At 46.3% G+C, this 71,544-nt stretch overlaps 2 protein-coding genes across 3 annotated transcripts in view; both read right to left on the bottom strand.

The window, feature by feature from the left end:
* MRPS25 (mitochondrial ribosomal protein S25) overlaps positions 1–13,782 on the bottom strand; it is a 14,431-nt gene extending 649 nt beyond the window's left edge. Inside the window, exons 1-4 of the mRNA XM_010381515.2 lie at positions 13,508–13,782; positions 10,009–10,115; positions 4,058–4,145; positions 1–3,311 (exon numbers count right to left, since the gene is read on the bottom strand). The exon at positions 1–3,311 is cut by the window's left edge and continues 649 nt beyond it. Of these exons, the coding sequence (XP_010379817.1) occupies positions 3,119–3,311; positions 4,058–4,145; positions 10,009–10,115; positions 13,508–13,641 (522 nt within the window). The 5' untranslated portion in view covers positions 13,642–13,782 and the 3' untranslated portion in view covers positions 1–3,118. The remainder of the gene's footprint in view (positions 3,312–4,057; positions 4,146–10,008; positions 10,116–13,507) is intronic.
* Positions 13,783–20,851: 7,069 nt separating this feature from the next.
* RBSN (rabenosyn, RAB effector) lies at positions 20,852–46,811 on the bottom strand. Of its 2 annotated transcripts, none has more exons than XM_010381514.2 (12): positions 46,618–46,811; positions 43,583–43,897; positions 36,974–37,114; positions 34,455–34,555; positions 33,598–33,643; positions 33,334–33,495; positions 30,974–31,215; positions 29,314–29,384; positions 26,467–26,553; positions 25,439–25,541; positions 24,101–24,205; positions 20,852–23,419 (listed from the first exon to the last, which is right to left on the bottom strand). In XM_010381514.2, the coding sequence occupies exons 2-12, from the start codon at positions 43,728–43,730 to the stop codon at positions 22,268–22,270; spliced, it is 2,358 nt and encodes a 785-aa protein (XP_010379816.2). In that variant the 5' UTR covers positions 43,731–43,897; positions 46,618–46,811; the 3' UTR covers positions 20,852–22,267. The 2 variants fall into 2 exon arrangements, with proteins under 2 accessions (XP_010379816.2, XP_010379815.2); XM_010381513.2 differs by having other exon boundaries at positions 46,627–46,811.
* Between the last annotated feature and the right edge of the window lie 24,733 nt (positions 46,812–71,544).

The following is a 71,544-nucleotide window of genomic DNA, read 5'->3' as shown; positions in this document are numbered from 1 at the left end:
CATGCATCCTGCTCCTCATTTTTCTTCATGATAGTAGTGACGCCCGGCCCCTAGACAGTACGGCACTCTCCTTTGTGGAGATGAAGCATCCTGGTGGTCCTGTCCCTACAGCTCTCCGGCTCCTACCTTAGCCTTAGCGGCCAAGGGGGATTAGGCCCTCTGTGGTCCACGTGACTCGTTAATACCTTTAGTGGGAAACCCTGGCAGAACAGTCTTTACATCCACCCAGCAGGGCAGCTCCTTGGTGTGGAGGTAGGGAAGCCACACAGATGTTTCTGGAGCCAGAGCACAGTTAGGCTGCTGGACCACCAGATGCCATTACAGACAGGCCTTAAACTGACAAGCTTGTTCTTTAAGGATACGTGCTACCAAGAGTAAAAATAAGCTCCAGAAGTTTCAAAAGTTAGAACATACTCATTATGTCATCTGACCTCTCATGTTCCAGGTGAAAATTCTGAGGTCCAAAGTCTGATGCACAACAGAACTCACTGGCAGCCAGATAGGGCCTCAATGCAGCCTCAACCTCCTGGACTCAAGCGATCCTCCTGCCTCAGCCTCCTGAGTAACTGGTACCGCAGCAGATACAGGTTTAGATGGTGCTGCCAGTTAGTGCCTCAAAGAGAATAAAAGTGGTCACTTAAGAAAAATAAGGCTGTGAACACTGCTTGTGCAAATAAAATTAAGAACATGTATGAATTATAAAATCTTCATATTTTCTCTAATTTTCTCCCATTTCTGTATATTTTAAACCCACCTTTCATCACTACTAAACAAAATAGGGAAAGGCAAAGGTTTAAAGAGAAACTATCCAGCATCAAGTAGCCTACAGAGGACAAAAAAAGAAAATAATGTTATTTCCACAAATTATCTGCTGCCTGTGAAGCTGGCCACACAAGCAGTAACTGCACCACAGGAATGCTGCTGTCTCCACACATGTCCCTGCTGGGTCTGGGTTGTCCACCTTACTGCCCATCACTCCTGTGTCAAGCCTGAACTCAAACCCTAGTTTTCTGTCCCATTAGGGACCAGACATTTATTCTGTCTAGAAAAGGGTCACCACTCCTTTGGTTCAGGACATTCCTGCTGGTGAGTAGCCTCTTTGGGCCCTAGAGGGAAGGAATACTCTCATAAGGCTTTCTGTGTCACTAGCTGTGGAGACCTAAACTGCAGATGAAAGCCAAAAGGAACTAGGTGCTTTCTAAAGAGCCCTTGCAGCCAATTAGAATGCCCAGGCAGCAGTGGCAAGGTCAAGACTTCAGTCAGTTGGGTGGGGAACTGAAACCAGCAGACATGGGAGGGCTCTCCGTGGAGGAGAGCTTTTTCCACCCAGCCAAAATGCTGATGGCAGAGATTGCAATTAAACACTCCCTTTGTAAGTCTGTGGTCACTCAAGGAACACCTGTCCAGTTATACATCAGTCTCTGCCCACCTTCCCCTCCCACCCCCGACAAGCCATCACCCCGAACACAGGTCTGGTACAGAATCAAACTTGAGCATCACATGTAAAAGACCCAAATCTGCTCAATTTAATGTGAAAATCTCCAACAGTTAATGAAACACATTGTAGTATGACATCATTTCACCAGGCGGCTCGTTCATGTGGCAAAAAAGGTAGCCTTTTCCCCATTTTACAGACAAAACCAGTTACAGACCCAGAAAGCTTTAAGACTTGGCCAAGGCCCTAGTAGGTAGAGGAATGAAAACTTCGGTTCTGCTCTTCCAAGCACCACCGTCCTTTTTTAATTCTTTTAACCACTGCCGCCTTGTATCAGATACAAGTCAAGTCTCCTTGGCTGAGCTTCTAGGGGGCCATGGTCCAACTGGTCCTTCACTTTATAATTAAACCTATTTTAAAAAATTGTTTTTCTTGAGACAGTCTTGCTCTGTGGCCCAGGCTGGAGTGCAGTAGCACATAATCATGACTCACTGAAGCCTTGACCTTCCAAGCTCAAGAGATCCTCCCACCGCAGCTTCCCAAATAGCTGGGACTACAGACGCGTAACACCGCACCCAGCTAATTTTTGTATTTTTTGTAGAGACAAGGTCTTGCCATGTTGCCCAGGCTGGTCTCGAACTCCTGGGCTCAACTGATCTACCCACATCAGCCTCCCAAAGTGCTGGGATTACAGGCATGAGCCACCACACCCAGCCTTGCTAAACCTATTCTTAAGGTGACCCTAGAGGGCTCTGCTGTCTTCTGGAGGCTGAAACCTCCACTTTAGCATAACTACAGTGACAGTAACATCAGTGTCCTATGAGGAAAGAACAAGGAAGCTGCTCAGTAATGCAGCACTCCCGCCTCCAGAGCTTGGTAAGCAGGGCCTGAGGGAGCCAGCAGAGCCAGGTGACCAGCTATAGACACCATCCCCCCGGCAGGCCCCGACGTGGCCACCAGGTGGTGTCTCCTCCTTTCCTCCAAGGCCTACAAACCTCCCTGCTAATGCACACAGTGGCTGGGCCACAGGCTGGCAGTCAGCAGGTACTGGTCAGCAGGTACGTGCCTGGGTGAGGCTGGCCTGTCAGCCACTGGGGCTCTTCCATCTCTGGCCCATGGCTAGGCTCCCCAGCAGGCAAGGGTCATCAATTATACTTAAAAAGTGAGCAGTGCACAAAGGGTTGCCTTTGGATTTCTGAAAAATACCCAAGGAACTGAATGGAGGGGTGTCCACACTGCCAACCACAGACAGTGCTAGCCAGACTCAACCACAGCAACCCTTATGTTCTCCAGAGTAGGGCCCAGAGGAAGATTCAAAGCCATTGGAGACCAGTAAAGCGTCACAGGACCAAAACAGGTGTCAACAGGCTGTGTGGCCTTAACCTCCCAGGCCCAAAGCCTTTCTACTACACAGGCCTTCCTCTTGACTAGGACCAGATACACACCAAGCTGCTGTTAGGAAGCGTTTTATTGACCAGCGGAGCAGGGATACTCATTTAGCAGCTCAGCTTCAGACCCTCCTCTCCCACGTCCTTTTACACAGGTATGTAAAGTCCTTTTAATGCAAAAGGATTTCCAGAGTCTCCAGGGACAGAACCAGGGGCTTCCCTGGGCCAGAGTAATCCCATTCCAATATTCCCACTGGTCAGACACCATCACCCCAGCCCACAGTGACCGTGGGCCTTAGTCCTGGGCACTGGCTTTCAGAATGGCTTTGTACTTCCCCCTCATCTCCTTGGGTAATGGCACCAGGCTGGGGCAGGGCACCTGCCCTTCCACTTCACAGATGCACTCCCGCAGGCAGTACTTTCGAGGGCCGAAGTTGGCTGGGTGAGAGAGCTCCTTTTTCTTCTCCTCCTCTTCCCTGAGGGTTTCCCTGCCGAAGAGCACAGAAGGCAACCAAGCACTGGCGACTGAGTGGCAGGCACAGGGCAGTTTCTCAGCCAAGACAGCCCTACCATCCACCAGGGACACCTGGATCTCCTGCCTTCTAACCTGATCCTCACTGCCAAACCCTATCCCTCTCTCCCTGCTGGCCCCTGAGGAGAGGACTGCAGGAAGGCCTGCTGTTGTCCCCTCAGACCACAGGAGCAAGCCTACGCAGTGTGGTCAGCCTATCTGCTGCCACAGGTGGGGCCCACAGCGCTGACAGACAATCACAGGATAAAGGAGCCTGAAAAGACCCCTGTGCGGTTTCTCAAAGACAGACTTCGTCGGCTTCCCTCCCTTTCTGTCTCCTCATTCGTGGAAAGAAAGACCTGTCACCAGGAGCTCTGGGGCTAGGTATCTACTAGCTCCAAGCTGAGATTCCCAGGAGAGAAGGGTTAGCAGCTGCACAGGGCCACAAGTCAGCTGCATTTCAGCTTCCCGTCCCCTGCAAAAGGGAGAGAGGTACTTCTCAACACTGTACAGCCAAGGGAGATAAAGCTTACAGAGGTTTAGTGATTTGGTGAACAGCAACATCAGAAAGAACTGATTCTACAGCCCCAGCTCTTGTTAGTGTCTGGGGTTCACTGTCAAGAGAATCTTACCTCTCAACACCCTTCCCACACACCCCTTTCTTGAACTCAAATTCTCTGGGCTGAGAAGTTCGCTCCTTCCAGGTCAAACCAAACAACTCACTCATTCTTCCCCAAGATTTTTCTGATGTGCTCCATGATCTCCTTATTGCTCTTGGTCTCCACATCCACCAGGACCTGCTCCCCAGAATCTGGAAACGGAAAGCACAGGGCAGAAGAAAAACAGAACTCACAGCACACTCAGCCTCAGAAAGTTGTAATTTGGGACTTGCTTTTAGTGGCAGAAACATTTTAATAATAAAATAGATATATTTGTTTACACAATACATAATACTACCCTTCCTTTTTCCATTTTTCTTTAGACCCGAGCAAGCATAAACTTTAGATACGTAAAAAAGCATGCTATTTTAATAGAAAGACATTCCATGTTTATGGATAGAAAGACCCAATATTCTTAAGACGGCAATTCTCCCCAAACTGATGTACATAGGTTTAATCAATCCCTATCAAAATCCCAAGAGGTGTTTTTGTAGAAACTGAGAAGTTAAGCCTAAAATTCATATAGAAATGCAAAGGACCCAAAAGAGCAAAACAATTCTGAAAAATGAGAAAATAGGAGAACGTTTACTTTCCAATTTCAAATTTACAATAAATTGAAATTACTATAATCGAGACAGCGTGGTACTAATGTAAGAATATGGCTGGGCGCGGTGGTTCAAGCCTATAATTCCAGCACTTTGGAAGGCTGGGGCGGGTGGATCATGAGGTCAGGAGTTCAAGACCAGCCTGACCAACGTAGTGAAACCCCGTCTCTACTACAAATACAAAAAAATTAGCGGGAGGCAGGAGAATTGCTTGAACCCAGGAGGTGAAGGTTGCACTGAGCGGAGATCGCACCACTGCACTCCAGCCTGGGTGACAGTGCGAGACTCTGTCTCAAAAAGAAAAAAAGAATAGACATACGCTGTAATGGAACAAAACTGAGTCCAGAAATAAACCCTTATTTATAAGGTCAATTGATTTTCATCAAAGATACCAAGATAATTCAATGAAGAAAGATAATCTTTTCAACAAATGGCACTGGGACAACTGGCTATCTATATGCTAATAAGTGAATTTAGACTTTTACCCACAACATTAAAATTTTAAAAAGTAAAACTCCAGGAGGCTGAGGCAGGAGAATTGCTTGAACCCTGGAGGCAGAGGTTGCAGTGAGCTGAGATTGTGCCACTGCACTCCAGCCTGGGCAACAGAGCGAGACTCCACCTCAAAAAAAAAATTAAAACTCAAAATGGATTTGAGACCTAAATGTAAGCGCTCAAACGTTTATAAAACTTCTAGAAGAGAACACAGGAGAAAATTGTCATGACCTTACCTAGGCAAATATATTTTGGAGATGACATTAAAAAACATAATCCAAAAAAGAAAAAAAAACTCTATAAATTGAAAAATCAAAATTAAAAAATTTACAGTTCAGAAGACACCATAACCCACAGTCTGGGAGAAAATATGTGTATATCTGATAAAGGACTTATATCCAGAATATATGAAAAAAAAATCTTACAACTCAGTAAGACAATCCAACTAATAAAATGGGTGAAATATCTTAATGTATTAGTTCATTCTCTCACATTGCTATAAAGAAATGCCTGAGACTTAGCAGTTTATAGAGAAAAGAGGCTTAATTGGCTCATGGTTCTGCAGGATGTACAGGAAGCACAGCAGCTTCTTCTTCTGGGGAGGCCTCAGGAAGCTTCCAATCATGGCAGAAGGCAAAGGGGGAGCAAGAGTCTCACATGGTGGGAGCAGGAGCAAGAGAGAGAAGGGGGAGGTGCCACACACTTTTAAACAGCCAGATCTCAAGAGAACTCGCTATCACAACCACAGTACCAAAGGGGATGGTGCTAAACCATTCATGAGAAACCACCCCCATGGTGACCGGACCAGGCCCATCACACCCTACCTCAATATTGGGAATTATAACTGAACATGAGATTTGGGTGGGGACACAGATCCAAACCACATCGCTGAATAAACATGTAACTAAGATTTTTTAAAGAGCTAACAATAAGCACACGAAATGATGAGATCTCAATTAGTCACCAGGAAAATGCGAATTAAAACCACAACAAGATATGCAAATGGCTAAAATTGTAAAAGCACAGACAATACCAAGTGCTAGTGAGGATGCAGAGTAACTGGAACTCTCATACGTTGCGAGCAGAAATGCAAAACATTACTGCCACTCTAGCCAGTGAGTGAAGACAAAATAAAAAAGATTGGAAAAGAAGTATAACCTGTCTTTATTTGCAGATGACATTATTACAGTGCATGTAGAAAATCCTAAGGAATCTAGAAAATAAAAACTACTGGAAAAAAATGAATTTAGGATAGAACACACCTGCACTCAAGCTCGGCAACACTGAGACTCCGTCTTTTAAAAAAATTTTTTTTAATGATAAACTGAATTCATCAAAATTAAAATTTCTGCTCTTCAAAAGACACCACTAAGAAAATGAAAAGCAGGCCACAAACAGAGAAAACAGTCATGAGACATTATCTCCGACAAAGGAAATGCACCCCAGAAGACATAAAGAACTTGATAAGAAAGCGGCCCGTGTTTTTTTTTTGTTTTTTGTTTTGTTTTTTTTTTGAGGCGGAGTCTCGCCCTGTCGCCCAGGCTGGAGTGCAGTGGCTGGATCTCAGCTCACTGCAAGCTCCGCCTCCCGGGTTTACGCCATTCTCCTGCCTCAGCCTCCCGAGTAGCTGGGACTACAGGCGCCCGCCACCTCGCCCGGCTAGTTTTTTGTATTTTTTTTAGTAGAGACGGGGTTTCACCAGGTTAGCCAGGATGGTCTCGATCTCCTGACCTCGTGATCCGCCTGTCTCAGCCTCCCAAAGTGCTGGGATTACAGGCTTGAGCCACCGCGCCCGGCCCCATTTTTTTTTTAATGGAAAAAAGATTCAAACAGACTCTTTACAAAATAAATACCTGAATGGTCAATAAGCACAGGAAAAGAAACTTGGGGGAAATGCAAATTAAAACTCCAATGACATACACCCAACGGAACGGCTAAACTTGAAAAGACAATTTGATGGGCAGAATAATGGTCCCCAGAGATGTCCACGTCCTAACTCCCAGAACCTTACACAGCAAAAGGGACTCTGCAGATGTGATTCAAGTTAAGGGCCTTGAGTTGGGGAGAGGATCCTGGATCATCCAACGGGCCCAGGTTAACCCCATGTGTCCTTACAACTGCAGCACCTGACCTGACTGTGGTCAGAGGGAGGTGGAAGGATGGAGGGACGGCAGCATATGCAAGGTTGCTGGCTTTGAAGATGGTAGAATGAGGCCACAAACCAAAGAATGTGGACAGGCACTGGAGTCTAAGAAACTCAAGGACGTGGGTTCACCTCAAGCCTCCAGAAAGGAAGGCTCTGCTGACACTGGTTCCAGCCCATGTTGGACTTCTAACCCACAGATCTGCAAGATCATACATTTGTGTGAAGCCACCAAGTTGGCGGTTAATTGTTAAGCAGCCCTGGGACATTAATACAACAATACTAGCGTGAGCAAGGACATGCAGCTGCTGGAACTCCACCCTGTGACTGGAGTGCAACACGGCACAATTGCTTTGGAAAGGCGGTGCCTGAGAACCTTCAATACACAGCTGCTCTGTGACTCGGCAGTTGCACTCAGGTACACCCCCAGGAGGCCTGAATGCCTCTGTCCACAGAGACCTGCACAGCCTACACGCACCTTTACTGTAGCTTTCTTCTTGGCAGCCAGGAGGCCGCCGCTCAAACCTCCCTTCAAGCAAGGACCTCCCAGGAGGAGCCGCTGAGCTGACAGCCCTATGGAGTACCGCTGGGATCTGCGCAGCACTTGGGCAGCCCGTACTCTCCCTGGCCAGGGCCTAGTGTCTGGCCTTCAGTACCCAACACAAGGCTAGAATGTCCCGCTGCACTGGCCAACACTCCCATAGCTGCATCCTCATCTGTGGTTCTGGCGACCTTCCCTGCCCGGCCTCCTCACTCCCCCGGTTTCTCTCAAGGTCTTCTCTCTCATAAATGTCATACTTCTAACTCTCTCGGCATCTTACAAAAACCTAAAGAGTCATCAACAGGCGAGCGGACACACTGCGGTACGTTCACCGAATGGAATACCACCCAGCCAGAAACAGGAAAAACCACGAAACATGTAACATGGATGAATCTCAAAACATGAGTAAAACACCAGGTACAAGGGAACACATACTGTGAGATTCTAGTTACATGACATTCTAAAACAAAATGCATCTATAGTGAAAGAAGGGATAACGGGTTGCCTCTGGTGGAAGGGAAATTAACTAGAAAGTGGCACTAAGGAACTTCCTGCAGTCCTGGGGCATTCTGCATCTTGGGGCATGTACATAAGTGTACAGGTATATAACAACGGCCAGTACCCATCCAGCTGCATGTGCTACTTGGGTGTGCCATTACCAGCACACTGAGGTAAATTACACCTCAATAAAGTTGGTTTTAAAAACAGAAGCAAAGCTCACGTGCATAAACTGCCACAGGGTCACCCTTCTAATCTTGCCTGTTGTCCTGTTTCTCACAGCACTAATCTTTTTTTTTTTTTTTTTTTTTAAGCCAGGGTCTCACTCTGTTGCCCAGGCTGGTGGGCAGTGGTGCAATCTTGGCTCACTGCAACCTCTGCCTCCCAGGCTCAAGCAATCCTCCTGCCTCAGCCCCCCAGGTAGCTGGGACCACAGGCATATGCCACCACACCAGCTAAATATTTTTTTTGTAGAGATGGGGTTTCACCATGTGGCCCATATTGGTTTCGAACTCCTGAGCTCAAGAGATCCACCTGCTTTAGCCTCCCAAAGTGCTGGAATTGCAGGGGTGAGCCACTGCACCGCCAGGTCCACAGCACTAATTTTTTTTTTGAGACGGAGTCTCGCTCTGCTGCCCAGGCTGGAGTGCAGTGGCACAATCTCAGCTCACTGCAAGCTCCACCTCCCAGGTTCACGCCGTTCTCCTGCCTCAGCCTCCCAAGTAGCTGGGACTACAGGCGCCCACCACCACGCCTGGCTAATTGTTTTGTATTTTCAGTAGAGACAGGGTTTCACCGTGTTAGCCAGGATGGTCTCGATCTCCTGACCTCGTGATCCACCCTCCTTGGCCTCCCAAAGTGCTGGGATTACAGGCGTGAGCCACCACGCCTGGCCCTAATCTTTTGTTAAAATTACTTGTTCATTCTCTGTCTCCCTCTGCTGGATATAATCCCAGCCTCCCGACCAGCACCTGGTCCTGGGGAACATGTGTTACATATTTGTGGAATGAATGAAAAAACATGGTCATTTTGTTTCCTGAAGCATTTCCCAACCTACACTTCATTTGGTTCTCATAGCCATGTATGGCAGATATTTTCCCTTCAGCTGACAAATTTTAAAATGGGTCTATTACTTGCTCAAGATCAAAGTGTCTGAGAGCTGGGCCAGAACAGCTGCCCTCCTGGTTTTCCAGCATGGAGCCAAACTTAATGGAATAAACATCACTTAGTGCCTGGTCCAAACATGAACAGCATCATGTAAGTGCACACAGTCCTGAGAGGACACACACAGCACTAAGACAGAGGGCTTCTGGGGGCATATGGGAGGTCACTCTAGGATGCAGGGAAGGCTTCCTAGAAGTAGTGCCCACACTGAGCCCTGAAGGAATTTTTTTTTTTTTTTTTTCAGTTAAATAAGCAAACGCAGGCAGAAAGGGGATTTCAGGCCAGAAACAAGCTTGGGCAAAGGCATCACAGCCTGGTGTGACAAGGGACTTTGGAAAAATTACCCCCATGGTGTGAGGCAGAGGATAAGAGATGAGGCTGGAGAGGGAAAGGAGTCCAGACCTCAGTGGCTGCTGAGTGCCTAGGTATGGGGAAGCCACAGGTGCCAGGAGGCACAGACACACCATGACAGCGCGCGCTGCAGCTCGTCCTGACGCTCCCGCAGGAAGGAAGCAGTCTCTCCAGGAATGTCTGGACAGCCCCTGGACCATGGCGAGGGCCCCACTCACCTAAGTAGAATCGCAGGAAGGGTGACGGCGTCATGTTCTTAAACATCATGATCTGCACCCAAGGGTTTTTGTATTGAATCTGAGGTATGTTGAAAAACACAAATTTCCTGCAAAAGGGAAGAAATGAAACCTATGAAACAGTTTTTAGCCTAAAATTTTATGCATGGGTATTTTTCTAGGGAGAAAGTCCAGTGTTTTCATCAGATTCTCAGAGGACCCAAAAAGGCTGCGAAAAACAACTCGCAGGGATCCTCTTAGAAGATTCCCTGAATGGCATGGGGACCCCTGGGCAGGCATTTGAGGGCAAAGAAATCTGTATCCCAACCTGCATTGCAAGCTAACCTAACACCAATGCCAAAGCACCACTGAAAATGAAACCAGGAAAGGTACTACGTCGTGATTTGTGTGGTGAAGACAAGGTATAAACATGAGTGGCAGTTCATGGAGCTGTAGTATACTTACAGGTGTGCACTGTATCTAGGTTATACCACAATTTTTAAATAATGAGACCAATGTATTTACACATGGGGGAACAGTTTTACAATTTAGGAGTGGAGGAACACCTTTAAACTTAGAAAATTTAAACATAGATTTATACTCCAGAGAAAACAAAAGGCCTTGCAAAAAAAAAAATGCATAATCATAGTATTCTATTTGGCTCAACTGTGTATAGCATTTACAAAGTAATATTAATCTGAACGCTGAATATCATCCTATACAAAATTTGGAATAATGATACTGGGAGGAGTGGGTGGAAGAGTATGGAGGTTTTGGGGGTGAGAATTAGCAATGGTGGCGAGAGATGTTCCATAGTGACAAGTCCACAGATAAGGCCTAAAGCAAAAAATCAACAAGTAGCTCTCAACCAGGTGCAGTGGCTCACACCTGTAATCCCAGCACTTCGGGAAGCCCAGGCAGGAAGACTGCTTGAGCTCAGGAGTTTGAGACCAGCCTGGGCAACATAGGGAGACCCTGTCTCTATAAAAAAAAAATACTAAAAAATTAGCTGGGCATAATGGTACATGCCAGTGGTCCCAGCTACTTGGGAGGCTGACGCAGGAGGATCGCTTAAGCCTAGGAGTTTGAGGTTGCAGTGAGCCAGTGAGCTGTGATTGCACCACATTCCAGCCTAGGCGACAGAGTAAGGTCCTATCTCAAACAAACAAACAAACAAAAAAGTGGCTCTCTGAGAATGTTATTAACTATATGGGTATAAGACTCAAATTAAATAGTTAAGCCTTGAAAACTGCTGCCTCTAGTGGAGGAATGAAGGCCTTGGAGACCCCCACAGCACACAGGCCTGGGAGCTCAAAGGCTGAATTTACCTTCTGGGGCGTAGGAAGCCTCTGATCAGTTTCCACCCCACTGCAGAGTATCCCAGTGTCACAGAACTTTTTACAAATAAACCAGGACACAGCCAGGTGAGACGGTCCCATACTTTAAACCACTAGGACAGAAATGCAACAGAGATCTTAAAATGGTTCTTGCTGAAACACAGGAGGCAAGTTAGTAATGGCAGGAACCTTAAGTTGGGCACCTGCTGTATATGCCAGACACTTTGCTAGGCACCTGACTCTCCAACCCCAGAAGGTGGGATTTTACAATTAGTAAGGAAACTGAGGTCAGAAGTTAAGTAAACTGCCCCAGGTCTAACTGGGCTGTTAGTCTGGCCTTCCATCACACTGTTCTGTCACCATCAAATTCACCCTGAGGCTTGGGGCCACTTCTTAAGGGTAGAACACCTGGCAGGGGTGAGTAGGGACTTGGCCCTCAGATACTAAATAAGGCACCTTCCCACTCCCCCCAGCAGGTACCCAAAGACTGGCTGTACCGGTCGCAGGCACTTGGGATGGAGGTAGGTCCCACTGGGGCAGCTGAAGTGCTGAGGGCACATGAACAAACAAGGGCTGGGGATTGGGGGAGGAGTGCGGCTAGCCAGAGCAAGGCAGACAGACTCCAACCCACGGGCACAAGATCACAGAGGGCACAGGTGTCACAGGCCAGTCTCTACCACCAGGAACAAAGAAACAGTAAATGGTTCTTTATATCCCATTTACCTAGAGAATATTAAAATATTTGAGAATGTAAGAGGCTCACAGGCTTATTTTGATTGGCTGACCATTTAAAAGCCAGAGATTTACATAAAAATCTGGATTTCAGCTTCTTGACAAATCAGAAATTCTCCACGGAGCCCACAGTGCCAAACAGTGAAGGGCCCTCTGGATAGGGCAAGTGCTCTCCAGCTCGCTGCGGGCCGCACCGAGACCCCCACCCCTTCCCATTATCTGCCTGGCAGTTGCCCTGGGACAGAGGTGTGCACAGTTGTGCAGTAGGTTATGAAGGAGTGTCTGGGTGCCCATTCACCCTAAGACCAAGACCAAGTCTTCCAGGAAGCCATCAAGCCAGCTGATTCCAGGCAAGCAAGTCCAAGTTCTCAGATTCACCTGCGCAGAGCAAATGGCTAGGAAGTGGCTTCCGGCTCTCCTGAAGGGCCATGCAGTGAAGGTCCGTCACCAAGGGGACCATGCCCCACAAGGAGTTGCTCCACGCCTCATTTTGATCCAGCATACACCCAGTCTCAAAGTTTCTGCGGGCTAAGACCGTCTCCTCCATCACTGCTGAACTCCCAGCACACAGCACACAGCCTAGCACTCAGAGGGTACTCAATAAATGTAGACTTCATACCTGCAGAGCCCAAGGCACTGCTTAGGGCGGCCTCAGGGTCAATCCAAACCTTTCACTTGCCGACTGCCATTCAATGAGTCCCTACTCTGTTCCAAGCTGAAAGACATTCTAGGCGTCCCCTGTAGTACCCTCTAGTCGGGGTAGGGCCTGCTGCTGCACAGCTGACATAATTAATTACTTCCTTCCAAACCTTGAGTCCCGAAGGAAGTGCTTTCACTTACTCCTGGCCACAAAGCCCGGCTCACCGCTCACTGGCTGCCATGGTGTCTCGGGGAGCCGCAAGTTATTTAACCTCTCTGTGCGCTTCCCCAGCCTTAGAGTGGGAATAAGCTGGGGTTTCTGTAGGCATCAGAAGAGAGAAAGCGCGAGAAGCATTCAGAACTGTGCGAGACATGATCAGTGTTCGCCGCTGTTATTTCTCTCATTTTATTCTCAGATTCGTCCTGGGGCAGGGGTGTCATTCCCGTCACCCCGAAAGGCTCTGCGGTTGCCCCTCCCCAGCGCTTGCCTTGCTGGCCACAGGGGCCAAGGGAACTGGTGGCCTCCCTCGGGTCAGCCTCGCCCACCGCGCCGGAGGAAGGAGATCTAGGAGGGGGGTTCCTGTCCTCCGCCCCGCAAACCTCGTCACGACTGCAGCCGGCCTGGCCGGGGCCCCGCCGTCCGCCTCAGTCTCGACCTCTGTAAAATGGGGGTAACAGCGCCGACCTGGGGGACCCGCCCCGGGGCTAAGCGGCCGCCCAGCGCGACTAGGGACCTCACGTTACCAGCAAGCTGGCACGAGTAGCAGGTTACGGCTGCCGGGGCTGCGACTGACCTGGCGCCCTCGCCCAGCTCCCCGTGCGTGTTGTAATTCACTGTCATGACCTTCACGGACTCCTTGAACACCACGTTCCCCTGGCTCAGATATTGCAGGGTGCGGCGGATGGGGAAGCGGCCCTTCATGGGCATGGCGGCGACGGTGGCGGGGGCGACCCCACTGCGCGAGCCGAACAGCGACGAGAAGCACTAGCTAGCACCCGGCGCGGATCTCACGCCGCTTCTCCCCAGAGCCAGGTTCCACTTCCCGCGCAGACGCACAGGAGAGGTTTCCCGGAGGGCAGCGCACGCCGCGGAGCACCCTGGGACTCGTAGGCGGCCTTCGACCCTGCGCGGCGAAAACCGACGTGTGCATCTTCGCTTTAGGACTCCTTCCACTTGGAAGATTTAGGTTTTCGCGTCCTGTAAATTAGTAATTTCCCCATCCAATCACGGGAAAATGTTTTTACATAGGCTAAATTTCAGACATTGCAATAAGAAATAATCAGGAAAACTGAGTTTGGATACCAAATCAGCTGATAACATTCTATTGAACCTAAAGTCCATTTTTCTCCCTAAACATCTCCAGCTTTAACATGAAGAGTTCAAACTGCACTTTCTGACATTGACTTAAACTTCTTAGCAAAAGAAAAAAAAATGGTTTGGGATCAATTGCTTCCTAAGTTCAGCCACTTAACAACTCAGGACCTCAATTTTCTCATAAACAAACTATGGGTGACATGCATTTCTAGGGCCAGGCGAGGTGGCTCCCGCCTGTAAACCCAGCCTTTGGGGAGACCGAGGCGGGAGGAGCGCTTGAGGTCAGGAATTCGAGACTAGCCTGCCCAATACGGCGAAACCCCATGTTTACCGAAAATACAAAAAATAGCCGGGTGTGGTGGCAGCCCCTGTGGTCCCAGCTACTCAGAAGGCTGAGGTGGGAGGATCGCTTGAACCCGGGAAGCGGGGATTGCAGTGAACCAAGATCGCGCCACTGCACTCTAGCCTGGGCGGCAGAGCAAGACTCCATCTCAAAAAAAAAAAAAAAAAAAAAAAAAAGCTGCATTTCTGAAGTACTCTTGATCTGAAAGTTATTTCTCCTTCTCTTTTGAAGAGTAATTTTGCCAGATTTAGAATTCTAGGTTAGTGCTTTTCCTTTCCCTCCCTCCCTTCCGTCCTGGCTGGAGTGCAATGGTGCTATCTTGGCTCACCGCAACCTCCGCTTCCCAGGTTCAAGCGATTCTCCTGCCTCAGCCTCCTGAGTAGCTGGAATTACAGGCATGCGCCACTACACCCAGCTAATTTTACATTTTCACTAGAGACGGGGGTTTCTCCATGTTGGTCAGGCTGGTCTCGAACTGCTGACCTCAGATGATTCACCGGTCTCAGCTTCCCAAAGTGCTGGGATTACTGGTGTGAGCCACCATGCCCAATCCTGGTGTTTTTCTTTCAACAATTTAAATACTTCACTCTTTTTTTGCTTGCATGGTTTCAAACAAGTAATTAGCTGTAATTATGTTTATTGGTATGATGGCTTTTTCCTTTAGCTTCTTTTACAATTTTCTCTTGGTGTTTGGTTTACATGGTTAGAATAAGGTAATGCAGAGCTGTAGATGTTTTGTATTTGTCCTGCTTGAAGTTCTCTGAGCTTCCTGGATCTGTGATTTCGTGTCTGTCATTAATTTTGTAAAGTTCTTAGCCATTTATTGCTTCAGGTATTTTTTCTTCACTCTTTTCTCTTTCTAGTATTCAACTTAAATGCATTTTATGTCTTCTGAAATAGCCTACATAGTTCTTGAATGTTCTGCAGTTTACTGGGGAAATTTCTGTTGACCTATCTTCAAATTCATTGAATCTTTGGCTGTGGACAGTCTACTGATAAGCCCATTAAGGCATTTTTCATTTAAGGTTTTAACTCCTAGCACTTCCTTTTGATTCTTAGGGTGTTTGTTTGTTTGTTTTGACACAAAGTCTCGTTCTGTTGCCCAGGCTGGAGTGCAATGGCGCAATCTCTGCTCACTGCAACCTCCACCTCCTGGGCTCAAGCAATTCTCCTACCTCTGCCTCTTAGCTGGGACTCTAGGTGTGTACCACCATGCCTGGCTTTTTTTTTTTTTTTTTTTTTTTTTTAGATGAAGTCTCGCTGTCACCCAGGCTGGAGTGTAATGGCTCCATCTTGGCTCACTGCAACCTCTGCCTCCTGGGCTCAAGTGATTCTCCTGCCTCAGCCTCCTGAGTAACAGATTACAGCTGCCCACCAACACACCCAGCTAATTTTTGTATTTCTAGTAGAGACGGGGTTTTACCATGTTGGCCAGGCTGGTCTTGAACTCCTGACCTCAGGTGATCCACCCGCCTTGGCCTTCCAAAGTGCTGTGATTACAGGCGTGAGCCACTGTGCCCAGTCTAATTTTTGTATTTTTAGTAGAGACAGGGTTTCACCATGTTAGCCTGGCTGGTCTCAAACTCCTGACCTCAAGTGATCTGCCTGCCTCAGTCTCCCAAAATGCTGGGATTATAGGTGTGAACCACTGCAGCTGGAATGATTCTTAGTTTTCTTATCTCTGTTTACATTACCCATCTCTTCTTGTATGTTGTTTACTTTTACCATTAGACCCCTTAACAGACCACATTTTAAATTTCTTGTCTGATAATTCCAACATGTGAGTGTGGTTCTGATGTTTGCTTTGTTTCTTCTGATTGTTGGGTTTTTTTTCCTTGCCTTTTAGCATGCTTATAATTTTTTTTGTTGAAGGTAGAATATCCACTCTATTGGGCCATAAGAACTGGGGTAAATAAGCCTCTAGAATGAGAACTTACGTTAATCTGACTCAGAGTTGAGAGCTGTGTTTAATGTTTGCCATAGCTGTAGGTGTCAGAAGCTTCCAGTTCCTCTAGTGTCTTTGTATTTATCTCCTCTTGCCTTTGGGCTTCCCTGGATATTCCTCCTGAGAGAGTCCATGTCTTGCAGCTCTTCCAGCTGTAACTCACTGTTACTATCCTGGAGTCCTGTTGATATGGTGGAAAAACATGCGGGAGGTGAAGCATTCTATAATCTTATGATTAAATCTCAGCATTTTAGTGAGCTTGTGTCCTTGGGCTGTGACCTACACAAGGTTTTTTCTTTTCTTTTCTTTTCTTTTTTTTTTTTTTGAGGTAGTGTCTTGTTCTATCACCCAGGCTGGAGTGCAGTACAGTGGTACAATCACAGCTCACTGCAGCCTCTACTTCCCAGGCTCAAGCAATTCTCCCACCTGAGTCCCGAGTAGCTTGGACTATGGCATGTGCCACAATGCCTGGTTAATTTTTGTATTTTTTGTAAAGATGAAGTTTCGCTATATTGCCCAGACTGGTCTCCAACTCCTGGGCTCAAGCAATCTGCCCAACTCGGCCTCCCTAAGTGCTGGAATTACAGCTGTCAGCCACCGCACTGGTCCACAAGTGTTTCTTAATTCCCCTTTGTACCCCCTTACGTGACCCAGAAAGGCTAGAGGGGCTGGAATGGGAGAAATGCCCTCCTCCAGATGGGATAAGACTCTGTGAAAAAGTGCTTTCCTCTGGGGAATAAGCTTTGTTATGGAGAAGGCTCTGGTTACAACGATGATTCTCCCTTTCCCGCCAGAGCCACCAGAGGGTCTTTCTCAGTTCTTCACCAATAGAACCAAGTCGAGTAAAACCCAGGAAAGCGTTGGGGGTGAGGGAGAGTTGCTCACTCCCATGCTAGTCCACACCCAACCTCCAGCAGTTCATCAAAATTACCATTTAAGTTTTCCTACTAGCTGTGGCTCCCATGGCTTCTGCTCCAATCAGATCTTGCTGACTCTCTGGACTCACCTCTCTCCAGATTTTGGGACGGCAGTTTGACTTGCACACTCAGCTCTCTAATGGGACCAAGAAAGGCCATTGATTTGGTTTGCCCAACTTTTTCTTGTGGTAAGGATAGGGTAACTTTCAAACTCTATGTATCTGAGCCAAAACCAGAAGTGCTTTCTGAAGTATTTTTACAACTACACTAGGCTTCCTGAAGAGTTACGCACAAGTTTTTCATCTTAAAAGTCCACTGGAGGCAGTTACTAGGGATGAAACACCCCATTCCACGTTAGAAACATGGGTGTCCACATACAACACAATCTAGGGCAGCTTGGGTTTTGCAGTCAGACAGACCTAGGCTGGAAACCCAGCAGCGCAACCCTAAGCAAGCTTAACTTCACCACTCACTTATTTCTGCATCTGTAAATGGGTTATTGGGAAGACTGAGATAAGCCATGCATAATACTTAGCACTCAGTCTAGCCTATAGTGAGCACTACATATTATACTCTCCTGGTTTAAGAATCTACATAGGCCCCAAGGAGATCTGTTTCACAGACTTAGGTAAAGTCACTATCAGAAACCAGCTCAGCAGCACCCAACCTCATTCCCCATTGCCTTTTTCTGCCCTCTTTGAGCTTGACACAATGGTTGAGCACCCACCACCACCAAACCACCACCTGACCCAGCTACTTGTTACTGAGGGCAAAGTAAGCCAGGCAGATCTGGATTTAAACCGTCATTCCACCACTGACTGGCTGTGTGGCCTAAGCCAGACTAATCTCTCTTAACTTTTCTGCATCTGGGGTCAGATGAACAGCTGAGTAACTACCTCACAGGCATGCTGATAGTGCCGATGGAGGGAAATGTGGTCATGCAGGGGTGGTGACTGGCACAGATGGCAGTCACAAGGTTCCTCAGTCTCTGAGCCTCAGTTTCTTCCAGTGTGAAACAGGGATGATAGGATCATTAAGGGATCTACACTATACTTCTGTAAAACTGTTCATTTAACCAGCACTGCAGGAATAACTGGGAATAAGGTCAGAACTGGAACCCGTATCTATCCCCTGTTCAGAGCCCAGTGACCTTCATTTTTTCCAGAGGCCTTAACCAGACAAACAACACAGGTGCTGGAACTATTCTGATACTCAAATGGTTGTCATCAAGAAAGGAGAAGAGATGTCATCTGATGATTCTCACTTGTAACACACGTGCACACAGACACCACACCCCCAACCTCTATCTCAGATTTTATTTTATTTTTTTTAAAAAAAGGCTCCAATACAAGGCCCCAGAATAGTGCATGCAAATCAATGACCCTCAAAGTGACAGTCATTATCAGATAACAAGCACAATCTGCTACAGTCTGTGACCTGGTAAAGAGACCACCTTTTCATTTTGAGTCCCATCACCAACACCAACTATGACAATGTCCAACCTACTGCACAGCTCACAATGACTCAGAGATACATTTTAGTATCTGAACAGCAAAGACATACTGAGCTGCAAGTACAATGAGTAAGTATCCTTCGTGTATTAGACAGGGGGAAATACAAACAAGGCATAAAAGGGAAAAGCCAACTTCATCTGATGCCTGAATCCCTAAGTCTCTTCCATCTTTTCTCATGATCTGTGTTTAGGGAGGTCTGCTATGCCTTATCAAGACCTTGCTCATTTGGTGATGAGATGGGGCTATTTGCCTTGGAAGACTAAAGGAAGGGTGAATATTCACATGAGGTAAGAACTTGAAGTTGTGGTTATAATACATAGGCCAAGTTTTCCCTGCTATCAACCCATCTCTGTAACTCCAACTTTGTGCCTGCATGAATTCTGCGACATAGTACAGCTGATGGGTAGAGAATTCTAACTCCTGTGATGTATATATTTACGGGAGAAGATAATCATGGAAGAATTAAATGGAAGAATTCATAGAAGAATACAGCCATGGATAAACTTAATCAAAAGAATATGATTTTAGTTTGGTTTAGTATATTCAATGACTCAGTTTTGTTTGTTTTTCATGAGACGGAGTCTTGCTCTTGTCACCCAGGCTGGAGTGCAGTGGTGCAATCTTGGCTCACTGCAACCTCCGCCTCCTAGGTTCAAGCGATTCTCGTGCCTCAGCCTCCCTGAGTAGCTGGGATTACAGGCGTCTGCCACCACGCCTACCTAATTTTTGTATTTCTAGTAGAGACGAGGTTTCACCATGTTGGCCATGCTGGTCTCAAATTCCTGACCTCAGGTGATCCACCCGCCTCGGCTTCCCAAAGTGCTGGGATTACAGGCATGAGCCACTGCGCCCAGCCGGGCCTTTAAATATAGGTTTAAAAAATGTTTCTTGTGTGTTTCTCAATGCTTTTAGTTACTTACAGATTGTTACCTGAGGTGATTTGAGGGAAGGGGTATGTTTAGTGAATTAGTGTTAATCAAAATCACTAGCTAATTAAAAGAGAAATGTTCTCACAAGAAAAATAATTATGATGGAAAGCAGCAATTAGCTACTGAAACTACCTGCTGAAAAGAGATCTCATCCTCTTTTCAGAGAAATGAGAGCCTAAGCAGGGAGGAGCCTACTGGCCATCTGGGAAACCCTCTGGAGTAACAGAGAAATGTCATGGGCCTCAGGGAAGAAAAGAGGCCTGTACCAGGCAACATCTTAGATGCCTGGCTGCCAACTTCTCAAAACAACCCATAACCACCAGCAGGGCTGGTAACTGGCTGACGTTCGTTAACCCACTCATATGGCTGTTTGTGAACAGATCCCAAATGCAAAGGGTCCCCACTCCCCGTCTCCACACCCTATACAAGACCTTTTCATTCAACCAAAAGGATAAGAAATGTGCTACAGAAATGTGAACATCAACAGAAATACAGATTATTTTTTCATCAAGAGAGTTCAAACATTCCCATTATCAAGAGGGGTCTTCACCAGAATGTAACAAAATTAATTTCAGCTCTCACACCAGTAACCAGTGAAAGTATGGCCTAGAGCTAGTTACAGGGCATAAAGTGACCAGTGGTCAGTTATTGTTCATTAGTTAAGATGAGTAACTGCAGAAACTCTACCCGGAGCTGAGCACATGTGGCTATCATGATGTCAGATGTCAGTTAAGGGTTATGTTCCTGTAAACCAAAGCACCAGAGCTAAATTAACAATTTCCCTTTCTGGTCTTAATTGACTAATAGTTAAGTACTGTGGTGCTACCAGCACGATCCTGGGTTGTGCTTCTTCAATACTAACATTGGTAATAAAACATCTCATCAGGGTGGGTGCAGTGGCTCACGCCTGTATTCCCAGCACTTTGGGAGGCCAAGGTGGCAGATCACTTGAGGCCAGGAGTTTGAAACCAGCCTGGTCAAAATGGTGAAACCCCACCTCTACTAAAAATACAGAGATTAGCCAGGCATGGTGGTCTACACCTGTAATCCCAGCTATTCAGGTGGCTGAGACACAAGAATCACTTGAACCAGGGAGGTGGAGGTTGCAGTGAGCTGAGATCATGCCACTCCACTCCAGCCTGGGCAACAAAGTGAGACTCTGTCTCAAAAAAAAAAAAATAAATAAATAAATAAATCTCATCAGTGCCCCAGATCAGAACACAATGAACCAAAAGGGAAGAAGGCTGATCAAATAGCCTTGGAAATTACTTTAATTTAGCTTCTGACTCTGGGAAGCTTCCCTTCTTCTGGTGATGTTTTGCAAAAGCTTCCAGATCACCGATTCCTAAATTAGAGACCAGGCCTTTTAAGCAGACCCAGATCAGAGTAACTCTGCCAAAGCTCTGGAGGGAGATTTCTCCAGTGACAGACAATTGTTCCATCAGAACAAGGGTGGGGAAACTCTTCTCACAAGTAATACTAATATCAACCAAAAAGTTAACCACTCTTATTTTCTTTCTTTTTTTTTTTTTTTTTTTTTTGAGACGGAGTCTCGCTGTGTCGCCCAGGCTGGAGTGCAGTGGCGCGATCTCGGCTCACTGCAAGCTCCGCCTCCCAGGTTCCCGCCATTCTCCCGCCTCAGCCTCCGAGTAGCTGGGACTACAGGCGCCAGCCACCGCGCCCGGCTAGTTTTTTGTATTTTTAGTAGAGACGGGGTTTCACCGTGTTAGCCAGGATGGTCTCGATCTCCTGACCTCGTGATCCACCCGCCTCGGCCTCCCAAAGTGCTGGGATTACAGGCTTGAGCCACCGCGCCCGGCCAACCACTCTTATTTTCTAAAAAGCTCAGGACCAGATTCACATTGATACCCTGCACTGACAGCTTAACTTCCTGAAAGAGACAAAAAAACAACTTAAACTGAGAAAACAGACCCTGGTGAAATGTTCCCATCGCCCCACCTTAAAAAGAGGTGCTGGGCTCTCCCGGGTCTAAACTCTCCCCTTCATAGCAGCACTTGCCCCTGCTATTGTACAGACAGGAAGCGCAGAGCAGGGGAGAGGCGGCCCCAGGGGAAATGGAACTCACAGCCTACTAGGGATGGACTTCTGTCAGAGCAGAATATAGCTCAGTGGAATCTATCTTCTCTGTCTTGGCTAAAGAAGGGCTCTATACAGGCTGCCCTATAATACTGCAAAAGGAACCAAGACTAGGCAGTAGCAAATGGACCCAAGAGGTACACAGCAGCCATTTCTGCCCTGGGCCCAACAGAGCTGCATTTAGTTATATCTCGGTAGTAAAAATGTAAAGTCCCTTCAAAAGGGGTAAACCTCCAATTACAAAAGATAGTGATAATAAACAGGAAAAACAGCAAATGAATGCTGATTCTCCCTGTTCTAGTTTCTATTCTATTATTCAACTGTAGTGGAAACACCTCAAAGTGCACAACACAAAACAGCAGATTCCTGGCCCTCACCTGTGTGCATCTGACTTCTCACCCTGCCACCTTCCTCATCCACCCTGCCTGCCCTCTGTCCTGCTCCACTGGCTCCTGCCAGACCCCTGGGCCTAAAGGTGCCCTCTCCACTGCCAGTCAGTCAGTGCCCCCCTTCTGCTTGGCCAGGGTGTGCTTCAGCTCCCGCAGGTTCTCTGTCAGCACCTCTACCTCATCTAGGCGGCCACACTGCTTGGCATCAAAGATGTATGCCTTGATGTTATCGATCTGCTGCAGGAGGAGCTCTTCCTCTATGGGCTCCTCAGCCTCCGGCCCACTGTCACTGTCCATCTCAAAGGGGTTGGTACAGGTGGGTTCCTCAAAGGGGTTGCCAGGAACCAGAGGGCTTGAGGGTCTCGGCTGGGGATGTTCGTCTTCCTCATTGAAGGGGTTAGGAGCTAGGCTGTCTGGCTGAATGAATGGATTCCCTGCCACTGCCTCCTCCTCCTCGTCCTCTTCCTCGAAAGGATTGTACTCTTTCAGCATGCGGGCTGAAGGGTCGAAGGAAACCTCTGCAGCAGGAGGACTAGTAGTGCCCACTTCCATGGGGCTGGAGAGGTCTTCCTCATCAAAGGGGTTTAAGGAGAGCCCCTCATGTTGCTGTGGCATGATGCTCTGGGTTAAGAGCTCCTGGCCAAGGGCTGGGGGCCCAGACCACACTCTGGTGGGCTGTTGAGTTGAGCTAGGTGAAGGGGTTTTGGGAGCTGTGCTGCTTGGAACTGGGGAAGAGCCTAGATCCAAAGCATAAGCAAGGTGGGTGCGAGGCTCTCTGCTGGGCTCCAGCTGAAAAGGGCCGATTTCTCGGAAGTCCAGGGACCGAGTCCGTGTGTGCAGGGATGCCACCCGAAACTGCTCCCTTTCTCGTTCCAACTCCCGTTCACGCAGCATCTGCAGCTGTTCCCGCTGCAGGTCCTCCTCCTCAGCCTGCCTCCGGGACAGCTCAATGGCCTTCTCTGTCTGCTGCTGGTCATACTCGTCCTGCAGTTGCCGCAGGTTCTCCTGCAGGGTGCGCACTTCATCCGTGCGGCCCGCGGCCTTGGCCTGCCTGATGAATGATGTGATGTTGTGGATCTGCTGGAGGAGTGGGTCTGAGTCCTCACTCTGCCCCTGACCTCCTGACAGCGGGAGCCAGCCCTCAGCCTTTCTCAAGGGGGCAGAGCCCCTGCGGAGAGATGCCACCTCCCCGTTGGCTGCTCGAGAAGCCAGGCTACTCTGCCTTTCCTCAAGCCTTCGCTGGGACTCCAGGACAGCCTGGGGAGAGAGCAAAGCAGAGAGAAGAAATAGTCACCATGCTGGCAGCAGCCCACACTGTCAGCCACCCTCTGTTGTCCCTCTATCCCTGTGCCAGTGACACTCCAATTTCTCACCTCAGGACAAAGATATCCAACTGCTAAAATCAAGTCATGTTTTTGTGTATATGTGGGCGGAAGGGAGACCCTGATTTTCAAAAAAAAAATTAAAATATAATGAATAAGTTAGGGCATCAGATTTTCTCAATCTTAGATTCACAGGCCATATACTCTTCTTAAACCTCTGAGATCTGTTCCCCTCATCTACACTGGAATCTCACACAGTGTTAAATACACATATAATTTTCTGTTTAATATTGCATATACCAATATGTTCTACAAGGAACTTCCTAATGTCTTGGTCCTCTGCAACTTCTGCCATAGGGAGAACTGTCAATCTCTGTGATATTCTAGCCATGAGAGAATCAGCAGAAGCTCTGAAAGAAAAATAGGACCTGGGGAGAAAAACAATTATTCTAGTTCCCATAGATGAAAGTGAGGCTGAAACACAACAGAAGAAATATGCACATTTGACAGAGAGGTTCTGATTCACTACAACCCCACACAACCTGGGAGCCCACAGCAGCCTCTGTGCTTGAGAGCCACAGGAGGAAGCGGGCCCCATACCCCTGGCTTCACTTACTTGTCTCTCCATGGCCCTCTTCCTCTCCATTTCCTCCTTCCTTTTCTTTTTCAGTTCCTCAAACTGTTCTTTGGTTGGCAGTGACATCAAACCAAGCAACTTTTCCTGCAGGGAGTGACAGACAATTTTACACTTAAACTCTTTTAGAGAAAAAATGACCCTTAAGCCCCATGAGAGTTTGCTTAAGCTGAGCCACTCTATTCTCTGAGAGTGACATCATTTGACAGCAGCCAGAAAGCAGCACACTCTTATATTGGGTGAGAGAGTCAACTCCAAATGGGCCTGCATTTTCCTCATGAAATGATCAACAGCAGATATCCCAGTTATTCACCTGGGATAGATATTTTAGTTGTTTGTGATCTCTCTCCTTCTTTAGAACACAAGCTTAATGAGAACAGGAATGCTGGTCTTTTTTGTTCACTATAGGACATCCAGCACCTAAAACACTACCTGGTATATAGGAGGCGCTCAACAAATGATTGCTGAATAGAATCACTAATCAAAGTGAGGAAGGGCCTACTTCTCTGTACTACAGAGTCAGAAAACTAACCCAACAGGACTCCATCTATTAGATCTCTTTGTTGGCTGGGGGCAGTGTGGCTCACGCCTATAATCCCAGCACTTTGGAGGCCGAGGTGGGCACACTGCTTGAGCTCAAAAGTTTGAGACCAGCCTGGGCAACATGGTAAGACCCTGTCCCTACTTAATAGAAGAAAGAAAAAAAAAAAAACACTTTGTTTTAATTAAAAAAAAAAAAGAAAAAAAAAAGATCTCTTTGTCAGGGAGCCCCAAGGGTGGTTAACTGTGACTCTCTCAGAAGGGGCCTTCATGGGTAGAAAGACACAATTCAGACCTAACCACTTAGGTTAGTCTGCCCTTAATCGGCTGTTTCCTCCCAGCTGATGGCTCAGGAAGAGTCTCTTAGGAGATTATCCTAAGGAAGAAATACTAAGTACCAGTATTACTATCATGACAACAATTAACAGCAGCAAAAAATTAGTCTATCAAATGCTCAACTAAAGGAAAACGGTTAAAGAATGGCATATACAGTCAATATGCACTATCGTAACTACTGTATATAAAAAATACAAATGGGAAAAAAGAAAACATACCAGAATAATGAGTGATTGTAATGGGGACATAGGATTAAAAGTAGTTTTAGTTTTCTCTGAAATCCAGATTTTTCTCTAAGTGTGGCATCATGCATTCATAATTTCAAAAAATAATACAATGTATAAATAGGAAGTAAACAAGTCATTGGCATGGATCTGCCTCTGGGGAAGCAAAAGAGCAGGACAGGCCAAGCATGACATTTATGCCAACCCAGGATGGCTTTACCTGCACAAAAAGTGTAGCTGAGTATCTGATCATTCTCTGCAGCCGCAAATTGCTTGGATGTGGTGGAGGGTCCTGGTTCAAGCCCAAGGTTAAGATCTTCTTACTGAATTGGAACAAACACATGAATATAATGAGCACTGCCAGCTTCAGAAACAAGGGTGAAAAGTATAACATGTGGAGTTGCCAGGCTTTCATGCCAGGAAGGTGTGTAAAGATGGGCAAGTGACTCCATCGAAGTTTCCTTGAAGGCAAAGCCCATTTCTTACCCTTTGTCTGTACACAGGCCTTAGCACAGGGCACACAACACTGTCATGGAGGGACTGACTACACATGCAGAGCCAGCTTCACAGGTGAGCAACCTATGCAACTGGAAAGGACTGGCACTTAAAAGAGCCCTATGCTTGGTTTAATGCTCTGCTGTTAGTGTCTTTATTCTTAATAATTTTTGAACAGGGGACATGCATTTTCATTTTGTATCAGGCCCTGCATCTATGTAGCCCATGCTGTATGTCTGGATGGACAAAAGCGCCTCATCTCATTCTTCCTCTGAGTCACTGTACTTCCCATAAATCAAAGGGCTAATTTAACCCCAATGGCCAGTCCACAGTTAAAAAGCAGCTGTGGATTTGAGCACAGACACAAAGAAAGAACCCGAGTTTCTATCTTTGCTCCACAACTTTTGCTATCTGTGACATGATTCCTCACCTTTGACACAGGATTGTTAATCCCTACCTCACAGGGTAACTTCAGAATAAATGAGCTATTCCAGAGAAAACAGCCAGTGACTGGCACATGATAGGTGTCAATAACCAGCTCCTCTTTAACAATAACAAACATTAGAAATCCTTAATGAAACAAAAGTCACTGAGATGCATTAAGTGCCAGAGTTGTCCCCTTTCTTGCCCTCCACCTCACCCATTGCCCCATCACCAGAAGTCTGAGTGAGTGCAGGTCTACTTTCACCATTTCATTAGAACAGCATCTTCTCCATTCCACCAGCAGGCAGGATACCACTTAATGGACCTTACCTTAAAGCGTCTATCAGCTCATACACTTTCTGCACTTCCACTCGAAGGTCACTGGCATGTTCCAGACTGTAGGTTGATTCCCCAGCACTAAGGAGAAACCACAGAGACATGTGACCTAAGCTTCATAGTGCAGACTGGACAGCATAGTGTAGGACGCTAAAGGTGTAAGGCCTCACAAAGGCAGGTAATTCTCTAAAGGTGGCACTTCAGACTTTTGGATATAATGCAGTGTCCATCTCTTGGAATGATGAATCAAGTGGAAGTGACATTTCGATTTGCAACACAATAGGGACAGACTCAGGTCGACGCCTCCAAGGACTAGCCCTTATGCTCATCACCAAAACAAATGCGGCTGAATTTACTCTGGCCTACTTTCTCTAAACAATTCCACTGCATCTAACAAGATGTAAGAAGTGGTTTACTAAATCAGTTGGTTACACTACATTAAAAGCAGAAAACTACTTGGCTTTTCTCACTCAAAAGTACCCAAGGAGGTTCGAGACCAGCCTGGCCAACATGATGAAACCCCGTCTCTACTAAAAATACAAAAATTAGCCAGGCATTGTAGTGGGTGCCTGTAATCCCAGCTACTCAGGAGGCTGAAGCAGGAGAATCGCTTGAACCAGGAGACGGAGGTTGCAGTGAGCCAAGGTCGCACACTGCATTCCAGCCTAGGCGACAGAACAAAACTTGGTCTCAAGAAAAACACACACACACACACACACACACACACACACACACACACACACACATAGTTTTGTTTTAAACAAGGCACATCTACTGCTACCTGCATTGCTTTAAATGTGGCAGAGAGGCAACACAGGTTTAAGACAAAGTCAGAAAATTCTGAAATTAATAACACTGGATACCATACTTAATTCTTTTCCTATAGGTTGGGAAAACACTGCTGGGATCTGACTCTAGTAGTTAGCACTTCAACTTCTAGGTCACAAACACTAGGCTTCAGAAAAAGCCATGCCCTTAAACAGGGATCAGCAAATTTTTTCCATAAGGAGCCAAACCATAAATGTTTTCAGCTTTGCAGGCCACACAGTCTCTGTTGTTGCTATTCAACTCTGTCGTGGTGGTGCAAAAGCAGCTACAAACAGTAATCAAACTTGGGCATGGCTGTGTTCCAATAAAACTTTATGCAAACAGGTGACAATAACTAGTATTGGTAAGGCTAAAAAGAAAGTGAAATCCTCATACACTGCTGGTGGGAATGCAAAATAGTGCAGTCATTCTAGAAAACGATTTAGCAACTCCTCTATGGAATGTTACTCTATGGTAATATATAGTTAGCATAAAACCCAGCAATTCCACTCCTAGGTACCTACCCGAGAGAAATGAAAACACGTCTACACAAAAACCATAAAAATTTGTAAACAAATATTACAGGAACATTATTTATAACAGCCAAAAGTGGAAAAATACCAAATGTTCAACAACTGATGGATCAACAAAATGTGACAAGTATCCACACAACGCATTCATACAGATGGAATGAAGTACTGATACATGCAACAACATGGATGAATCTTAAAAACATTACACTTTGTGAAAGAAGCCAGACAAAAGAGATTTTATATTTATGATTCTATTTATATGAAATGTCAAAAACAGACAAATCTATAGAGACAGGAAATAAATTAGTGGTGTCCAGGGAGGTGGGGAAAGGGCAGTGGCTGCTAATGTATGGGGTTTCCTATTGAGGGGATGAAAATGTTTAGAAGGAAGACAGTGGTAACGTTCGCATAATTTTGTGAATACACTAAAAACCAACAAACTGTACACTTTAAAAGGGTAAAGTTTATGGTGTATGAACTACATCTCGATTTTAAAAAAGAAGCAGATGTTGGCCGGGGGCGGTGGCTCACGCCTGTAATCCCAGCACTTTGGGAAGCTGAGGTGGGTGGATCCTGAGGTCAAGAGATCAAGACCATCCTGGCCGACATGGTGAAACCCCGTCTCTACTAAAAATATAAAAAAATTAGCAGGGCATGTTAGCATGCGCCTGTAATCCCAGCTACTCGGGAGGCTGAGGCAGGGGGATTGCTTGAATCCAGGAGGTGGAGGTGCAGTGAGCCGAGATTGTGCCACTGCACTCCAGCCTGGGCGACAGAGCAAGACTCCATCCCTCCCCCTGACAAAAAAAAAAAAAAAATATATATATATATATAGAGAGAGAGAGAGAGAGAGAGAGATAGATATATAAGCTGGGTGTGGTGGTGTGTGCCTGTAGTCCCAGCTACTTGGGAGACTGAGGCAGGAGAATCACTTGAACCTGGGAGGTGGAGGTCGCAGTGAGCCAAGATCATGTCACTGCACTCCAGCCTGTCAACAGTGAAACTCTGTCTCAAAAACAAACAAACAAAAAAGCAGATGTCAGGATACATTTGGCCCATAGGCTGCAGTCTGCCAGCCCCTGCTCTAATGGACATGCCTACTTTAAGCCCTGACACCTCAATGTGACACTCAAGTGGCCTCTACCCAGGCATGAGCATGAGACCCACTGCCCTTCCTCTGCTCTGTCCAGATGCTGCACTCAGCAGCAGTACCTATTGTCTGAGGCCCTTCCCAAACCTGCTCAGTCAGAATAGCCAAGGTCAACTGAATGTGGCTGTCTTTTTACAAGCTCATGTGATGGTAACATGTACCCCACTAAAAGACAGACATGAAGGCGATTCTCTTCATAACAGCCAAAAGTGGAAAAAAACCAACTTCAGCTGGTCTCAGAAAAAAAGCACAGTTGAAGTTAAGATTTTCATTTTTGGCTACTGGAGAACTGACCTAAGATGCCAGAAAACAGTCACCACTGGATTAGAAAAACATAGATGAATAGCTTACTTTAATGATGCTGCCATCCTGATGTATTCTGGAGCTTTCTGGTCAACTTTCTCCATGCAAAGTCGTAATTTCTAAGAACAAAAACAAAGCGGTAAGTGGTATGCTCAAGATACAGAAAAGCCTACCCAGAAGCTAGGCTCCATCAATGGAGATATATAAATGTTCACTTTTCCAACATATTAATTGCTGTTATCAATTTCCTGATTTATAGACCTACTTTCCAAGCAGAAAATTTTGTAGGAAGGAAAGAAAGTGAGAATGGAGCTTCTGACCAGATGTTTTGTTTTGTTTTTTTTTTGAGGAGTTTTGTTCTGTCACCCAAGCTGGAGTACAATGGCGTAATCTTCGCTCACTGCAACCTCTGCCTCCTGGACTCAAGCGATTCTCATGCCTTGGCCTCCTGAGTAGCTGGAATTACAGGTGCACCACCACCACACCCGGCTAATTTTTATATTTTTAGTAGAGACAAGGTTTTGCCATGTTGGCCAGGCTGGTCTCGAACTCCTGGCCTCAAGTGATCTGCCCACCTTGGCCTCCCAAAGTGCTGGGATTATAAGAGTGAGCCACCACACCCGGCCAGATGTTTTTGAGAGGAGCAAGGCTTCCAGCGCACAAGCCAAGGTGTCTACCAAGACAAAAAGGAATTAGCTGCTACTTTCTTTCTCTGCCAAGTGATGCCAGGCAACAATAGGAAACCAGCACAAGGCATTGCCAGGGCTCACTTCAAAAGAGGAAGTGGCACAAACACAGTGGGTATTCACAGAAATGAGATACCAGGTTGTGAACTCCACACAAAGGATGGAGAATGGCTACATCTGCAACCCAACATGGGGCTTAATTAACACCATTTCTAGTAGCCTGAGTATTTACATGGGGATTCCAGAAACACTGCCATTATGACCTGCAGAACTGCTAACAATGACTATTCAGTGGTCATCAGACAAAAATATATCTTCCTCTATTCAGAATGTTGCACAAGCTGCTTCCTCTGCCTGGGCTGATCTCTTCCCTGCATCTCTTACTGCCTGCCCACCCAGTCCACCTGGCTAGTCCTCCTCAGCTCACAGGTCTCACTCGGCCATTAAGGGACCAAGCCAGTCTCACTCCCAGATAGTCTTTGCACACTATTACCTCTCAGAGTATGCATCTAGTAGGGGGGGCTGTGGGATCGCTCATAGTAACGACAGCTGAGGCATTTGGACAAACTTAGAAGGGGACACTCAGTAAACTGGTAAAGTCTGAAAACTTGTAGAACTTTCTAAAACTTGGAAAGTCTAACACTCCCAAGTGAGTTTCCCAGGATTCTTCTGGCCCACTGTTTACGAACATCTCTAGCTTCTGCTCTCCCCACCGAACCTGTCTACACCACATGGCAACTGCCCTTCCTCCTCTTGCCTCTGGGCCACCAAAGCCTCCACCCTCCTGCTTTCAAGTAGCCAAGGAAGGCCACTTGAAACAAGTTTGCTGCAACACACCCAGGATGACTCTGACTCACACAGGGCCCTAGATGGGAAATCATAACATGGGCCTTTAACAGGAACTACAAATAATTCAAACGAACAACTTCCCAAAGCATTCTCCAGAATCTGCAGGAGTGTACGTAACAAACAGCCAAAATCTGCCTAAGAAATTAGACCCAAGACCAGACAGCGCAAATCACCTCGTAGAGCTTCACGATGTCGGGTGTGTGCTCCTTCTCATCAATCTGCTGCTCTCTCTTGAGCAGCGTGTCCTTGCAGTGTGTACAGCAGCGGATCCGGTCATCGTCCTTCTCATCCAGGACCGAGCTGACACTGCTCATGCTGCTGATGCTGCCTCGGCGGGAGCCATGGGCACTGTTGGGTGACTGGCTGGGGCTGGTGTGGGTGCTCAGGGACTCCTTGCTGGCACTGGTGAGCTTGTCTGTAACCACAACACCAACAGGCAGCAATGACCCCCACAGCATCCAATCACCATACCCACGACCTCAAGGCGGCAGTCCACAGGTGTTTGATTCAGAGAGTAATAAGATCAGGCTCCAGCTGTGGGCAAGTACTGCCCCTCTGCCTTCCTGGTGTCAGACTCTGGTGGGAAAGGACTCCACTGCTGCCCCTCCAAATCCAAACAGCCTTGCCTTTCCACCTGCCACTCTCTTCCATTTGCCTTGTGCCTCCAACACAACAAACATTCTCCTGGGAGACTTTCCTCCACAGCCTTCCCCCTATTCCCAAACATCTGGCTCCTATCCTCTCTGAATGGCAGGTCCTCCAGGAAAGCCTTTTCCAATTCCCTGAGGCAAAAACTATCCATCCTTCCCATCAGTTCCCACCACATTGCCCATTTCGGAGTACTTTCCACTCTTCTCCCTGTGTACAGTTACATGTACACCCCAGAGCTGCCCTAGGAACCTATGACTCTTTGTGGGTACAAACTGTGACTTACTCACACTTGTACCCTTTACATATCCAGCAGGGCCACCTCACAGCAGCTGCCCAGTAAATGCTGGCTAAAGAGCTCAAGAGAAGAAGGGTGAATAGTGTCCCAAAAAGGCTGCTTATAGTCTTATGTACATGAGACAGGGAGTTGGTCTCAGGGAGAAAGTATCAAGGTAAAGTAACCTGGTATATGTGAGAGTTGGACAGAAGAAGCATCTGTTTTTGTCCCCACATTATCCAGACACCCCATGGCCAACAGCATGCCCAGTCAGCAGAACTCTCTAGTGTAAATTTATCCCAAACTTCCCAGAAGCCAATGAGATAATCTTCAGCAACTTCTACTCAGCTTGGTTGCAAAGTCCTGGAGGATTGGGTTCCACCTAAACTTTGTCCTCCACACACCCCCAACTATTCTATTTGCTCCTCTATTAACCTACCCTAGGCTTTCCAGAATTCCATGCCTTTGCTCCTGCTGTTCATTCTACCTAAAATGTCCTTTCTCCATCTCTTTTGCAATCCTACTCATCTTTTAAGGCTCTTTTTGAACATCACCTCCCAGCCCTAAGCATCCATGCTCTCACTGTCCCTGAACCCACAGCACTCAGCATCTCTCATATTGTATTAGTCTTTTCTGTATGACAGTCAGTTGTGTGTGACTTATCCCACAGGAAGGGACTAGCCCACTGTTTATATTCAAGACCCTCTTCTCAAAATCACACTTGCCACTTCCAAGCAGAGCAGACAAAGAGTTGGTCAGCCTCTCCTGAGTGCCTGACTCAATCTCTTTCATTGTACATCTCTCTTTAGAAAGCAATTATTTATTTGTGAGTTTATGTCCCCTGCTAGATGCTAGACTCCTTGGGAGAATGAACAATGCCTTATAGGCTTACAGGCCAGAAATGGACAAAAGATGACCTGTGAGCCAAGTCCAGCCCGCAGGCTCTTTCTATATGGCTCTCAAACTAAGTATAATTTTCACATTGCTATTTTATTTTATTTATTTATTTTTTTGAGACGTGAGTCTCACTCGGTCACCCAGGATGGAGTGCAATGGCTCAATCTCAGCTCACTGCAGCCTCCGCCTCCCAGGTTCAAGTAATTCTCCTGCTTCAGCCTCCTGAGTAGGTGGGACTACAGGCACATGCCACCACGCCAGGCTAATTTTTGTATTTTTATAGAGACAGGGTTTCAACATGTTGGCCAGGCTGGTCTCGAACTCCTGACCTCAAGTGATCCACCTGCCTCGGCCTCCCAGAGTGCTGTGATTACAGGCGTGAGCCACTGTGCCCAGTCTAGTGTTCACATTTTTAAAAGGTTGTTTAAAGAAAGAAAAAATGTCACAGCAACCATATGTGGCCCACAAAGCCTAAATTTATCTACTATCTGATCCTTACAAAGTTTGCCAATCCCTGTTATAGACCACTGTATCCACCCCTAGCATAGTACCTAGCCTGTAGTGGGTTTCACAGAATCAGCAACTCGATGAATGAGGATTCCCATGAGCCATTAATGTAACAAAAAGGTCCCACGGTCCCAGTGGTGATTAGCAAATAAGCTAGACTCAAAAGAAGATGAGGGTCCAGGGCCCCACCTCCAAGTCACCTACTTGCCAAGGGAAGGCTGATGAGCTCCATACACTTCTTGCACATGATAGACCCACAGAGGCGGCAGTGGTGGCGGCGGTTCCGGATGCTGAACTTATTCCCACAGTCTGGACAGAAAGGGACATCCTGGTCGTTGACCCAAGGCACCACAGATTTTTCTATTGCTTTGGGAAGAGCAAAACAACAAGAAAGCAGGCCATTTTAAAGAGAGCTTTGGTCAGGGAAAAAAGATAATAAGATGAATGTGAGCAAAGTTTTAAAGTTACCTCGAATCTTTGCAGATTCAGTATTTGTTCTGTCAAACGCAGTGAGCTGACCGGGAGAAAATATTGCCAAATGAAATTAACCAGGTGATGTATACATGCTCCACATTTTCCAATACATCAAGCGGGAAATTAGCACATTTGGATTTCTCAAGTCTCATCTGTCATCCCCAACTCCACAAAATCACAAAAGCAATTTCAAGTGGGACAGGGTATTAGTTTTGCATCTAGAACCTACCTTCCTTCCTATGACCCACTTCTAATCTCTTTATTGTCAGTTACCCATTTTAGCAATAATCAGCGGTAGGCAAGGATGGGTAGGGGCAGTGACCGAAAGCAATGGAAAACTCTCCATTCTCCACAGTGCTCCTCGAACCCTAAAACTGGCCACATATTTCTGCCTTACAAAGTACACATAAATAACTGTACTTGTGGTTGCTACTATGCCCAGCACACAATCCAGGTTACACACAACAAGCACATTTAGGATCAAAATACACCCGTGAGACCTGGTCACCGCTTCTTTGTTTGCCATCACACACTACACCTCACTGGGTGATTGTGCCTGGGACACCCAAAAGAAGAATCTGAAGGAAGAAAGGTTTTCTGGCACCTGAGTGGGATTCACAGGTGGGAAAAGGGAAGCTGAGCATGTGGCAAGTTTGTCAGCCTAGGCCATTCTCTTAAGGAATGCTGGCCCAGGCTAGAACTGTCCACCACATCCTCTGCACCTCTCTAGAGAAGGCGTTTCTCTGCCACCATCAGCTGTATATGATATACACATGTGATAGAAATGTGATTATTTTTTCCCAGCAAATGTGTATTTGCAGAAAAAAAAGTTTTAAGACAACAAAATTTACCTTCTCTAACCTGATTATTAATTTATTGACTTCCACAACATAGTGGTCAATTCTAGCAGCTCGGTGTTTTTTGAAGTCGGAAAGATGGCTTCTCACAGCACCTAGAGGGAAGGAAGGTAGGGAGACAAATGACTTATAGTTTCTCTGAGGGAGCCTCTCTACCTTGCCACTTATCCCAATGAATTTCAAAAGCAGGTTGGTCAACATAGCGAGACCTCGTCTCTCTCCAAAAAATAAAAAAATTAAAATTTCCAGGCATGGGCATGTACGCCTATAATCCCAGCTCCTTGGGAGGCCAAGGCAGGAAGATGGCTTGAGCTCAGGAGCTGGAGGCTTCAGTGAGTTATGATCCCACCACTGTACTCCAGCTTGGGTGATAGAGTGAGACCAATCTCAGAAAGAAAAAAAAAAAATTTCAAAAGCAAGTAAAAACTCTAGGATTTTAGAGTCATACCAAAAATTCAAAAACCAGGAAAGCAAATGGAAGAAAATCTGCTGAATTGTTAACTGTGACCTTCGGAGGCCACCAAGTACCATATGAGAGACCTGAGAGTACAGTAGATAAAAAGCATGGACTCTGGAGTCAGCCTGTGCTCAAGTTTCAATTCTGCCACACACTGTGTAACTTTGGACAAATTACTTAACATCTCTGTAACTCTAAGAGTACTCAACTATCAAATGGAATAATAATGGTATGTACTTCACAGAGTTGTTACGATGATTAAATAAGTTAAAATTTTTAAAGTCTTAACTGACTCTCATGCCAATGTTAAATAAACAGGGTGGTAACATTATGGGTGATTTAAAAATTTTTGAATTATCTTATTGTTTTGTACTTTATAAATTTGATACAATATGGTTTTTCCTCAGGATAAAGACAATTCTCAAAATGGCCAAAAAAATGTAAATGCTAATACATTCCCTTGTGGAAGCTAGTTAAGCTGGTACCTTCCTCAGTCCAGCAGCCAAAACGCAGGACAAATGTCTGCAACACAAATAGCTTACTGTCTGAGTAACCTGAAATATCCCCTGCTCACTGGAACAGTCTCACCTGTTCCAGAAACATATTGCCCTCAACCCTCCCGGCACTCAATGCATGTCTCCTTCCCAATGATCACCTATTCATTTATAGACTGTAGTGTAACAGAATTTGTCACATCCCAAGCTTTAAAAAAAAAAAATTTTAATTGCCAAATAAAAATTGCATATATTCACCGTGTACAACATGTTTTGAAATATTTATACAGTGGGAAATGGCTAAACTAGCTAATTACCATATGCATTACCTCATATACTTATCACTTTTTGTGGTGACAACACGAAGTCTACTCTCACTGACTTCCAAGAATGCAAGATATTTTCATTAACTATAATCAGGCCAGGTGCGGTGGCTCATGCCTGTAATCCCAGCACTTTGGAAGGCCGAGGAGCATGGAACATTTGAGGCCAGGAGTTCAAGACCAGTCTGACCAACATGGTGAAACCCTGTCTCTACCAAAAATACAAAAATTAGCTGGGCATGGTGGTGCACGCCTGTAGTCCCAGCTACTCAGGTTGCTGAGGCACGAGAATTGAACCCAGAGGCAAAGGCTGCAGTGAGCCAAGATCACAGCAGCACACTCCAGCCTCAGTGACAGAGGAAGACTCCATCTCAGAAAAACAAACAAACAAAAAACTATAAATCACCACCTTGTACAACAGATCTCTTGACTTATTCCTCCCGACTGAAATTTTGTGTCCTTCGATCAGCATCTCCACATGTTATACTCTTTTTATTTACCTATTTTTGAGACAGAGTCTCGCCCTGTCATCCTGGTGGGAGTGCAGTGGCGAAATCTCTTGGCTCACTGCAATCTCCACCTCCCAGGTTCAAGCGATTCTCATGCCTCAGCCTCCCAAGTAACTTGGATTACACACATGTGCCACCATGCCCGGCTAATTTTTGTACTTTTAGTAGAGACAGAGTTTCACCACATTGGCCAAACTGGTCTCAAACTCCTGGCCTCATGTGATCCACCTGCCTTGGCCTCCCAAAGTGCTGGGATTACAGGTGAGCCACTGTACCTGGCCACACATGCTATACTCTTAAACATCCACATGTCTTTTCTTTCCTAATCATACTCTAACATCTAATTAAACTTTAATTTAGAATTCTTTTTTTTTTTTTTTGAGGCGGAGTCTCGCTCTGTCGCCCGGACTGGAGTGCAGTGGCCAGATCTCAGCTCACTGCAAGCTCCGCCTCCTGGGTTTACGCCATTCTCCTGCCTCAGCCTCCCGAGTAGCTGGGACCACAGGTGCCCGCCACCTCGCCCGGCTAGTTTTTGTATTTTTAGTAGAGACGGGGTTTCACCGTATTAGCCAGGATGGTCTCGATCTCCTGACCTCGTGATCCGCCCGTCTCGGCCTCCCAAAGTGCTGGGATTACAGGCTTGAGCCACCGCGCCCGGCCTTAAAACTTTAACTAGAACATAGCAGATGCTCAATAACCACTTGCTGAATGAATAAATGAATTTTCTTACCAAGCTCCTGGGGTTCCCACATGTAAGGATCAACCCCTCCATAGCTGAAAGACTCATATCCTTGGGTCCCTGATTCTGCTCGATCATCCCCTTCTCGTTTCAACAACCTGTCCTTTGCTTTCTTAGCCTTCTGGACAAGACCTTGAAAAATGGAACAAATAATACAAATGATCCATGAAGAACGCCCAGTAAAGAGTCAAAAGAAATCTCAAAAAACAAGAGTTAACAAAATAATTATCATTTGTTTAAAAATGCACCAGAAACATTCAGATCCCAAGTAAAATGCAGGAACAAGCACACAAACACTATACTACAACTACCACAGAGCAATACACTGGTTAGTCAGTATTAGCATTAAATTGGTTTAGGTGGCTGAAATATGGGCTAAATTACTGCTCACTGCCAAACTTAAGAGCACAATTAAATAAAAGTGCTAAAATCAAATTTGATGAGGAAAACAGGGTGATGGAAGTGTTTTCTTCTTTATCTTAATTGGAGTGGTGGTTAAGTGGGTATATACATTTTTTTAAACTTTTTGAATTGGGCCAGACGCAGTGGCTCACGCCTGTAATCCCACAAGGGAGGCGAATTCTTTGAGTCCAGGAATTCAAGGCAGCTTGGGCAACATGACAAAACCCCATCTCTACTAAAAATACAAAAAACTAGCTGGCTGTGGTGGCATGCACCTGTAGTCCCAGCTACTTGGGAGGCTGAGGTGGGAGAATCACCTGAGCCCAGGAGGTCGAGGCTGCAGTGAGCTGAGATTGTGCCACTGCACTCCAGCCTGGGCAACCAGAATGAGATCCTGTCTCACATAACATAACATAACAAAACATAACATAACATAACATAACACAACACAACATAATTAAAATAAAATAAAATAAAATAAAAGCGTACACTTAAAAACTATACCTCAATTAAAATAAAGTTTTTTAAAAACCAAGTTCTATAGTACTAATTAATTTACCCCAGAAACTCATGAGTAAATTCTTCTCATTTACCTCCAGGATGGGATTCAGCTAAACCTCCATCCCTGGACTGGTGTTCCCCATAGGCTTAACTGGACACAGAGTTCTTCCTTCCCCACTACTGCCCACGCACTTATTGAATGCATGTGAGAATACTTGCAAAAAGCTTCAAGAAACAGATATAACATCTACAACATAACACAAACAGAACCAGATTTGGTAAGAAGAGAAAATGAACATTTCCTATATTTAGACCTTGTATGTACCAGGCACAATGCAAAGTGCTTGCAAATACATCATGCCAGTTCATGCTCACAATGTTATAAGGCAGGTGACAGCCCTACTTACAAATGAGGAAACGACATCAAAGACGGGGAAGAACTTGCTTCACCCAAGATCACAGAGCTTACAGGTAACAGCAGGGCTGGAAGTAGACACCTCATGTGTCTGAAATGAGAGCTCCAGCTCTCCCCAGCTAGTGCTGATTCACAAACTATGCCTCTGCAGAACATGGGTTCTGCCACCTGTGCTGGTGAAGAGAACTACCTGTTAAACTGAACAATCAGCTGGCGGTGGCAAAAAAAGAACTCTCAGTTCTAAGTCGCTCTCTCATGAATGTTCTTTAATCTTGGATGAATGCTATCCCTTTCTTCCACCAGAATCTAATAGAAAATATCAGACTGAATATAAAATGATATTATTACTTTTACCTTTTATTTATTTATTTTTTAGAGACAGGGTCTCGCTCTGTCACCCAGGCTGGAGTACAGTGGCACAATCATGGCTCACTGCAACCTTGATCTCCTGGGCTCAAGTGATCCTCTTGCCTCAGTCTCCCAAGTAGCTGGGGATTACAGGTGTGCACCACCATGACTAGGTAATTAAAAAAAAAAAAATTTTTTTGTAGAGATATTGTCCAGGCTCGCAGGCAGAGGGTGAGATTGATAAGAATATACTTGTCTTCTTTTAATACAGTCAAGCCAATAAGCAAACTTCCTGATTATTGGTCACTGTGGGACAGCTTTGTCCAAACTGGAAAAATATCAAAACAAAAGGACATCCTTTAAAATGCACTAGGCCGGGCGCAGTGGCTCAAGCCTGTAATCCCAGCACTTTGGGAGGCCGAGACGGGCGGATCACGAGGTCAGGAGATCGAGACCATCCTGGTTAATACGGTGAAACCCCATCTCTACTAAAAAATACAAAAAACTAGCCGGGCGAGGTGGCGGCGCCTGTAATCCCAGCTACTCAGGGGGCTGAGGCAGGAGAATGGCGTGAACCCGGGAGGCGGAGCTTGCAGTGAGCTGAGATCCGGCCACTGCACTCCAGCCTGGGCGACACAGCGAGACTCCGTCTCAAAAAAAAAAAGAAAAAAAAAAAATGCACTAAAGTGGCCAGGCACAGTGGCTCAAGCCTGTAATCCCAGCACTTTGGGAGGCCGAGACAGGCGGATCACGAGCTCAGGAGATCGAGACCATCCTGGTTAATACGGTGAAACCCCATCTCTACTAAAAAATACAAAAAACTAGCTGGGCGAGGTGGCGGACGCCTGTAGTCCTAGCTACACGGGGAGGCTGAGGCAGGAGAATGGCGTAAACCTGGGAGGCGGAGCTTGCAGTGAGCTGAGATCCAGCCACTGCACTCCAGCCCGGGCGACAGAGCAAGACTCCGTCTCAAAAAAAAAAAAAAAAAAAATGCACTAAAGTGTCTTTTTTTTCTTAAGACAGAGTTTCACTCTTGTCACCCAAGCTGGAATGCAATGGCAGCTATCTCAGCTCACTGCAACCTCTGCCTCCCAGGGGTTCAAGGGATGCTCCTGCCTTAGTCTCCCGAGCAGCTGGGATTACAGGCATGTGCCAACACAGCCAGCTAATTTTTGTATTTTTTTTAGTAGAGATGGGGTTTCACCACATTGGCCAGGCTGGTCTCAAACTCCTGGCCTCAGGTGATCCACCCAGCTCGGCCTCCCAAAGTGCTAGGATTACAGGCATGAGCCACTGTCTCTGGCCTAAAGTACTCTTTTCTAGTAACAGGGGAGAGGAAACTGCCTGATGTGAACAAAGGGTCTAGCAAACCGGAATGTGAGTTAGCAAATAACAATTCATTTTTGCAAACAAGACTAAAGTATCAGGTTAAACAGGCAATCTATACCATTAACCACATTAGGAGACAGAAAAACTACCTGGCAATCTTCCCAGAATGGACATAGCCCTTCCACAGGAGGCCAATTAAGAATAATCCCATATATTTTTAAAAACAATAACAAAGCAAGAAGCCACAGTCAATTATCAGCTATCTTCTCTTCTACTTACTGAAAATGGGCTAAACTGGAGCTGAACCAGGACTGGGTCTCGAATCCACAAACTTTTTACTAATGACTAGTCTATCTTTTCTTTTTTGAACTGCCCCTAAAAACTAATACTAAGGTTCACTCTTTTGGTTTTAACTTTTCACTTGCCTAAAACTAACCACGTCATAACATTTCTAAGAATCAAAAGACCAAATGGAAAGGTAATCTGCTTTCTAAAGGGCTTTTCAAAAAACCTTTCATGTCAATCCTTAAAACTTTACTTTCCTGATTCTGAAATGCAGAAAACTGCAACATAATCAAGAATTCCTTTCTAACTAAAGATATGATCATTAGTAGTACTAGAGGTAGAGATGTGGGGGGTAGGGCAGTGTGGAAGATAAAGGAAAAACCAAGAGGATCTTTTCTTTCTTTTTTTGAGACAGTTTCACTCTGTTGCTCAGGCTAGAATGTGACAGCCTTGATCTCCCAAGCTGAAGCAATCCTCCCACCTCAGCCTCCTGGGTAATTGGGACTACTAGTGCGTGCCACTATGACTGGCTAATTTTTTAAAATAATTTTTTTGTAGAGGTGGTCTTGCTATGTTGCCCAGTCTGGTCTCCTGGGCTCAAGCAATCCTCCTGCCTTGGCCTCCCAAAGTACTAGAATTACAGGCGTGAGCCACTGCACCCGGCTGAAGTAACTTTATTTTGTTTTTTGTTTTTGAGTCAAAGTTTCACTCTGCTGCCCAGGCTGGAGTGCAGTGGCATAATCATGGCTCACTGCAGCTTCAACCTTCTGGGCTCAAGGGATCCTTCTGCTTCAGCCTCCCAAGTGGCTAGGACTACAAGTACATGTCATCATGCCCAGCTAACTAAAAAAAAAAAATTTTTTTTCTCTCTTTTTTTTTTTTGGTACAGACAGGATCTATGTTGCCCAGGCTGTTCTCAAACTCCTAAGCTGAAGTGATCCTCCCACCATGGCCTCCCAAAGCACTGGGATTACAGGTGTGAGTCACTGTGCCCAGCCAAGGATCCTTTCAAGTTTCTTTCACAAGGCACAAAATTTCCATTCTATTTAGTATTCCTTAAATAGATTCCCGTATCTGTATTCTCTAAATAACCTTAAACACTCTTCCTCTTAAAAAAGGGTCAGTGAAGGAATCGGGGAACATTCTCTAACCTCTCTACCCACTGGCATCACCAGTTTTAGCAATGGCATTGTATATGACTTAGTTCAGCTGACACCAAGACTGGAAGCTAGTTGAAAATGATGGAGGCTCTTCCTTTGGTTGTCCAAAGGAAACTTACATAATCAGGTTTTTCAGTTTTGTTTTTGCTTCATTTCCTCCAGGAAGCTGCAATGCATGCTGTGATTGAAACACGGGGCCTCTCACCCTCAGTGATGTCACATGCAAACGGCAGCACTGGACACAGAGATGATAGAAGACCTACATTCCAGGCCTAGCTCTGCCAATTCCTGTGTGACCATGGATAAGTAACTCAACATCTCTTGAGCCTCACTTCACTTACTCTCTATAAAATGAGACCAGGCCGGGCGCGGTGGCTCAAGCCTGTAATCCCAGCACTTTGGGAGGCCGAGACGGGTGGATCGCGAGGTCAGGAGATCAAGAACATCCTGGCTAACACGGTGAAACCCCGTCTCTACTAAAAAAAAATACAAAAAACTAACCGAGCGAGGTGGTGGGCGCCTGTAGTCCCAGCTACTCGGGAGGCTGAGGCAGGAGAATGTGTGAACCCGGGAGGCGGAGCTTGCAGTGAGCTGAGATCCAGCCACTGCACTCCAGCCTGGGCGACAGAGCGAGACTCCGTCTCAAAAAAAGAAAAAATGAGACAAATCACCTTCTTGCAGAGTTGTTAGGAGAGTCAGATGAAATAATAAATAATAATGTCTGTGAAAGAAACTCTAAAAACTATAAAGCACAGCATTTTTTTCCCCTCCTAATAGTTATGGCTCTGCTTTACAGCCTCTACAGCCAGAAGCCACTTCATCCACCATAGCCCTCAGGATTTCAGAAATGTTTGCCTTTGTTGTTTTTGGATAGAAGTTGTAACTGTCTATGCTTCTAGAAACTCTTTTTTACTGAACAGAAAAGTGAGATAGAGTGGGACTCTAGGGACAAATATGTGATTACAAAGTGCATATGAATCACCTGTCAGAAAGCCAAAGTACACTTAGAAATACATGGTCATTCCTTTCTTTTCCTCCCAATAAAGACTGTGAATACAGCATCCAGAACTCTTTAATCTCATGGCCTTCAGAAATGCTGCCAGCTGTGAGAAGCAAGTTAGCTAAAAACTACAAAAATAAGTTCCAGAGGAGCAGCATCTTTGTTGTGTGTGTGTGTGTGTGTGTGTGTGTGTGTGTGAGAGAGAGAGAGAGAGAGAAAGAAAGGGTCTCTCTCTCTGTTGCCCAGGCACGAGTACAGTGGCACGATCATCGCTCACTACAGCCTTGACCACCCTGGGCTCAAGCGATCCTCCTACCTCAGTCTCCTGAGTAGCTGGGGCAACAGGCATGCACCATCACGCCCGGCTAGTTTTTTTAAAATTTTTTTGTGAGGTGGGTTTCGCGATGTTGCTCAGGCTGGTCTTGAACTCCTGAGCTCAAGTGATCCACCCACATTGGCCTCCCAAAGTGCTGGGAATAGAAGCATAAGCCACTGTGCCCGCCCAGAGAAGCAGCATCCTATCTGGAGGTTAGAATTTGATGTCCAGGAAATACAACATATGTATAGTCAAAAGTACCTTTGAAAAATTCTTTCCACAACTCTCTCAGATCTGAGCTCTTGGAAGCTCAAAAACCAAGGTTTTCAGATTGTTTCTTTTGTTTTTCAACTATGACCTTCCTTTTTCTGGGCTAGAGAGGGCAAGATACCAGTTGGGGAAGGAAGGATGGTGGGTAGGCTTAAATTTGTGACAGGTAAAATGGGTGCATAATGTGCCTCCATCATCATAGCAAAGGAAAGAAATTCCTCTCCAAATCCTGTTAGGCTAGCAGTTAGAGAATAGTCAAGCCAGATCACAGCAATTACATTTACTAGATTCAAAGTCAGACTGTGTTTCACTGAGTGGCTTTAGATAAGTTATCTAATCTCTCTGTGTCTGGTGCAAAATCTCTCTGTGTCTGTCAGCCACACAGTTATTGTGAGGATTAAATGAAATAAATAAACAGGGAGACTCTGAAAATGCCTGGCACATGACAAACACTCGTCATTTGTGTGCCACTACTATTATCATATTCCCATGGCAACACTGAAGCTGATGAGAACTATCCTGTGAGTTAAAGCTCTCAATGACAGCAGGGTATAGGCAAGGTCCTCGCGCTTACTTTTAATTTGCCCTTTGACATCACGGTCTTCGCCCGAGTGTTCTTCCTCGTAATGTGAGTGAAGCTGATAGAAAGACTGCAGATCCTTCAGGCACAGAGGGCAGAGGAAGCCCTCCCTCACTTCCCCTGGGTCATCCAGAGAAGCCATGGCGATGCTGCTCTCAACCCTAGGAAGGCAGGGATCTTATGCCAAGAGTCAGCTTGATTCCTCCCAAGGAACCATGGTTCCCGCAGCATTAGCTTAAGCAGCACACAGACGGTGAGGTAGTAGCTTCATGGCCCTGGATGAGGTTTCCTCTCTGGAGTAGGAGGAGCCTAAGAAAGAAAAGAAGAAGGGAAAAAAGCCAGTTCAGGCAAACTGATAGCAATTGAGGATTTTCTTCATTCTTTTCACAGTTCAACAGGGTACTTAATGTTTGTTCAGTGCAAGTATGAGAAAACAAACTCTTTCTCAAATCCTTAGACCAAGCAAGCTGCAAAACCTAAGACGTGAAAACATCACTGGACAACAACTCAATTAAGTGGGAAACACAGATTCTTGAAATAAGCAAATAATACCTTGGCAATTCTCTTACATTCATTCCAAATAACCTAACTTCGTAATTCATATGCCACTTTAGCCACTGGGGGAATGTCTGAAGTACTTATCAACAAGCAGAAGTTTTTACTTGACGCTGTTTACCTTGATTGTTTATTCAACCACATATATTAAGTTCTTGATACTTGTCAGACACCTGTGTTAGAAATGCAAAGATGAAGACATAGTATCTCCCATAAAAACACACAAAACACCAAAACTCCTAACATCAGTTAAAGAGAAACATTAGAAACCTACTAGTCAAAAAGAAAAAATTTATTTTATATTTGTGGAGCACTTATCTCTAATGGGCTTACTAGATTTTTTTTTTTTTTTTTTAAGAGACAGCATCTTGCTCTGTCACCTAGTGAGCTACAATTGCTCACAACAGCCTTGACTTTTGGATTCAAGTGATCCTCCTGCCTCAGCCTCCCAAGAAGCTGGGACAACAGGAGTGTGCCATCACACCCAGCTAGTTTTTAAATTATTTATAGAAACAGGTTCTTTCTGTGTTTCCCAGGCGGGTCTCTAACTCCTGGCCTCAAGCAATCCTCCTGCCTGAGCCTCCCAAACTGCTGAGATTACAGGTGTGAGCCACTGCACCCTGATAGATCTTATAAGCCAGTAAGTGACAGTTAAGTAGCAAACCTGATGTTCTCACTGCTTCAAAAATAAAAGGCTGGCCAGGCATGGTGGCTCACGCCTGTAATCCCAGCACTTTGGGAGGCCAAGGCAGGCGGATCACCTGAGGTCAGGAGTTCAAGACCAGCCTGGCCAACATGGTGAAATCCCATCTCTACTAAAAATACAAAAATTAGCCAGTAGGTGCCCCAATCCTAGCTAGTGAGGGGACTGAGGCAGGAAAATTGCTTGAACCCAGGAGGCAGAAGTTGCAGTGAGCTGACATCACGCCATTGCACTCCAGCCTGGGCAACAAGAGCGAAACTCCGTCTCAAAAAAGTAAATAAATAAATAAATAAATAAATAATAAAGAAATAAAAGGCTTTGGTGCCTAAACATTTCAGGGCTTAATAAGTTACATTCTCTGTCTTACTGGCCCATGGCAAAGTCACTTCCAATGTCACCTCATCAAGAGTCTCAGTCACAAGAGAAATTGAGACAAAACCATTCCACAAAAGCAGAGAAATTTCTCCCCAAGAACCTGGGGCTACAAGCCACAGGATATAGTGGGGGGGATGTGTGACCCTCAGCTTTGGATGGACTGTAGAAGACCACTGAGGAGGGACTGCCTGGTCCTCAAAGCTGAAGGGTGGCAGCAACTCAGAAAATAAACAAATGACACACCAGGACCCTATTTTTCCCCTCTAGTTAAGAAACCCAGTGACTTCATACATTTTCCACTGAAATATAGTAGCTCTAGGTCTGGTCTGTTCCCTCCTCAGCCAGTGGTTCATCTGATGCTGACTCTGACAGCGCCCTTTCTTCCCATGCACTCACGCCAAACGACCACAAACCAAACACAAAGCCCACCACATCCATGCCACAAAACCACCCTTCACGCCCCAGCCCAAACCCAAACCTCACTTCCTCAAAGAAATGCCTCTTACTCAGAGCATCAGAATGGACTTATCCTTCACAGCACTCATCTCAATTTATAACCGCAGGTACATAAGTGAAGTGACCAAGTAAGACTGAAAAATCTGGGAGGGCACAAACTCTATGTTTTCCCCTTCGCCGTCTCCCCAAGGTTTAGCACAGTACCTGGCACACACAATGAAGAAGCACAATAAAGCTCCATTAAAGAACGAACAAATGAATGAACTCCAAAATCATATAACTAAGCATATGCCATAAAGAAACCACCGAATCGGACCCCACAACCGTAACTGAACACATACGCAAGCCCCTCGCACTCTTAAATCAAGTAAAAAGTCAAAAACAAACAAAAAAAACTGCATGTTCTGCAACCGTACATCCAGCATTAATGTCACCCCGCCACATGCCGCATCGACGACATATCCCACAGCTGCACTCAACCCGCCCTCACGACCGCACACAACCACAACCCACGTAACTAACACGATTATACACATGTCGCATGACCACACACAACACGAACGACTCAACCCCGTGGAGCAGACATGACAACGTCACACATCGCACAGACACCACACAAAACACTCCAAACATCTCTACACGAACTCAGAACACAAACGCTTCAGCTTTACACAACCAGAGAATCAAACACAACCGCTCGGGAGACAAGCACCCACCCACTCCCCCCACAGCTGCACAACCAAACCCAAGTGTATACGCCCCGCGTAACCGCACAGAGCCCAATCATCACAAGCACACACAAGCGAAACGCACGGCCTGAAAGCCGCATCTCCCACCTCTCACGTCACACCCACCACAACCACACACGGTCCACACCCACAGGACCCGCCCATCTCCGTTCTGGAGGAGTGGTGTCTCCGTCCCCCAGACTAGGCCTGACCCTCTGTACCCGGCCGGGCTCCTGCGGACACGCAGGCCTGTCCCGTCCTCGGGCCCGGGCCTCCACCGTCCCTCACACAGCCGCGGCCGCCATCTCCATCGGTCGCTCGGAACTCAGCAGGTGCGCCTGCGGCGGCGACGAAACCGGAAGACAGGTTAGTAGACGCCTGTCGAGCGCCGAGTCTTCGAGGCAGCAAAAAGGGCGGATACGGATTCGAATCGTGGAGGGCGGTCCGGCGGCTTCTGCGCAGGCGCTTTCCGAAAGAGGGCGGGGACACGTGCGGGGAGAGGAGGTGGGACTTGGTAATGTTGTGCGGTTCTTATGTCTCGGATTCCAATCTAGCAGCGCGTTAAAGCCAGCCACTGGCTCTGCACCCCATTGTACAGCTGGGAAAGCTGAGGCCGGTAGATCTTTGGCTCTTGACCAATATGCACAAAGGCAGCCACGGAGTCAAAGTTCCTGAGAGCTGGAGACAGAAAAAATATTCGGGGGACGTGGAGGCGATGGAAAGTCCAAGAATAGAACCACATGAGACTGGAGACTTGGTATGAGAAGGTGTATCCTGGGGGTGTACAGCATGGCCAAACCTGTGGAAAAGATGGCATTTTCAAAAGGCAGGACGATTGATCAGCCAGGACCTACCCCGTGCCTGCCTACGCTGTGCTAGGTACCATGGGGTATAGAGAGTCAAAACCTCATCCCAGTACCGGAGACCTATTTGCTTTGTGCCCTGTACACGTTCTGGACCTTAGCAATGGCCAGGCTCCAGGAGGAAGAGCTGCAGAGAGCGATGGGACGATTGGACGATCCTGGGCCTCCGTTTACATCCCTGCAGCGTTACTGGCCCTCTTTTACAGAAGTAAAATGGGGATAATAATGATAGTCTCCGTCTCACAGGGTTGTGAAGATTGAGGTAATTGCACGATAGGGGGGGTGTCCTGCATACTGGCTTTGCCCGTTTCACCTTCCCTGCCTCCAAAGAGTCTTCCCCACCTGGTCTCTGGACAGGAGCACTGCGCCTTCATCACCTTCCATTTAAGGACATGGGGCTCCGGATTGGGAAAGCATTAAGGGCAGGGAACTCGGGGTCTAGAGATCTAGGTTCTAGCCCTGGCTGTACCTTACTTTGTGGCTTTGAACAGGTCCTTTCCCCTTTCTTGGCCTGAGTTCTCCCATCTGTACAGAAGAAATTGGCGCCAGTAACTTAGCCTTTTCTCTCAATCTGATGGTCAATTTTTTTTTTAACGTTACAATGTCGGCAGAAGCGAATAATGACTTCCCTTTGTTTACTGATACAGACAAGGAAGAGGTTTCCTAACCTGACAGAAGCAAAGCAACATGCCCAGCTCCCCGTGTCCATCACTAGCTTCTGCCTTAGGTCCCCAAAACGAGGACTTTGGGAGTAAAACCACCCTTTTGAAAGTCTGAGGCCACAGAGGTCCCAGAACGAGCCACACTTACAGGCAGGACTATGTTTTGGGTCGGGCAATGAACGTTTATTAAACCATCATGATTTTTGCTGTCATTTTATCATTTACAGAAAAACATCATATTTGGTTGGGCACGGTGGCTCACGCCTGTAATCCCAGCACTTCGGGAGGCCGAGATGGGCAGATAACTTGAGGTCAAGAGTTCAGCCTGGCCAACATGGTGAAACCCCGTCTCTACCAAAAATATAAAACATTAGCCGGGTATGGTGTCGCATGCCTGTAATCCCAGCTACTCAGGAGGTTGAGGCAGGAGAATCGCTTGAACCTGGGAGGCGGAGATTGCAGGGAGCTGAGATCATACCACTGCACTCCAACCTGGGCGACAAAGCGAAACTCCGCCTCAAAAAAAAAAAAAAAAAAAAAAAAAAGAAATAAAGAAAGAAAAGAAAAGAAAAAAAATCATATTCATCATTTCACTTGCTCAAAAAAGCAATAGCAATGTGGCCTCACCTTGTAAGTTAATTCTGGAAATCACAATGAATTGAGCACTGCTCTTGATATTGTTAATGATAATCACAAAGACTTTCCTATATGCTTCACACTTCATCAAAAGTACTTTCTTTAATCCTTTAGGCAACTCTATGACTATTTCCAGTTTGATAATAATAATGACTAATATTTACTGAGGGATTTGTACACGCCAGACACTGTTCTATGTGCTTTCCATATCTTAACTCATTTCATTCTCACACAACTCAATGATGTACAAACTGTACAAAATGTAATATTATTCCCATTTTATAGAAGGGAAGCTGAGGCACAGAGAGGTTAGGTGACTTGCCCAAGGTCACCAGTTGGTGAGCCTTGAGCCCAGAGTCACCTTGCCTTGAGGCTTTCATAATCCCCACTTTTCCTTCCTCTGTGACGTGCTGATAGACTTCCTGTACCTCCTCAGCCTCCTCCAGCCACCACTCCTGTACTGGGCATAGAGAGAGGATGTAAGCCAATTAGTTCAAAACAGAAGTGTGCACGTGCACACAGATGCTATGGTGTCAGAGGAAAGACCAGCAGAGTCCCCTGCAGGAATTCAGGAAAGGGTTCCCATAAGCGGGCAGCACGTGAGCATGGTCCTCGGGTAGAAACGATTAGGAAGGGCCTTCCAGGCCAGGGGAATCGCATATGCAAAGACATAGTTATGGAGAAGAACATGAGTCCTTTGAGAAACGCAGAGAGAAGTTCATTCACACATAGAGGGATAATATCAAGCCACTCCTCCTTGTTCCCAAAACTGTAGGCAGCCACTTCTAGTGAGAGAATCTTGGACACCTGGGTCTCTTCACACTTGCCCCCTGCCTTAGGGTTCTCTATTTCTTTCTGTCTCTCTATCCCTCTATCTCACTTCTCACTTTCTTTTGGCCCCTTATTTGTCTAAGTTTATCCCAAGCAGCCCAAGCCATCTTGCCCACATTAAAATCCCTGGGCAAGAGAATGAATTATGATATGGGTAACATAAACGTCATTGGGGAAGGTCTGGGCACATCGTGTAACTTCCCGAAGCGCCAAATGCCCTCCAAGCTGGCCTGGCCCCAGCTCCCAGGCCTCTGCCAGCTGCTGTGGTCTGAGCCAGCGGGTTGACAGGGTTGAGGTTGGCACACCCTGTCTGCTGGCACAGGGAAATGAGGGTGATGACGGACAGCCTGGCAGAGCCTTGCCTGGAGGATGGAGGGGAGGGTGTGCTGGGCTGGGCAGTGTCTGAGGGAAGCAGGTGGCAGTTGCTGTGGCCCTATCAGGAAGGAAGCAGGGAATGAGGAAAGAAGAAAGGGAAGAGAAAACGAAGGGAGAAAGGAAGAGGAAGAGGGAGGGAAAGAATGACAAGAAAAAAACCAAGACGGAGCAAAAGTCGACCTGGGTTTGAATCCCAGCCCTGCCACCTATGGCCACTTGAATCCTGGGCGGGTCACTTAAATTCTCTGAGCTTTGGTTTCCTCATCTGTAAAATGAGATAATTATAGTACCCACCTCTTAGATTGGAAGGTTAAATAGCTTAATATTTGGAAAGTGTTAGGACAGTGCCTGGCACAGGGGAAGGACTATGTAAATGTTTGTTAAATAAAGAAAGGAAGAGCGGTGTGATTCAGATGCCTTGGCTGTTGTGTCATACTGAGTCAGACAATAGCATGAGGGTATGAGGATCCAATCTGGTGTCATAGAAATAGCTTTGAGAGTCATGGCCTTGCCAGATGGGATGTCTACAAAAAGAACTCAGAATAGAATCACATAGCAACTGGATTCATTAAATCCAATAGTGGGTGGGGGAACAGCCTCAACAAACCTGAAAATCAGGAAACATGGAATTGACTTGGGAGATGTGAGCTGCAAAGCCAACCAATTTGCAGGTAGTGGGCTGGCATCCTCTTTGACAAAGCAGGACCACTCCCAGCCCATTGGGGCCTATGGCAAATGGGAAAGAGGTGCCACTCCCTTCTCTCCAACGGACACAACCCTGTGCTGGCACTCGAGCCCTGCATTTGGCAAGTGGGGCACAGACTGGATTTCAGCATCCACTTACCCCCACCCCACCCCACTCCCAACTGTGCTGCACACAACCTGCACGGTGGCCCTACGTGCAGGGAGAAGGAGAATCAAGAGCACAGCATGGTCCTCAGGTCATGAGAAAAAGTCACGCTGGTTGTCTGCAGCTTCAGATCTCATTCCCTGACCTACATCTTCAGAGATATGCACTTTCAGCCAGTTGAGAAGTTAAGCTCAATTTTAACCCAGATTTGAAACAATCTGTGTATATATGGTATTTTAAGTATTTGAGGTACACATGTTAGAGCATCTAACACATTCATCTCATGACTCCACTTTAAATCTATAACTCAGCAAATGACTTAGGCTTGTGATTTTAGGTTCATTCAACAAACTATGTATTAAGCACCTACCTACATGAGTGCCTGAGATAAACAAAATAGACATTGATCCTTGCCCTCAGGGAGTTGACACATCCATATTCTCATGGAGAGACACAGATCCTAAACAATTAATATACTAAATAAGAATATTATATAGCACATTAGAAAGTGGTAAGTGCTGTAGAAAAAAACAGAGTAAAGAGAACAAGGAGTGCCAGGTTGCAGAACTTATAGTGTGGTCAGGGTAGGCCTCACTGAGAAGGCACCATTTGAGCAAAGACTTGAAGAAAGTGAGCCATGTGGATCCCTTGGAGAACAGCATTCCAGGCAGAGGGAACAGCCACTGCGAAGTCCTCATGTGGAAGTGCACAGGGCAGGTTGAAGAAAAAGTAATGAGGCCAACACCCATGTTCATAGCAATCTTATTCGCACTAGCCAAAAGATAGAGACACCTCAAATGTCCATCAACATGTCAACATAGAATAATCAAACGAGTCAGCATGCAGTCTTTTTTTTGTTGTTTGTTTGTTTGTTTTTAGAGACAGGGTCTCACTCTGTCACTCAGGCTAGAGTGCAGTGGTGCAATCATCCCACCTTAGCCTCCTGAGTAGCTGGGACTACAGATATGCACCCCTACACCTAGCTAATGAAGAAAAAATTTTAGAGGTGGGGTCTTGCTATGTCACTAGCTCAGAATGTAGTTTAAAGAGAATTTATTCAAATGCAAAGGTTGAGGACTGCACCCTGGGACTGCACACTTCCAAGCTGTCTTGGAAAGTGCTCTGGAGAACAAACAAGAGGCTTGAGATTTTAATGAGGAAAAGGATGAGGCTGGGCACAGTGGCTCATGCCTGTAATCCCAACTACTTGGGAGACTGAGGCAGAAAGATTGCTTGAGGCCAGGAGTTTGAGACCAGCCTTGGCAACATAGTGAAACCCCATTTCTAAAAAAAAAAAAAAAAAGGAAAGAAAGAAAATTAAGTTAGAAGGCTGGGCACGGTGGCTCAAGCCTGTAATCCCAGCACTTTGGGAGGCCAAGACAGGCAGATCATGAGGTCAGGAGATCGAGACCATCCTGGCTAACCCGGTGAAACCCCGTCTCTACTAAAAAATAGAAAAAAAAAAAAAAAAAAAACTAGCCGGGCGAGGTGGCGTGCGCCTGTAGTCCCAGCTACTGGGGAGGCTGAGGCAGGAGAATGGCATAAACCCGGGAGGCGGAGCTTGCAGTGAGCCAAGACCCGGCCACTGCACTCCAGCCTGGGCGACAGAGCGAGACTCCGTCTCAAAAAAATAAATAAATAAAAAATAAAATTAAATAAATAAATAAGAAAATTAAGTTAGAAAATTAGCTGGGGCTGGGCATGGTGGCTCATGGCTATAATCCCAGCACTTTGGGAGGCTGAGATGGGTGGATCACCTGAGGTCAGGAGTTCAAGACCAGCCTGGCCAACATGGCGAAACCCCGTCTCTACTATGATACAAAAATTAGCCAGGCGTGGTGGCTCATGCCTGTAATCCCAACTACTAGGGAGGCTGAGGCAGGAGACTCATTTCAACCTGGGAGGCAGAGGCTGCAGTGAGCCGAGATCACACCACTGCACTCCAGCCTGGGCAACACAGTCGAGACTCTGTCTCAAAAAGAAAAAAAGAAAATTAGCTGGGCATGGAGGTGTGTACCTGTAGTCCAAGCTACTTTGGAGGCTGAGGGAGGAGGATCACTTGAGCCCAAGTGTTTTTATTATTATTATTATTATTATTAGAGACGGAGTTTTCGCTCTTGTTGCCCAGGCTGGAATGCAAGGGCATGATCTCAGCTCACTGCAACCTCTGCCTCCCAGGTTCAAGCAATTCTCCTGCCTCAGCCTCCTGAGTAGCTGGGATTACATGCCTGTGCCACCACACCCAGCTAATTTTTTGTATTTTTAGTAGAGACGAGGTTTCACCATATTGGTCAGGTTGGTCTTGAACTCCCGACCTCAGGTGATCCTCCCATCTCAGCCTCCCAAAGTGTTGGGATTACAGGCATGAGCCACCGCACCCGGCCAAGCCCAGGTGTTTGAGGTTACAGCGAGCTATGATTGTGCTACCTCAGTCTGGCCTGGGCAACAGATTGAGATTCTGTCTCAAAAAAGAGAGAGAGAAAAAAAGGACAAATCTGGAGAGCTTGCAATTACAGAAGTTGTTCATCAGGAATTCTCATTGGTTTACAGAAATAACATTGGTTAATGATTGGCTATACATTGTTGAACTATAGGGTGTAGGGCATTTGATGGCTACTTGGTGTCAGAGTTGGCACAGCAAGTAGGTTCAAGAGGTAATTATTTAGCTTAAGGAAGAGTGAGATGCAACTGCTGCTACATTTTATTTTTGAATTTTTATTTGTTTATTTGAGGCAGGGTCTCACTCTGTTGCCCAGGCTGGAGTGCAGTGGCATGATCATGGTTCACTGAAGCCTCGACATCCTGGGCTCAGGTGATCTTCCCACCTCAGCCTCCCGAGTAGCTGGGACTACAGGCGCCTACCACCATGCCTGGCTAGTTTTTCTATTTTTTGTAGAGATGGTGTTTCACCATGTTGCCCGGTTGGTCTCGAACTCCTGAGCTCAAGCAATCTGCCCACCTCAGCCTCCCAAAGTGCTAGGATTACAGGCGTGAGCCACCGAACCCAGTCTGCGATTACATTTAATTTTTTTTTTTTTTTGAGAGGGACTCTCACTCTGTTGCCCAGGCTGGAGTGCAGTGGCACAATCTCAGCTCACTGCAACCTCCACCTCCGAGGTTCAAGTGATTCTCATGCCTCAGCCTCCTGAGTAGCTGGGATCACAGGTGTGCAGCCCCATGCCCAACTAATTTTTGTATTTTTAGTAGAGACGGGGTTTCACCATACTGGCCAGGCTGGTCTTGAGCTCCTGACCTCAAGTGATCCGTCTGCCTCAGCCTCCCAAAGTGCTGGGATTACAGGCGTGAGCCACCACGCCCAGCCTGCTGTTACATTTTAAATGCTTTTCTGGGCCTGGTAATTTAAAGGGGTTAGCATTTCTCAGAAAAAGGTTTTCTTTCCCAAACAGATGAATGAATAAACAAAACATGGTCTATACTTACAATAAAATATTATTCAACCATAAAAAGGAAATTAATTTTGATATCTGATACAACATGGATGGATCTTTTTCATTACATTTAGTGAAATAAGTCAGACACGAGAAGACAAACACTATACGATTCCACTTATGGTGAGATATCCAGAATAGTCAAATTCATAGAGACAGACAATAAAATAAAGGCTACCGGGGTGAGGGGAGGGAGAGTCATTGTTTAAATGGTACAGAGTTTTTATAAGGGATGATGAAAAGTTTTCATAATAGATAGTGGAGCTGGTTACACAACATTGTGACTGTATTTAATGCCACTGAATTGTGCACTTACAAATGATTAAAATGATAAATACTGTGCTATGTATGTTTTACCACAATAAGCAAAGTAATTGCTGGGCGAGGTGTCAGAGCCCTGGGAATGGAAAGAGATTGGCTCTCAGGTAGTTAAGAAGAGTTTGCCCACAACAGTATAGGATTGAAAGGGAAAGTTTTACGAGATAGAAAGAACCGTGCATCAGAGTGCGGCCAACGCCTCAGCAAGAGAGGACTGTGCGAACCACAATGGATTTTCCTTAGGGGCATTTATGGACCTTAAAGCAGGAGCTTAAGGGTAATTTGGACCATATTAGCCACATCAGTCATAATAAATGGAGGCTGAGGCAGGAGAATCACTTGAACCTGGGAGGCGGAGGTTGCAGTGAGCCAAGATCGCACCATTGCACTCCAGCCTGGGCGACAAGAGCAAAACTCTGTCTCAAAAAAAAAAAAAAAAAGTTACACTTGTAAATATTTTGGTGCCTTGATGTCAGCAAGGGTTGCACAATGAGTTTTGACATGCATGCATTCGGAGATGTACAGAAACTCTGGTTTCTTACACATTTTGGGGAAGGAAGCCTGGTACTAGATGCCGGCTTTAGATCATAGGGAAGTCGAATTACTTCTGAATTCCTCAGATAAGGAGTGTCGCCTCTAGATGGTCTGCTTTGTGGCCACCAGGTGATCTTTGCTCTCCTCAGTAATGAGGCCAGTGTGGCTGGAGCAGAGGAAGTGAGGGAGAGAGTTATGGGAAATCAGGTCTGAGAGCTCAAGGGTAAGGGGAGGTCACAGCCATCGAAACGACTTTGGCCTTTACTGTGAGTGAGGTGGGAGCCAAGGGAAGTGCTGAGTAGGGGAGGGACAGGATGTGACCTCTGGCTGCTGGATTGGGAAGAAACATGGAGGTCAGAAATGTCATGTGTGCATGGCACACAGTAAACCCTTCAGAAATTCAGGTGACAGGATGCATGTTGAGTCCCTGGAAGGAAACACCAACTGTAACAGCGGGCACCTCTGGGGAGGAGAACTGGAGTGGTGAGGAGACTGACTTTCCACAATGTACGCTCTTTTCCTATGATTTGACTTGCTTTTTTCCTCCACATGTATTTTTCTCAAAAATATCTAAATCAAAAAAATTAAAGAAAAGGAAAATAGGAGAAGACTGAAATATCAGTGGAAAGCAAAACTGGGGATGGGGTCCCCAAGCCACCCCTTTCTCCAGAGTTGTTTCCCCTTCGTGCACCTCTGTTTGCTCTTCTGCGATAAGGGAAGCACTTGACAGGCTCAAAAACCTCATGCCCAGGGGAGTCCGTTTGCCCCAACTCGTAGCCTCAAATGAACCCCGATCTTGCTCACAGTTGGGGATGGGCCCCCTCCAGTTCCAGCTTGTGGGCTGTCTAGCAGGTCAGTGAGGGTTGTAAGGAGCCGTATCAGCCACCAGGGGGCGGGATCTGGCCACTTTAGAACCTTGCTGGAACCCGGGTGTCCAAAGCCAACATAGTTCTGCTGGTTCATCTCCAATGCCTTCCAAGCCTCCCTCCTACTGACCACGGGAGGAGGCTGAGCATCCCAGCAGCCTGGGGTGGGAGACTCAGCCCCTCTACCACGCCTCTGCACTGCTGCCCCTTTCCTCTTTCAGGGGTTCCCCAAGTAGCTGATAACAGGGAGCCAGGATGCACAACACGCTGCCATGTTCTGGACCAGCCTTGGACCTTCCACAGAGCCCTGGGTTCTTTTATCTCTGGGGCCCCACTCCTAAACCTGCTCTTCCCACAGCTCTTCCATCCATGTGCTTTGGCCAAGAACCGTGGAGTCATCCTTGACTTCTTTCTCTTACATCCCACTTTTTTTTTTTTTTGAAACAGGGTCTGACTCTGTCACCCAGGTTGCAGTGCAGAGGCGCGATCTCGGCTCACTGCAACCTTTGCCTCCCAGGCTCAAGTCATACTTCCACTTCAGCCTTCCAAGTAGCTGGGACCACAGGCACTCACTGCCACGCCCGGCTAATTTTCGTATTTTTTTGGAAAGAGACAGCGTCCCACTTTGTTGGCTCAGGCTGGTATCAAACTCCTGAGCTTAAGTGATCCACCCACCTCGGCCTCCCAAAGGGCTGGGATTACACGTGTGAGCCACTGTGCTTGGCCTCACATCCCACTTCTAACCCATCAGCAAGTCCTGTCAGCTTTTACTTTGGAATGGATCTAGAATATGCGGAATCTAGAATACACTTCTCACTACCTCACTGCCTATATACAGAGCCCTTGACATAAGTAACTGCATGTTAGAAAGATTCCATCATACATTTCAAAAGGCATCATGCCAACAGGGACAAGATGTCTGCCTCATCAATAGAAACTGCACCCAACCAGGCAAGGGTATGGCCACACACACTTTTTCCTATCAGCTTTCACCAGAAGACTCAAGGACCATTTAAAAAAGCAGCAGGACTGTAGCAGTTCCACTCAGACATCTCACTAGACACTGTCTTGCTGTCACTCATGGTCAGCACCCGGCATCTGCCACTGAAGACTCCACCCAAATCAAGGACTCTTCCTTGCAAGACACTGATGACCGTCAGGATCAGCCCAGAACACTCTCCATGTTCACATCAATGAACCAGTCCAACTCTCCTTGCAATGATTCATTAACCCCTTTTCCTATCCCCTTTCCCTTGGTGTTAAATTTTTGATGTGAAATTTTAAATCTATAATATTTACATACTAATTACGTATACTGCTATGATGGTTTGCAATATTGACTGACCTGTGGATTGGCTTGGACCTATGTGCCCGTGGCTCTGACTACTGAGTGGGTGGGTAATACTAAGAATTGCGTCCTTGGGAACTCCTTGTAGCTCATGGCTTTTATGATTGATTTAAGCATCAATAAAAGTCTGACCTTGGGAAAGGCACAAATGTGTGTGGACCTGGTTATGTCTGACCTTGCACTGCTCGCAACAATTAGCATAGTTAGCAGCTGTCCTTCACAGTCAGACAAAGTGATTCTCCCACCTCAGCCTCCCAAGTAGCTGAGATTACAGACGTACACCACCACAGCCGGCTAATTTTTTTGTATTTTTTGTTGAGATGGGATTTGGCCATGTTGCCCAGGCTGGTCTCAAACTCCTGGGCCCAAGCGACTTGCCCACTTTGATCTCCTAAAGTGTTAGGAAAACAGGTGTATTTCTTTCGTTAAAGACAGACCACAGATGCAAACTGGCTCTGCTCTATCTGTGGGATAATGGAGCAAACACCATAGTGCTCACAGCTACTCAGGAGGCTGAGACAGGAGAATCACTTGAACCGGGGAGGTGGAGGTTGCAGTGAGTCGAGATCACACCACCACACTCCAGCCTGGGCGACAGAGCGAGACTCAGTCTCGAAGACAAACAAACAAACAAAAACAAAGATTCTAGAATTCCTCAAGGAAGCAAGAAAGATGTGATTACAATTGGCATTTCAAATAACTTTAATAGGCCAGTATGGTCTGTCCTAAAACAAAACAGGAGTTATAGACTATTTATTATGGAAATTTAAATATATTCTCACCCAAAATGCCTGAAGCATTTCCAGATGTAGAAGATGTCATTAATAAGATCACTAACTCCAGTGGCAAATACTATGTAACCATAAGTAGTCACACATGTTCTTTGCCATACCAATAAACAAAAAAAGTCAGGAAAATAGCTCCTTTACTTGGGAAGGCAAAAAATACCCAATTTAAAAGATTACTGCAAAGATAATTAAATAGTTCAGTAATAGCTCACTTCATTTCATCATCACACAGACATCAGTTAAAATATATTTCACTAAAAATAACATACATAGGTGACATTATAATGGTAAACAATGACCAGGAAAAACTTAAGCAAAAATATTCCCAAGTAATAACACACTTAAGATCACTGGGATAGACTATTCATACAGATAAAACCATAGGCCCAGACACCAATTGCAAATTTTTTAGCAGCACAGTGGTCACCAGAAGGGAGAAAAATCCTGATCACAGTGATAGCTAAAATAAAAGTCCTTAGCTGGATGCAATGGCTCACACCTGTATTCCTAATACTTTAGGAGGTCAAAGTGGGCAGGTCGCTTGGGCCCAGGAGTTTGAGACCAGTCTGGGCAACATGGCCAAATCCCATCTAAACAAAAAACACAAAAAAATTAGCCAGCTGTGCAGGTGCACGTCTGTAATCTCAGCTACTTGGGAGGCTGAGGTGGGAAAATCACTTGAACTCGGGAGGCAGAGGTTGAGGTGAGCTGAGATCGCGCCACTGCACTCCAGCCTGGGTGAGAGTCAGGTCCTGTCTCAAACATAAAATAAAAGCCCTTAAGGTGCCAAACAGCACACAGGAAGCACGAAGATGAACAGGTTTATTTGGGTCCTGGAGGCAGTGTACATCTTACTTAAACATCATCCTGAAACCAATTATAAAATAACCAGGACATCCTGGGACTTCACATGGGGAAGGAAACAGGCACAAGCAGTGGAAACACTCAAAGATACATCGCCACATTCCAAACACGGCATCACCCATCTCCAGATTCACTACTTAAGTCAGGAATTCTGATGAGTGATGAATATGGAACATAGTCATTACAGACAAGGAAACCAGATTCTATATCCTTCCTACCGGTCAGATTTGGACCACAAAATTCCCATACTCTAACAACAAATACAGCTCGTTTCAAAAATACATATGGCTTACATAAGAAACCTCAAAACACTGAGCCTCTGACTGGCAACAACATTACAATTAGATGCCATATGCTTCTCCTTCACAGGATAAAACTGAGCCCTGGGGAACTGACAGGTATCCAAATTGATCCAAAGCTGCTCACATGGAAATGGTATACCTTGGGTGGAGACACCGGCATTAAGGATAAACCAGACCTCCTTACCGAGGACATGCACAAGACTGAAACAGACTTGCTGGAATTTATTTTGAGGACAGGGACAATCCATGCCAATATAGGTAAATGGAGCCCAGTCTGGTCTAATGTCTTGCCCAGCACCTGGTTTACAGAAGGATCAGCCTTTGTGATCCGAGGCCAGCAAAGCACTCAGATCCCAGGACCAAAGGATCCCAAAGGAAGCAGGTATATCACCCTCTGCACAGCATGCAGACCTGATTGCTTTTGTTCTAGTAGTAAGACAGTGTCAGAAAATTTTTAAAAATACATTTTTACAAACTCATCTATAGTTCCAGATGGCATAACCCTATGGTCACACAAATGGAAACAAAATAACTTTTTTTTTTTTTTGAGACAGACTCTTCTTCTTGTTGCTCATGTTGGAGTGCAATGGTGCGATCTTGGCTCACTGCAACTTCTGTCTCCCGGGTTCAAGCAACTCTGCCTCAGCCTCCTGAGTAGCTGGAATCACAGGCACGCGCCAACGTGCCTGGCCAATTTTTGTACTTTTAGTAGACTTACTATTATAAGTCTGTAATCCCTTAAGTAAGTAGACTTATAAGAGTAGCCTATAAGTAGGCCATTATTATTCTTATTAAACAATGGATCCTATATCAAGTAAGGTAATGCAACCCAGTCATGTTGGCCAGGCTGGTCTTGAACTCCTGGCCTCAGGTGATCTGCCCGCCTCAGCCTCCCAAAGTGCTGGGATTATAGGCGTGAGCCACTGCACCCAGCTCTTTTTTTTTTTTTTTTTTTTCGAGACAGAGTCTTGCTCTTGTCATTCAGGCTGGAAAGCAATGGCGCGATCTCAGCTCACTGCAACCTCCGCCTCCCGGGTTCAAGCAATTCTCCTGCCTCAGCTTCCCAAGTGGCTGGGATTACAGGCGCCCACCACCACACCCAGCTAATTTTTGCATTTTTACTAGAGACGGGGTTTCACCATATTGGCCAGGCTGGTCTTGAACTCCTGACCTCCGGTGATCTGCCCACCTCAGCCTCCCAAAGTGCTGGGATTACAGGCGTGAGACACCATGCCCAGCACAAAATAACTTTTAAATTAATAGTAAGGACATGTGGTCCAAACCTTACTGGGGGGAACTATATGAATTATAAAACAAAATTAAGGTATTAATGTATCAGTACACCAAAAAGATAATTCAGTGACCACAAAATTTAGCAATCAAGTGGAGGCATTAACAGGAAATATAACCATTGACACACAAAGCATACCCAAGTTAAAGCAACACAGAAATCCAGAAAGCTCGTGGAGACATTCATTACCATCTCTACAACTCAGGAGAAATCAGACAAGAGTGGGATATACCAAGGGACCCTTAGTAACTACTAAAACCAGGAGATGGCTTTAAAATTAAACAGGCACTGGAAGCGGCTTACACTCCACAAACACTCCTATAATTACACAAAGAAAAAGGACATTTAGGCACACACTCACTGTATAGGTGGCCATCAGATGGAAATCAAAAGATGGCACGACATCATATGTAAAAGGTTATAGCTAACTGAGCAATGTGAAGCCTGACGCCGTTAACTTCTGCTCACAGATGGATTTTATAGGACCATGAAGCCGCTCCTACCTGCAAATACACACAGTAACAATGGGGGCTATATGCACAGGGATTAGCACAGCAATGGCACCTGGCCACCCATGGCCTAAATCTGTGCTGGCACATAATGGGCCCTCAACAAACATTTGTTGAAGGACTCAATGAATGAATGTGCAATCTCAGGCAAGTTGATTAATCTCTCAGCCTCCATCTCCAAGTCTCTAAAATGAGGATGATAACAGCCCACACCTCACAGAGTAATGGTGAGATTAAATGAGATAGTGCACATAATACAAGTCACAGGGTGCCTGGTATACAGTGGGCACTTAAGGAAGGTCAGCTGTTGTTCTTCGTTTTTAAATTTATTTTTTTTCTTTTTTTTAGACTCGCTCCATCGCCCAGGCTGGAGTGCAGTGGTGTAATCTCGGCTCACTGCAACCTCTGCCTCCCGGGTTAAAGCAATTCTCCTGCCTCAGCCTCCCAAGTAGCTGGGATTACAGGCGTGTGCCACCACGCCCAGTTTTTTTTTTTTTTTTAGTAGAGATGGGGTTTTACCATGTTGGCCAGGCTTGTCTCAAACTCCTGACCTCAGGTGATCCACCCACCTTGGCCTCCCAAAGTGCTGGGATTACAGGTGTGAGCCACTGCACCCAGCCTCTTTTTTAAAATAAAAAAAAAAAGAAAAATTTTTCTGAGCTCTGTAATTGAGAAAATGTTATTATTATTATCTTTTTTTTTTTTTTTTTTTTTTTTTTTTTTTGAGACAGAGTCTCACTCTGTCTCCCAGGCTGGAGTGCATGGAGTGCAGTGGTGCAATCTCGGCTCACTGCAAGCTCCACCTCCCACGTTCACACCATTCTCCTGCCTCTGCCTCCCGAGTAGCGGGGACTACAGGAGCCTGCCACCACGCCCGGCTAATTTTTTGTATTTTTAGTAGACACGGGGTTTCACCGTGTTAACCAGGATGGTCTTGATCTCCTGACCTTGTGATCCGCCCGCCTCGGCCTCCCAAAGTGCTGGTATTACAGATGTGAGTCACCACGCCTGGCCATTATTATTCTTATTAAACCATGGATCCTATATTAAGTCAGGTAATGCAACCTGATATAACAAACCAACTCCGAGATTCTGGTGACATAACATAACAGGAAATGGCCAATGCTTGTGTCCCTGGCAGTGAGTTGGGGTCCAGGGGGAAGGCAAAGGAGACCTCTCTCCATGGAGTCATTCATTCACAATAAAGCCACTGTCATTTTCAATGTGGAGCTTCCAAGGTCACGTGGGAGTTGGTGTCCAGCCAATAGATGGAAGAAGAGAGAATGGAGAAAGTACCTCCACTTCTCAACCATCTGAGCGGAAGCAACTCATCACTCTCTCTCACCTTCATTGGTAAGAACCAGTCACACAGTCCCTCCCAGATGCAGAGAGGGCTGGGAAGTGCAGCCCCTGGCGTGGCAGCCACATCCCTGCAACAGCCTACACCAGGAAGAGAAGCACAGATCTCTGGTGGACAGCTGGCCATCCCTGCCTGAAATTCTTTCTCAGGTTGAAACCATCCTTGCAGGGATAACAAGAATTACATGCTGGGTCCTGGGCAGAATATATTTAACATATATTAATTTATGTAATAAATAATTACATCATATATTTAATATATGTGATATAAACATATTTAATAGATGAAGAATATATAGAATATATTTATATATGTAATATATTAGAAACATATACTATATGTTTGTAATTAAGTGTTAATCCAGCTGCACTTTGGCCCACTTCTTTGGAACCAAAAGTTGTGTAGCACTAGACACTGACCATTTGCAAACCTATTGTTCCTATAAATAGGACCACTGGGGTTAGAATCATAAGGCTTTTATTTAAGAATTGCTTAAGATGTTCTTCAGTGCCCAAATTCCAGCAGAGAGGCTGAGGACAGGCAGCGTGAAGACCCCATAGGGGAACAGGATCAGCAAGAGAATGCAGTTTCTTCATCTCCCTGTCCCAGGTCTTCACCCTGCATTCTTCAACCAATCAACGACCTCCCCACTTTGGCCCACTCCAAACCCCTTAAAATCCCTAGTCCTAAATTCTTTGGGGAGGCAGATTTGAGGCTTCCTCCTGTCTTCTTGTTTAGTTACCCATAATTATTAAGCTCTTTCTCTGCTGCAATCCCTGGTCTTGGTATACTGACTTGCTGCATGTCAGGCAAATGAACCCATTACAAAGTGAGGTCCAAACTCCGTGAAAACCTCTGGCTGAACCTTTGTCAGGCTGTCAGGTCACCAAGTTTAGTAAGCTGGTATGAGAGGCTCCATCCAAATACCCACAGTGTGTACCCCAGTTGATACCTAGTGTCACCAGCCAGGGAGATGATCCCCCTGGATTAAAAAAGAAAATCTCATGGCCTCAGCTCCTCCCTTCCTCTCTCTCTCTCTTCCTCTCGCGCTCTCTCTCTCTCTGTCTCTCTCTGCTCCCTCCACACCTCTCTCTTTCTCTCAGTCATGAGAACACAAGCTGTCCTAGCCTATCTTTAGGGCTAGGTTTCTGCCTAGTACTTTCCTGCCCAATAGATCAACCCAGTATGGCAAAACACAGTGAACTTGCAAGGATCATAAGACCCTAAAAATGTTGAAAGACATGGAAAAGCATCTGGGAGAGGCCAGGGCTTTCCCGACACATTAGGGCTCCTTTCCCACTTTGCGGGTAGCCAAATCCCACCTACTCCTCACCGGGTGCTCCTTCTCACATCCCCATTATTCTTGGTGTTGTAGTGGACAGCTATTGCTTTTTTCTCAGTGGCATACAATTCTCTTTCTACATAACATCTCCATGTCCTGGGGGAACCACCCTCCCTGGTCTCAGTCTATTTCAGGTAATTTTCTTTTTTTCTTTTCTTTTTCTTTTTTTTTTTTCTTTCTTTTTTTTTTTTTTTTTTTTTTTTGAGATGGAGTTTCACCCTTTTTGCCCAGGCTGGAGTTCAAGGGTGTGATCTCAGCTCACTGCAACCTCCACCTCCCAGATTCAAGTGATTCTCCTGCCTCAGCCTCCCAAGTAGCTAGGATTACAGGCATGCGCCACCATGCCCAGCTAATTTTGTATTTCTTTTAGTAGAAATGGGGTTTCTCCATGTTGGTCAGGCTGGTCTCGAACTCCCAACTTCAGGGGATCCGCCTGCCTCAGCCTCCCAAAGTGCTGGGATTATAGGTGTGAGCCACCGTGTCCAGCCTCAGATAATTTTCTTAATCCAAATGCTACAGCATTTGCCATAGAATCCAGATTGGAAACCCAGCTAGGCCCTGTCTTTGTGCAGCCTCCCACACCCCCACTTGCCTCTCATCTCTGCAGAGCCTCCTTTCTTCTCTAAAGCTCTTGTGCCCATCTCTAATAAGCTCCTCAAAAATCACTGTGCACAGGGTATCTTCTGGGAAGAGAGAGAGGCCTCCTGTGCTAGGCACTGGCCCACATGGGCTGAGAGTTAGGAAGCTGGTTTCAGGAGGGGAGTCACCTATTACAGAAGCTATAGAGTTGGCTATTGTTGTGTAACAAACATCCCTAAACTTACTGACTTTCAACAATAAGCATTTACTTTTCTTAGTTCACAGATCAGCTGGGCAGTTCTTCTGGCCTTGGCTGGGCTTTCTCGTGCATCTGAGATTGGCTGTGGACTGAGGGCAGGGGCAGCTCTGTGGGTCTTAGCAGAGCTCTCTCACATGTTCCGGGGCTGACTGGTCTAGAATGGCCTGAACCAGGATAAATGAGTTCTCCTCCATGTGCTCTGTCAACTGCCAACAGGCTGGCCCGGGCTTATTCACAAAAAGATAACGAGCAGAAGCACAAAACATCACTTGAGGCCTAAGCTCAGACTGTCACCTTATCACTTCTGCTGCATTCCAGACTTTTACTGGCAACTCCCAAGGCCAGCCTAAATTCAAGGAGAAATAGACCCAACTCTTTCTGGAAGGAACTAAAAGAGGCAGAGGGTTTGCTAGGCTGCCATGACAATGTACCACAGACTGGGTGGCTTAAACAGCAGACATTTATTTCCTCACTCTTCTAGAGCCTGGAAGTCTAAGATCAAGGTGTCAGCAGGGTAGGTTTCTTCCAAGGCCTCTCTCCTTGGCTGTCTTTGCCTTGTGTCTTCACATGTTTTTCCCTCTGTGTGTGTGTGTCCTAATTTCCTCTTCCTGTAAGGATTAGGGCCCTCCCTAATGACTTTGTTTTAACTTAATCACCTCTTTAAAGACCCTGTCTCCAAATACAGTCTCATTCTGAGGTACTGAGGGTTATGGCTTCACCATAAGAATGGGGGTTGGGGCATAACTCAGTCCATGATAGATAGAGACTGGGCCATTTTTGTCCTCAGTATACCACCAATACCTAGCTCTATTCTAACTAAGATGATAACCCTGCAAGGTGGCTGTTAGTCACCAATTTACACATCAGGAAGCTGATGCTTGGAGAGGATAAGGGACTTGTGGGGTCAGGATGGAAGCCTTGGTCCTCCTGCCTGACAGGCTTTCACATTCTCTTTTCCCCACTCTGGTATGTAGCAGGGGAAGGCCGTAGGGCGGACGTGGGTCATCTGGAGCCAGTTGTTCCTCTGGCACAAGCTGATAGAAGGAACAGGGAAGGAGCCAACCACGTGGTACCTCCAGGGTCCTCTTCCCCACTGGACCCTGCCTCATGGCAAAGCAGACACAGAGAACACCCGGTTCTCCTTCCCTTTCCCTGAAAGCATGCTGTCATTTCTCAGAAGTGTGACCCTTGAGTTCGGGACCCTAGGCGCACTTCACATGGTCAGTTCCAGACACAGGTTTCTAGCACTAACAGTGTCTTTCCCACATTCTAATCAGACTGTGTTCTATTCATGGCAGAAGCTGTGCGGCTTTCCCGCCATCCTACCTGTGCACCTGCCATTCCTCTGCCTAGTGTGCCCTTCCCTCTTCTCCTACCTCCTCTAAGTCTGACAAACTCCCATTTCAAAGGGTCTGCTCTGCTCCAACCCTCCCAGACAGAGATGACACTTCATCCCTTGTGAGTCCTTCAATTACATATATATATGTCCCAGGTCTGTCACCCCAATTAGATTGTGGGCTTCTCCAAGGAAGGAGCCCTGTTTTAGTCATCCATGCATCAACCACATGCCAGCTGTGAGAACTTGAGTCAGTTGTTTGCCTTCTCTGTGTATTAGTTTCCTTGCCTACAAAATGGTAATAATAAGAACCTTCCTCTTATTGCATGAGGATTAAAAGAGTTAATAGGTGCAAAGCACATAGAACAGCGCTTGGCACTCAATAAATGTGTGAGCTATTAGTATTTTCTGTTCTTTTTTTGTTTGTTTGTTTTTTGAGACAAGGTCTCTGTCACCCAGGCTGTAGCAGTGGTGCAATCATGGCTCACTGCAGCCTCGACCTCCTGGGCTCAAGCAAACCCACCTCAGCCTCAGAGTAGCTGGGACCACAGGCATGCACAATCACGCCCAGCTAAATTTTTTTCTAATTTTATTTTCTGTAGAGACGGTGCCTCCTTATGTTGCCCAGGCTTATCACCAACTCCTGGGCCCAGGCAATCCACCCGTCAGCTTCCCAAAGTGCTAGGATTATAGGCATGAGCCACTGCACCCAGCCTATTATTTTCTTCATTACTTTCCAGCGGGCTGCATAGGACCTTACAAATGTGAGCTATTGTGCTTTTTGTTATTATCCCTCAGTGCCCTGCACAGGGTTAGGGCCCAGGAATTATTTGCTGAATGAATTAATTACTGTGTTATGAATGACATTTACCTTCTTGAGCAGAAGACCACGTGTGGGGATCGTAAGACTTCAATCTGGGATAAAACAGGAGCATTACCAAGTGCATTAGACATTTTAATAAGAGCCTCCTCCACGCCCCCGTGGTGTCTGGCCTCTGTCTTCCTGCTCGTATTTTTGTTTGGGCCTGGGTGGCACTGAGGATCAGAATTTGGGGCATCGTCTTTTGCCTGCGTCCTGAGCCCATGCTCCCAGCCGCCTGCTTTAAATAGCCTCCTCTTGTTAACTGTTCTTATTCAGCCTGGAGCAACCAACATTTCCTGTACTTTGAGACCCTGAGTCCCGGGAGCAAATCCCATCTGAGCGGTAGCACGCGGCTCCTCCCGCCAGCAGGGGGCGCCCGACACGTGCCTTCCCCCACGAGAGTCCCGGGGCGTTCCGGCTGGAACTTGAAAGAATTCTGACTCTGGTCTCACCCGTCAGATTGATCTGGAAGGCAGCGTGGACTTCGGGCTTTTTAACGGCCTCCATGTGATTCTGCTGCGCAGCCAAGGTGGAGAATCTCAGCCCCAGCCAGAGGCTACCTTCCTCTCCCAGCCGCAGGGTGGGCGCTTGCCAGGGGTTCAGCGGGAGTCTCCCGTCCTCCATCCACCATTTCCAGGCGGCGGCACTTCCAAGCCTCTGAGCTGTTCCTGTGCCTGGTGCACAGTTTTGCCATATCTGCACAGTGCCTGTTCTTTCCCTTGAACACAACACACGTTTAAAATTTAATCCCATTCGGCCAGGCGCGGTGATTCACGCCTGTAATCTCAGCACTTTGGGAGGCCAAGGCGGGTGGATCACGAGATCAGGAAATCGAGACCATCCTGGCTAACACGGTGAAACCCCGTCTCTACTAAAACTACAAAAAAATTAGCCAGGCATGGTGGCGGGCGCCTGTAGTCCCCCCTACTCGGGAGGCTGAGGCAGAAGAATGGCGTGAACCCGGGAGGCAGAACTTGCAGTGAGCCGAGATTGCGCCACTGCACTCCAGCCTGGGCAACAGAGCAAGACTCCATCTCAACAACAACAAAAAAAATTTAACCCCATTCGAGGCAGGTGTGAAATGATGGGTTGGAGGCACTAGTCTGTTTTCTTTAATAGGCTTTTAAATAAACACTGCATCGTTAAAGCTTAAACCTGTGTACCGCTCAGAATCCCTCTGTGCAGAACCAGGGGTCAACCTGCATAGCTGTGGCAGAGTGGGGGCACCCAGCAAGGGACCGTGCAGTCGGGGAATAAAAGCTGACATCCAGAGTTGCACATAAAGGGAGATGGGGGATCTCTCCCAGGTCAAGAATGGCCGGGATCTGCTATAAATGCTTAGAGAAGCTCTAGCAGAACACTCGAGAAACTTGTCAAAGTAGGTACCTCTGGATCTTCTGGATATTTTACTTTTAAAAGTAAGACTCTCTTTATCTCTCTCTTTTTTAAGAGACAGGGCCTCACTCTGTCGCCTAGGCTGTAGTGCAGTGGTGTAATTATAGCTCACTGCAGCCTCAAACTTCTGGGCTCAAGCAATCTGGCCACCCCTACCCCTCCAGTAGCTGGGACTACAGGCATTTGCCACCACACCCGGGTAATTTTTAAATTTTTTGTAGAGATAGGGTCTTACTCACTATGTTGTCCAGGTTGGTCTCCAACTCCTGCCTTCAAGTGATCCTTCCAACCATAGCTTCCTAAAGCAGTAGGATTACAGTCTGAGCCACTACACCAAGTCAAAATAACTCATTTCTAAAATTTGTCATGGGATTAGAGAAAATAAAATTAAATTAAAATGTAAAAATAAGTAAGTCTTTGAAAGGAAAAGAAAAGAAAAGAAAAAAGAATAAGTTAACAGAAGGAGGTGTTCAAGTGAAGACACCAGTGCCACAGCTCTGACTTTGGCTAAGAGTGCCCAGCCCTGTGCAGGCTGGAGAGGTGCAGAATTGCGGGTGGGGGCACCTGGGGTTCTGGTTACCTAAGACCATCTAAACTCTGCATGAGATACTTAGGCTTTCACAGGGCTCATCCAGGGGAGTTCCTGCAAACTAGCATGCCCCTTTGTTGAAGTTCCAGCCCTGCCAGGGACTTTCCGAAGACTTGTTGACTGTCATCCCATTCCTAGGTGCCTGGTCCTGCAAGAGAACCAGGCTGAGCCTGCCCAGGGCAAGCAGGAGGCCAGGAAGGGCCCAGTCTCTGTAGAGTTGGAGAAGGCAGCCTGCAGGCTCCTCTGCAGTGAGCTCACGGGGCCTGGGAGCCCAGAGGGCAGAGCAAGGACCCACAGGGATGTCAGGGGGCAGCCAGAGGGTGCCAGGTCTCAGCTCAGAGAGCAAAACACTTTCTTCCTGGCAGAGCTATGTTGGTTAGAACAGCTGTGCTGTTTCTGAGGGAGTGAGGTCCCCATCCCTGGAGGCAGGCAAACATGGACTGAGGAAATGTTGGGTGAGGGAGGTTAGGGAGAATTTTCCTACCTGCACTGACCTTTAGGCCTCTCTGAGTGCTGAGCTTTTGTGATCCAATTCCCTGACACAAGCCCTTCCTCTTCCTCATTTGCTGGTGGGCAAAATGTGAGGGGAGGTGAAAGATGCCCTTTGCCTCCATGCCAGTTCCTTGCCTCCCAAAGACCTAGATGGATTGGGAGCACTGCAGTGGGATGATTAGGGAGCTCCTCAGGGTTGTCTGGCATCAAAGGGCTGTTTGGCATCGGTGCAAGAACTTGGTCTTTCAAAAGTACTTTCAGGAGCAACTGGGTGGGAAAAAAAGCACCTTTAGGAACTCGTGGGAACACTTGCTACCTCCAACCAGTGCCTCTCAGAGCAAATGCGGGGGGCCTCGGTCAGTTCCATGGCTCCTAGTTGGGTCTCCTGCACTGCTTGAGCCTCCAGGATATAAAAACTGCAATGAATTTAGTTCAATTCAAAATAAGTTTAAATTTTAAGTTTTGTGATAGGTAATAACAATCATATGGTTTCCATTCAAAAGGTGGGTAGGCAAGGTCATTTTGCCAAAAATGAGTCTCACTTTCATACTTCTCCAGACCACCAGGGCCTCTCCAGGGCAACCACCAATGCTTGGCATCCTCCCAGAATTCATCTGTAAACATGCAAACAAATCCATACCTCTCTCATGAAGTGTGTTCTGAGCACCTGCTAAATATAGGGGTGAGGGATGAGGGAGCCCAGACTAGGGAGTCCGCCAGCTTAGGTTAACACACCAGTTAGTGATATTTGGCTGTGCCTGCTGGCTAAGAGCAAACGATTACTTCCTGGGACAGGCACTGCTCTGTGATCTTGCTGTGTGTTCTCATTCAATTCTCATCGTGTGCTAGTTGGGGGCCTCTGCAAAACAGACACCAGTGGGGGATCAGACGTGCAAGAGATTTATTGGGGAAAATACTTGTGAAGGAAAACGGGGAAGGAACTACTTGAAGGTGGCCAGGTTTAGCAAACAAAAATACAGGACATCTAGTTAAATCTGAACGTCAGATAAACAATGAACACATTTTACTATAACTACGTCTCATGCCATATGTCCCATGCATACTCATATTTAAAAGTATTCATCGATAATCTGGCATTCTAATCTAACTGAGCATTCTATATTTTGTCTGGAGGCAACTGGGAGAGTCATCAGACCGTGAAGCAGGTCTGACCTCTGTGGGAAGGAGAGAAAAAGAAGGAAGGTGGGAAGGGTAGTAGGCTGATAATGGCCCCCAAAGATGCCTGTGTCCCAATCCCCTGAACCAAGGAATGTGACCTTACATGACCAAAGGGACTTTGCAGATATAATTAAGCTAAAAATCTTGAGGAGATTATCTTGGATTATCCAGGTGGGCCCTAAATGTAATCACAAGTGTCCTTATAAAAGAGGGAAGCAAGCAAGTCAAAGGAGGAGGTGAAATACGTAGCAATGACAGCAAGAGTGACTCAAGCAGGCATGAGCCTGCTTGACCACCAAGGAATGCAGGCAGCCTCCAGAAGCTGGAAAAGGCATGAATTTACCCCAGAAGCCTCCAGAGGAACCAATCCTGCTAACACCATGGCTTTAGCCCAATGAAACTGATTTCCACCATCTGGTGTCCAGAACTGTAAGATAATAAATGTGCATTGTTTTAAACCACTAACTTTGTGCTAGTTTGTTATACAGCAAAAGGAAACTCATACAGATAGGAAAAATCTTACATTGCAATGTAGTTCTAAGTGTCAGCAAGGCCCATGGCAAGTCCTGTCTCACAGGAAGAGGCCTGCATTAGAACCCTTGACACTCAGTCACTGGCTGGGAGCAGCCCATGGGAACCTGTTCTCAATGCAAATGTACTTCCTTCAGAGCGAAGCAGTTGAACCAGTCAATTACACTCCCATCCTTGGAAATTTGAGAGATGGATTTTTATGAACGCCATATACTGCAACCCTATTATTCTCATTCTACCACCAAGAAACCAATGCCCAGAGAGCTTAAAAAACTTGACAAGGTCACACAGCCTTTAAGTGGTGTTGCGGGAATTTGAACCTAAGTAGTCTGATTGTAGAGTCCAAACGATTTAACCTCAATTCTAGACTGCTTCCTTTTTTTTTTCTTCTGTTGTCCCAGGTTTATTGGAAATGTTCATTATACCAGAGTAGAAAGATTCAAACAGCTCCATGAGGCGTTTTGAAATTCATCCCAACTGCAGGCTGAGTGACCTGCAGGTTGGACAGACTGCTGAAGTCTGGAAGCTTCAGCATGTCCTTAGTGTCAGGATCTGCTTCAGTGATCTCTCCACCCAGGCTGAGACCTCACGAACAGAGTTCTCTCTTCTTTCTCCCTCTTCCGGCAGCCTCATGGAGCTGGCTGTCCCTGGGCCTCTTGAATCTGCTTCATCGGGTGTGTAGCATAGCCTGCTGTCTGGCTGCAGAGCTTCCTGCCAGGAATGATGGTG

The sequence above is a fragment of the Rhinopithecus roxellana genome, chromosome 1, assembly GCF_007565055.1.
Source record: "Rhinopithecus roxellana isolate Shanxi Qingling chromosome 1, ASM756505v1, whole genome shotgun sequence".
Lineage (NCBI taxonomy): Eukaryota > Metazoa > Chordata > Mammalia > Primates > Cercopithecidae > Rhinopithecus > Rhinopithecus roxellana.
Note: the sequence above shows the minus strand (reverse complement) of the source record. Positions and strands in the feature narration are given on the sequence as shown.

Excerpts from the sequence above, each read along its gene's own strand:
- RBSN (XM_010381514.2), bottom strand. The coding sequence starts at position 43,730 with ATGGCTTCTCTGGATGACCCAGGGGAAGTGAGGGAGGGCTTCCTCTGC. Across the intron at positions 29,385-30,973 it reads ACATCGTGAAGCTCTACGAG|AAATTACGACTTTGCATGGA; the intron begins GTGATTTGCGCT and ends TTTTGTTCTTAG. Across the intron at positions 23,420-24,100 it reads AGAGGGCCATGGAGAGACAA|GCTGTCCTGGAGTCCCAGCG; the intron begins GTAAGTGAAGCC and ends CTCTCTCCCCAG.